The 72,089-nt window shown below is 36.6% G+C and overlaps 1 protein-coding gene and 1 long non-coding RNA gene across 6 annotated transcripts; one reads left to right on the top strand and one right to left on the bottom strand.

Moving 5' to 3' along the window:
* Positions 1-43,077: 43,077 nt before the first annotated feature.
* On the bottom strand, positions 43,078-47,148 carry LOC145160953 (uncharacterized). Of its 5 annotated transcripts, none has more exons than XR_013738275.1 (6): positions 47,054-47,148; positions 46,512-46,697; positions 46,108-46,301; positions 45,444-45,482; positions 45,135-45,244; positions 43,078-44,246 (listed from the first exon to the last, which is right to left on the bottom strand). It is a non-coding gene; the product is annotated as an uncharacterized LOC145160953 (long non-coding RNA). The 5 variants fall into 5 exon arrangements; XR_013738277.1 differs by lacking the exon at positions 47,054-47,148 and adding an exon at positions 44,348-44,448 and having other exon boundaries at positions 46,512-47,041; XR_013738274.1 differs by lacking the exon at positions 47,054-47,148 and having other exon boundaries at positions 45,444-45,521; positions 46,512-47,041.
* Positions 47,149-47,229: 81 nt separating this feature from the next.
* LOC145160952 (Mitochondrial glycoprotein family protein) lies at positions 47,230-49,382 on the top strand. Its single transcript, XM_079080337.1, has 3 exons — positions 47,230-47,538; positions 47,746-48,086; positions 49,065-49,382. The coding sequence occupies exons 1-3, from the start codon at positions 47,350-47,352 to the stop codon at positions 49,228-49,230; spliced, it is 696 nt and encodes a 231-aa protein (XP_078936463.1). The 5' UTR covers positions 47,230-47,349; the 3' UTR covers positions 49,231-49,382.
* The last annotated feature ends 22,707 nt before the right edge of the window (positions 49,383-72,089 follow it).

The raw sequence follows: 72,089 nt of genomic DNA, 5'->3' as shown, positions 1-72,089 counted from the left end.
GACATCTATGATCTTCCCAAATCTCTTGGAACTTCACTTCCTCCACCTCCTCCAATTATTCTCCCTAACCCACAAGTTCATGGTCACTCAAGCCCTATTGGCAAGGCAAGGTCTAGGTGTGATCACATCTTGGAGATGAAGTCACATATTGACAAGCCGGGAGAGTTTGGTGTCAAAGTCTTGAGAAAGTTGGTGGTTCAATCACTTTCTAAGTCACATAGTGAGTTCCTTTGGGACTCCTATGAAACAGACTATGACAAGACCCTTAATGATCTTATCTATTTGCTTGGTACTGCTGAATCAGCTATGATTTGGAAGGCTAGTAAAGCAAATTTGATTAGAAGATCGACTTCCCAAAACTTTATGGACATTGACTATGATGACACTGGAAATCCAGAAAAAACATTCTCTTCCCAATGGAAGGGATCGGCCATAGTCAACTCGGTTGACCAAATGGTAAAGAGAAAAGCTAAGTCTGTGATAGTCCCATGTACCATTACCAAAGGGTCCATTTGTTAAAATTGACAAAGGAAGGGGCACTGTTTGCGAAGCTGCCAAATTTACCTAAGGATGTTAAAGTCAATAAGTTTGACTCTACTTCAGGTAAAGTCCATTGTCTAACTCTGTTAAGCTCCTATTTGGAGATTCTTATTACATAATGTGACTGAGTCACATGGTGATGTTATAAGAATCAAAGGAAAGAGAGAAAGCTTAAAGGAAGTATATGCTGCTTCTGATCGCGAAGATGGACTTCGATCGCATCAGAATTTTGAAGCTGTTACTTAGGAGTTATGACACATTGCTTAGGAATATATAACAACAAGGTTTTCATATGGATTGTAAGGATAAGTTTTTTCGCAAAGTTTTTAAAATAAAAGGAAATTTTTGATTTTATTTATTTTAAGTATCCTTACAATGGCATTTGTGAAAAAAATTGTTGTTTATATGATTCCATTGCTAGTAATATAGGAAAATGGTTTTGATTCTTTCATTTGTGGTAGTGTCTAAATTTACCAAATAAAGAAAGTTTCTCATCACCCAAGTTTCAATTGGACCGAAACTTGGAATCATGCAAGTTGTATAGTATGATGAATGAGAACTTTCAAGCATTGGAAAATTAAGACTAATTACTTGTTCACATGGATGTGTGAGTCAAGTAAAGGACTAAGGGACCGAGTACACATTCTTGTGCACTGATCAAGCCACCACAAATGTAACTTGAGTGACACATCTTAAAGAAGGTTTATTAACACTAGTGAAATGTAAGAGTAAAAGGTTTTCTACTCTTGTACATTTGAATTTGGTAAGTTGTGATGTTTTGGATAAAACAGAGACCAACTTAGGCCAATTGTGTTAAGTGTTTGTCTTGATTAGAATCCACACTATCTCTTGAATATTTGGTAAGAAAGTCTTATAGGTCAAGGAGACAGTGGGAGTCTAAAAGATCCTGAAAGGGTTTCAAGAAGTAATCAAGAATAAAACATGTATTTCATCACTAGCACACAACTAGAGGTTTATAACCTATCGTGTTGACATTTCTGTGCCCATTCCAGTTAAGTTGGCTATATATATTTGAGTTCTACATGTTCTCAATTGTTTGTATAACTACTTGGAAGCAATGGCAGGCCCTTGTGCTGCCAGGAGGCAAGAGGTTAAGATTGCACAAGTTCAATCCATATGAGTTAGGATTTGTCACTAACCTAGTCTTGTGATTATGGTTTGACAAATTCACATGGATAAGAACACATACACCATAAAATCTAAGTGTCATAAGGTTTCTCTCCGATTCATGGAAGTGATGGTGAGGAAATTCTTTCACTAAGTAGATTTTAAGTAGATAGCAATTGTGATATTTGCAGTTTCAAAGTCGTTAGTGGAGCGTGCGTGGTTAACCGGCACACTAACATGGACTTATGAGAAATGGCAATGGTCTAAACAATTGAGACTATGATTACGGCATCCCTTTTCATAGTTCTAAAATTGTTTAGACACACATGTGATCTATCTAAGATAAGGTGTATGATTTTGATAAAGTCTTATCAAAGCAATCTAGTATCAGAAATCTGAATTTTGGTAAGAATATCAATAAAGTATTGACTTCTAGAGGTCCAGCTGTTTTCTGGATACATGTCAAAGCTAGTGGGAGCATAAGTGTTATGCTAATAATCATCATGTTAGTGAGAGCATGATAATTATGATAAGTATTTCAAGTTAGCAAGGTTAATTATAGAAAACAAAAGTTTCAATTCGTGAGGTTGCAGGGGTTGAAAAAGTTGTTTTGCTATAATTAAGGGAGAGGAAATTATACTTCATTTCAATTCTAAAAAGCTTAGATTGAGTTTATAATCATTCTAAAGAGCTTATATTGAGATTTTAATCACCTTTAGTCAAGAATATATATATGAATTTCATGTTGGATTGGTTCAACTTAAGAAAATTTTATATATTGCGTTCTCAAAATTTGATTATGATTACGGCATCCCTTTTCATAGTCAAATTTTGAGAATATGGCAAACAAAAAATTATTATGGCAAAAGACTGGTCTAGAACCATGTCTTTATGTGAAACATCATGAATCGTGTCTCATTTACTTTGAGTACAAGATCGATTAGATGTGCTATAATATTTATCCTTTCTGAATTTTCCAAATGCCTTGGGGCATTAAGGGGAACAATGTCTAGAATTGGATATGACTAAAGTGATTAAGCAATTGTCGAGGACAATCTAAGGTTTACCAAAGATTGGTTGCTCAAGGACAGTTGGAAGTATATTGTTAATATTGGAAGGACCATATTGACATAGTCTGAAAAGAGGCAACTCTTGTTCAGAAGTGGTAGTCAAAATGGGAATATAGAGTTGTCTCCATGGATGGAAGCAATCTGTGTAAGATTAGAAAAAACTTAGTGCAAGAAGCATGTTCAAAGCAATGTATACTTTGAACATAAGGCTTTGTGTCCATGGAGTAGGTCTTCATTGGAATACCCTGTAATGGTTGTTGACAACTCTTTGTGACTTTGTACACATTCATTGCAAGAAGGTAGTGCATTTAAGTTTAAAATCTAACAGATTTCGATTTGGGAGTGTGAAATTAGAATCATTGAAAGTTTGGTCAATTGGTTTATTTCACAAAAGTAAGGATCGTAGACAAACATAGAGTGCATACTTGGTGTATGGCAAAGCTATTGTTTAGAAAACATAGTGTACATGCTTGGAGCATGGGACACCTAGTGTTTTAATTCAAGTATAAAGTTGATAAAACCGAAACAATGAATAATGAGTAATCAGTATGGTGATAAATAGAAAGTGTTTTATTTATATTCATAGGTTTTGATACCATATTAGATTCATTTATTCTTGTGTTTCACTTTGCATGTTTTGACTTCCATAATAACTAGGTTATTCTTCCGGAATGACTAAGTTATTCAAAACCATCTACAGTTGGTCATATGTTGGAAGTAGATATGAATCAAGACTATCATGGGTTGGATTGTAGAGGTCCAAGTTGGTGGACAAAGTTGTGCTACAACACTCATGAGTGCTCATAAGTTCTGAGTATTGGATTCAACCCGCGCTCATTTGAATCACTTCATGGATTTTATCACGAGTGATCATGAGACGATAATATCTTATATTCTTCAAACCTAGAGATATGAGTTGTTACTATGAGTTGGTTGTACATTGATTGCATGAAACCGCATTGGTAACTCGATGTTATAAAACGTGCCTTTGTGTATGATTCAACAAGTAGTAGAACAAGCCATATGAGTCGAAGTTTATCCATTCCTTTTACCTTCGGGATAAAAGCGATATCTGTGGGCCCCTCGATGATTTAATGATGACACATGTGAGTGCTTGGCCAAGCCAGGACTGATTTGATCTGTTCAATCAGTCAGTCGTCATGAATCGGAAATCGGGAAACAACAAATGGACAGAGAGAATGATTTATAATCCATGTCTCAGTCCATATGATATCTAGAATGGAGGAATATATGATCCCTTATCTAATGGACAAGTCATTGACAAAGGTCAGAGTTCATCGGCAAGGTCAGAGTTCGACATAAGCTTTTGAGAGCTACGATTGCTAGTCGGGGTTTGAAGTCATACTCAATAATAGTTTTAGACTTATCCAAGTGGGAGACTGTTAAATTAATGTCTAAGTCCATAACTATAATTGGTAAGACTTGACCCGACCCGGCATGGTCCATTTGGGTTGCATGGCATCGGGACAATTGGGTTTGTGGCCCATATATTTAAGAATGAATGATTTACACAATCAACCCATATATTTAATTAGTCTCCTTTTGATCACTTAATTAATTCCAAATTAATTCTTGATCAATACTAATTAAATAACCTTATTAATATATTAGAACTTATAATATATTAACCAACCTTAAGTGTTATTTCTCTCATTATAGTTTATCCAAATGCATGATGCCATGCAACCCAAATGGACCATGCCGGGTCGGGTCAAGTCTTACCAATTATAGTTATGGACTTAGACATTAATCCAACAGTCTCCCACTTGGATAAGTCTAAAACTATTCTTGCGTATGACTTCAAGAACCGACTGACAATCGTAGCTCTCAAAAGCTTCCGTCGAACTCTGACCTTGCCGATGATCTCTGACCTTTGTCAATGTCTTGTCCATTAGATAAGGGATCATATATTCCTCCATTCTAGATATCATATGGACTGAGACATGGATTATCAATCATTCTCTCTGTCCATTTGTTGTTTCCCGATTTCCGATTCATGAGGACTGACTGATTGAACAAATCAAATCAGTCCTGGCTTGGCCAAGCACTCACATGTATCATCTTTAAATCATCGAGGGGCCCACAGATATCGCTTTTATCCCGAAGGTAAAAGGAATGGATAAACTTCGACTCATATGGCTTGTTCTACTACTTGTTGAATCATACACAAAGGCACGTTTTATAACATCGAGTTACCAATGCGTTTTCGTGCAATCAATGTATAACCAACTCATAGTAAAAACTCATATCTCTAGGTTTGAAGAATATAAGATATTATCGTCTCATGATCACTCGTGATAAAATCCCTGAAGTGATTCAAATGAGCGTGGGTTGAATCCAATACTCAGAACTTATGAGCACTCATGAGTGTTGTAGCACCACTTTGTCCACCAACTTGGACCTCTACAAACCAACCCATGACAGTCTTGATTCATATCTACTTCCAACATATGACCGACTGTGGATGGTTTGAATAACTTAATCATTCAGGAAGAGCGACTTAGTTATTCTGGAAGTCAAAACATGCAAAGTGAAACACAAGAATAAATGAATCAAATATGGTATCAAACCCTATGAATATAAATAAACACTTTTATTTATCACCATACTGATTACTCATTATTCATTGTTTCGGTTTTATCAACTTTATACTTGAATTTAAAACAATAGTTGTCCCATGCTCCAAGCATGTACACTATGTTTTCTAAACACTAGTCATGCCATACACCAAGTATGCATACTATGTTTGTCTATGATCTTTACTTTGTAAAATAGATCAATTGAACATCACTCCAATGATCCTCTTTTCACAGTCCCAAATCCTTACTGCAAATGCAAGAATTCCAAATTCATGCCATTTACTGAAATCTGTTAGATTCTAAACTTATATGCATTGATCCTCTTAATGATTATGCACGAAGTCAGAAAGACTTGACAACAATCATTACAGAGCATTCCAAAGGAGATCAGCTCCTTGGAAACATCCCTCTTTTATTAAGTTTCCTAATCTTACACAGATTGAATAATTTCTAACTTTGAAACATTTCCATATTCCATTTTGACTATCACTTCTGAACAAGAGTTGCCTCCTTACAGATTATGTCAATATGGTCCTTCCAGAATTAACATTATACTTCCAACTGTCCTTGAGCAACCAATCTTTGGTAAACCTTAGATTGTCCTCGACAATTGCTTAATCATTTTAGTCATATCCAATTCTAGACCTTTTCCCTTCATAATGCCCCAGGCATTTGGAAAATTTTAGAAAGGATGAATATAGCACATGTAATCGATCCTATATCCGAAGCATATGGGACACGATTCATGATGTCTCACATAAAGACTAAACCAGTCTTTTGCTATAATATTTCCATTTCAATTTGCCAAGTTCTCAAAATTCAGATTATGAAAAGGGATGCCGTAATCATAATCGAATTTTAGAACGCAAATAATGGACCCATATATAGAATTTCCTTATGTTGAGCCATTCCAACATGAAATTCATATATATATATCCTTGATTAAATACGATTAAAATCTCAATCTAAGCTTTTAGAATTGAAATGAAGTATAATTTCCTCTCCCTTAATTATACCAAAACAACTTTTTCAACCCCTGCAACCTTACGAATTGAAACTTTTGTTTTCTATAATTAACATTGCTAACTTGCAACCTTTGTCATAATTATCATGCTCCCACTAACATGATGATTATTAGCATAACACTTTGTTGGATTAGTGTCTAAGTCCATAACTATAATTGGTATGTACTTGACCCGACTCGGCATGGTCCATTTGGGTTGCATGGCATCGGAACATTTGGATAGACCGTTTATGAGGAAAAGACATTTTGTGACATATTAATATATTATAAGTTCTAATATATTAATATGAAATCATGTTATTTAATTAGTATTGATCAAGAATTAATTTGGACTTAATTTAGTGATCAAAAAGAGACTAATTAAATATATGGGGATTGATTGTGTAAATCATTCATTCTTATATATGTGGGCTTATGATCCAAGATTCCTTTATGTTGGGTTTAACCCATGTGGTGATCCATGGATACTCCATGGAGGTTAAAACCCATGGAGCATAAGGAATGGGTAAAGTCATGAGTTACATGGTGTAACCCTAATAGCCACACTATATAAGAACCCCTTTAGTTCAAGAAATTGGCACTAGTGATACATATTTTGAGGGCTAGCCGATTTGAACATGTATGTCTTCTTCTCATGGTTATTCCAAGAGTTCATGATGTTGTGTGAACCATTTGAGGTGTCACACTTGGGGCACTAGGCTCTCAAGCTTCATGGAGTCAAGCAACAACAAAAGGTATGTATTGTATCTATTTTAGTATCCTAGTATCAATGTTTTGGTATGCTAGTTAGGATAATACCTTGGATAATCATATTTGCATGTATAATAGAGAAAACATAGATCCAAGGTATTTAGGGTTGCATGTACACTTAGGAGTGTTAGAATGCTCAAAACCCATCAGTGGTATCAGAGCCTAGGCTTGTTTTCAATTATACTTGATGCAAATTGCTGAAAAATGCTGAAAAAGTCGAATTTCGGGCATTCTGGGCACTGGACTCGCCGAGTCCATGAAGAAAATCATCCTACTCGGCGAGTAGGTTGATACACTCGACGAGTAGGAGCCCCTGACAGCATATCTTCGAGTTTTTTGGCTAGAAATGGACTAGGAACATTACCATAAGCTGTTTTTGAACCTATAATCCTGTTTTTGATGTGGTAATGTTCATACTAATCCAATTTCAAAGATAATTGTCAATAGATTCATGTTTTGTATTAGTTTAGTGATTAGGCTAATTACATGAAAAAGTTTGATTAAATTATCTTGTTCTTATGAGTTGCTTAGATTAATAGAAAAGTTAATTGATTATGTGTTTTCAATCCATTTTAATCTAATAGTTGATTCTAAAATGTGTTTTTGTAACTTGTCCTCAAGTTATATGAAAAGTCACATTTAAGTTTCATAAAACTCATAAAAGTTGGTAATGGTTACAAAAATGAAGAGTCTTGTCCTCAAGTTATGGAGGTTCAAGAGTCACTTCATTAAGTAATAAAATATGTAACCTTAATTAATTCCATAAATTACAAAATAAAGAAAAGTTACATTCTTTTATTAGTTTAAAGTCTTCCATAACTTGTCCTCAAGTTATGGAACTTGAAGAGTTTTTTTTAATTAAAACTACTTTAAACACATAAGTTATGGAATTAATTAGTTTTGAATAGTTTCAAAACTTGCCCTCAAGTTTTGGATTCTCTTATGAATACTTTAATTCCAAGTTAGCCCTTAGAATTTTAAAAGTTAAAATTCAAACCCTTATACTATTATTATTTTAATTATATAGATATGTATAAGATAAAGTCAATCTTACCGTTAGTAGGCCTCATTCACGAAGTCGGTCTATAAGGGGGGTATAAGGTTACTGCCTATAAAATGGCAGTTTAATGGGTGTCCACTCTCACCCACCGCTTCCTTGACTGGTGGAGGGTCGTTAGCCGAACGGGTAGGAAAGGACTATAATTCTCCCTTCATTAAAAGTATTAATGATAAATACTAAGTAACTAAACACTTGTACATTCCCAATCTTAGTTACTTAGGAAAATGTGAAAAGGTGTTAACCCATGAAATTACACTTTGTACCTTACCAAGTCATTAGTGGAGCCTGTGTGGTTAACCGGCACACTAATAAGGACTAGTAAGAGTGGCAAAGGGTAACTTGACTCTATTATAGATCGGTGGAGCGTGTGTGGTTAACCGGCACATCGATTAGGTGATAAAGTTAAGGGTACCAAGTCAATTTGCATGGTTATTCACACCTTGTTTGTGATCCTCGGCATCCCAGTCACAAACTTGAGAGGGCACAATCGAGATTCAAACATGCCATTGAAAGTTCAATGTATCTCAAAAGATCTAGGAGTTTCAAATCCAATTAAAACTTAATTATATTTCGTTTTTCATGGTGGAAATTGGTAAATCGTCATTTACCTACCTTCAACTATTTTATAACTTGGATTACGGCATCCCTCTTCCAGTTATAAATAGGTTGTTGGGTCCTAGCCTTAATATTTCATATTGGGTGTTATATTAAGGACTTTAAATCAACTCTCTTGAATATCTCCCAAAAGATGATCTTCCCAAATCTCTTGAAACAAGCTTTCCTAAATGAAGATGATGTCCCATGGAAATCATACTTCTTTCACCTCTTCCAATTATTCTCCCTAACCCACAAGTTCCTGAAAAGTTTAAGGTCACTCAAGCAAAGGTCTATATGTGATCACATCTTGGAGATGTAGTCAGATATTGACAAGCCGGGAGAGTTGGGTGTCAAAGTCTTGAGAAAGTTGGTGACTCAACTATTTTCTAAGTCACATAGTGAGTTCCTTTGGGACTCCTATGAAACAAACTATGACAAGACCCTTAATGATCTTATCTATTTGCTAAGATCAACTTCCTAAAACTTTATGGACATTGACAATGATGACATTGGATATCCAGTAAAGCTCTCTTTTCCCAATGGAAAGGGATCGGCCATAGTCAACTCGGTTGACCAAATGGTAAAGAGAACGGCTAAGTCTGAGATAGTCCCATTATCAAGGGTCTATTGCCAAAGAAAGGGGCATTGGTTGCGAAGCTGCCAAATTTACCTAAGGATATTAAAGTCAATAAGTTTGACTCTACTTCGGGTAAAGTCCACTATCTAACCCTGCTAAGTTTCTATTCTGAGATTCTTGATACATGATGTGACTGGGTCACATGTTGATGTTTTAAGAATCAAAGAAAAAGTGAAGAAACTTAAAGAAAGAATATGCTGAATCTGATGGAATAGATGGATTTCTATCGCATAGTTTGAAGATCGGATTCTTGAGCTACTTCTTAAGAGTTATGATATATTGCTTAGGAATAAATAACAACAAAGTTTTCATGTGCTTTTGCATTGTAAGGATAGTTTTTCCGCAAAGTTTTAAAATAAAAGAAATTTTTTTTTTGATTTTATTTATTTTAAAATATCCTTACAATGGCATTTGTGAAAACTTTTGTTGCTTATAAGATTCCATTAAGAGCAAGAGTGGAAATATGAATTTGATTCTTTCATTTGTGGTAGTGTCTAAATTTACCAAATAAGGAAAGATTCTCATCACCTAAGTTTCAGTTGGATAGAAACTTGGAATCATGCAAGTTGTATAGCATGATGAATAAGAACTTTCAAGCATTGGAAAAATTAAGACTAACTACTTGTTCACATGGATGTGTGAGTCAAGTAAAGGATCGAGTACACATTCTTGTGCACTGATCAAGCCCACCACAAATAATCGTTAAGACTATTCGTCATTATTTACTAAAATTCAGTAAATATGGTTATACTTACAAGCTTAAGTGTAATTCTGAGACATTGGAAAAGGTTTCAATGTATGGCAGAGCGAATAAGAAGAATCAACTTAGGCAAGATAAAAGTTTCTCAAATCTGAAAAGATGGGAGAGTACTTTAGTATCATGTTATATAATCATCTTAATGATTAAGAGACCTTATCACAATTCATCCTCTAAGTGCATTCTGGTAGCTAAGAAGAGGAGCTATGAATTGTTGAAGTGGTTAAATCAAGAAGATGATTTATACTTCGTTCCAAAAACAATTCTTAGAGTTATACTCTAAGATTGTAACTTGAGTGACATGTCTTAAAGAAGGTTTAAAACACTTGTCAAATGTAAGAGTAAAAGTTTTCTACTCTTGTACATTTGAAATTGGTAAGTTGTGATGTTTTGGATAAAACAAAGACCAACTAAGGCCAATTGTGTGAAGTGTTTGTCTTGATTAGAATCCACACTATCTCTTGAATATCTGACAAGAAAGTCTTATATGTCAATAGGACCGTGGGAGTCTTAAAGGTCTTGAAAGTCTCAAGAACTAATCAAGAATAAAACCTGAAGTTCTTCACTAGCACACGACTTGAGGTTTATAACCTATCGTGTCGACATGTCTGTGCCTATTCAAGTTGGCTTTGCATAGGAGTTCTGAGAGTTCTCAATTGGTTGCACAGCTACTTGGAAGCAATGGCAGGCCCTTGAGCTGCCAAATGGCAAGAATTTAAGATTGCACAAGTTTAATCCATATAAGTGTGGATTTGTCAGTAACCTTGTCTTGTGATTATGGTTTTGACAAAATTCATATGGATAGGAACTCATACACCATAAAATCTAAGTGTCATAAGGTTTTTCTCCGATTCATGAAAATGATGGTGAGGAAACACTTTCACTAAGTAGATTTTAGCTAGATAGCAATTGTGATATTTGCATTCTCAAAGTCGTTAGTGGAGCGTGTGTGGTTAACCAGCACACTAACATGGACTTGTGAGAAGTGGTAAAGGTCTAAACAATCGAGACTATGATTACGACATCCCTTTTCATAGTTCTTAAAATTGTTTAGACACACCTGTGAGCTATCTAAGATAAGGTGTATGATATTGATAAAGTTTTATCAAAGCAATCTAGTATCAGAAATCTGAACTTTGGTAAGAAAGTCAATAAAGTATTGATTTCTAGAAGTCCAGCTGATTTCTGATTACATGTCAAAGCTAGTGGGAGCATGAGTGTTATGCTAATAATCATCATGTTAGTGGGAGCATGATAATTATGATAAAAATTGCAAGTTAGCAATGTTAATTATAGAAAACAAAAGTTTCAATTCGTGAGGCTGCAGGGGTTGAAAAAGTTGTTTTGCTATAATTAAGGGAGAGGAAATTATACTTCATTTCAATTCTAAAAGCTTAGATTGAGGTTTTAAGTCGTATTTAGTCAAGGATATATATATATGAATTTCATGTTGGAATGACTCAACATAAGGAAATTCTATACATGGGTCCATTATTTGCGTTCTAAAATTCGATTATGATTACGACATCCCTTTTCATAATCTGAATTATGAGAACTTGGCAAATAGAAATGGAAATGTTATAGCAAAAGACTGGTTTAGTCTTTATGTGAGACATCATGACTCGTGTCCCATATGCTTCGGATATAGGATCGATTACATGTGCTATATTTATCCTTTCTAAAATTTTCCAAATGCCTGGGGCATTAAGAAGGGAAAAGGTCTAGAACTGGATATGACTAAAAGGATTAAGCAATTGTCGAGGACAATCTAAGGTTTACCAAAGATTGGTTGCTCAAGGACAGTTGGAAGTATAGTGTTAATTCTGGAAGGACCATATTGACATAATCTGTAAGGAGGCAACTCTTGTTCAGAAGTGATAGTCAAAATGGAATATGGAAATGTTTCAAAGTTGGAAATTATTCAATCTGTGTAAGATTAGGAAACTTAATGCAAGAAGGATGTTTCCAAGGAGTTGATCTCCTTGGAATGCTCTGTAATGGTTGTTGTCAAGTCTTTCTGACTGTGCATATTCATTACATGAGGATCAATGCATATAAGTTTAGAATCTAACAGATTTCAGTAAATGGCATGAATTTGGAATTCTTGCATTTGCAGTAAGGATTTGGGACTGTGAAAGAGGATCATTGGAGTTATGTTCAATTGATCTAATTCACAAAGTGAAGATCATAGACAAACATAGTATGCATACTTGGTGTATGGCATGACTAGTGTTTAGAAAACATAGTGTACATGCTTGGAGCATGAGACAACTATTGTTTTAAATTCAAGAATAAAGTTGATAGCTGAAACAGTATACAATGAATAATGTGTAATCATATGGTGATAAATAAAAGGTGTTTTATTTATGTTCATAGGTTTTGATACCATATTAGATTATATTATTATTGTGTTTCATTTTGCATGTTTTGACTTCCAGAATAACTAGGTCGTTCTTCCTGATTGACTAAGTTATTCAAACTATCCACAGTCGGTCATATGTTGGAAGTAGATATGAATCAAGACTGTCATGGGTTGGCTTGTAGAGGTCTAAGATGTTGGACAAGGGGCTACAACACTCATGAGTGCTCATAAGTTCTGAGTATTGGATTCAACCCGCGCTCATTGGAATCACTTCATGGATTTTATCACGAGTGATCATGAGACGATAATATCTTATATTCTTCAAACCTAGAGATATGAGTTGTTACTATGAGTTGGTTGTACATTGATTGCACGAAAACGCATTCGGTAACTCGGTGTTATAAAACGTGCCTTTGTGTATGATTCAACAAGTAGTAGAACAAGCCATATGAGTCGAAGTTTATCCATTCCTTTTACCTTCGGGATAAAAGCGATATCTGTGGGCCCCTCGATGATTTGATGATGACAAATGGAAGTGCTCGGCCAAGCCAGGACTGATTTGATTTGTTCAATTAGTCAGTCGTCATAAATCGGAAATCGGGAAACAACAAATGGACAGAGAGAATGATTATAATCCATGTCTCAGTCCATATGATATCTAGAATGGAGGAATATATGATCCCTTATCTAATGGACAAGTCATTTACAAAGGTTAGAGTTCATCTACAAGGTCAGAGTTCGACAGCGGCTTTTGAGAGCTACGATTACCAGTTGGTTCCTGAAGTCATACGCAATAATAGTTTTAGACTTATCCAAGTGGGAGACTGTTGGATTAGTGTCTAAGTCCATAACTATAATTGGTATGTACTTGACCCGACTCGGCATGGTCCATTTGGGTTGCATGGCATCGGAACATTTGGATAGACCGTTTATGAGGAAAAGACATTTTGTGACATATTAATATATTATAAGTTCTAATATATTAATATGAAATCATGTTATTTAATTAGTATTGATCAAGAATTAATTTGGACTTAATTTAGTGATCAAAAAGAGACTAATTAAATATATGGGGATTGATTGTGTAAATCATTCATTCTTATATATGTGGGCTTATGATCCAAGATTCCTTTATGTTGGGTTTAACCCATGTGGTGATCCATGGATACTCCATGGAGGTTAAAACCCATGGAGCATAAGGAATGGGTAAAGTCATGAGTTACATGGTGTAACCGTAATAGCCACACTATATAAGAACCCATTTAGTTCAAGAAATTGGCACTAGTGATACATATTTTGAGGGCTAGCCGATTTGAACATGTATGTCTTCTTCTCATGGTTATTCCAAGAGTTCATGATGTTGTGTGAACCATTTGAGGTGTCACACTTGGGGCACTAGGCTCTCAAGCTTCATGGAGTCAAGCAACAACAACATGGTATGTATTCTATCTATTTTAGTATCTTAGTATCAATGTTTTGGTATGCTAGTTAGGATAATACCTTGGATAATCATATTTGCATGTATAATAGAGAAAACATAGATCCAAGGTATTTAGGGTTGCATGTACACTTAGGAGTGTTAGAATGCTCAAAACCCATCAGTGGTATCAGAGCCTGGGCTTGTTTTCAATTATACTTGATGCAAATTGCTGAAAAATGCTGAAAAAGTCGAATTTCGGGCATTCTGGGCACTGGACTCGCCGAGTCCATGAAGAAAATCATCCTACTCGGCGAGTAGGTTGATACACTCGACGAGTAGGAGCCCCTGACAGCATATCTTCGAGTTTTTTGGCTAGAAATGGACTAGGAACATTACCATAAGCTGTTTTTGAACCTATAATCCTGTTTTTGATGTGGTAATGTTCATACTAATCCAATTTCAAAGATAATTGTCAATAGATTCATGTTTTGTATTAGTTTAGTGATTAGGCTAATTACATGAAAAAGTTTGATTAAATTATCTTGTTCTTATGAGTTGCTTAGATTAATAGAAAAGTTAATTGATTATGTGTTTTCAATCCATTTTAATCTAATAGTTGATTCTAAAATGTGTTTTTGTAACTTGTCCTCAAGTTATATGAAAAGTCACATTTAAGTTTCATAAAACTCATAAAAGTTGGTAATGGTTACAAAAATGAAGAGTCTTGTCCTCAAGTTATGGAGGTTCAAGAGTCACTTCATTAAGTAATAAAATATGTAACCTTAATTAATTCCATAAATTACAAAATAAAGAAAAGTTACATTCTTTTATTAGCTTAAAGTCTTCCATAACTTGTCCTCAAGTTATGGAACTTGAAGAGTTTTTTTTAATTAAAACTACTTTAAACACATAAGTTATGGAATTAATTAGTTTTGAATAGTTTCAAAACTTGCCCTCAAGTTTTGGATTCTCTTATGAATACTTTAATTCCAAGTTAGCCCTTAGAATTTTAAAAGTTAAAATTCAAACCCTTATACTATTATTATTTTAATTATATAGATATGTATAAGATAAAGTCAATCTTACCGTTAGTAGGCCTCATTCACGAAGTCGGTCTATAAGGGGGGTATAAGGTTACTGCCTATAAAATGGCAGTTTAATGGGTGTCCACTCTCACCCACCGCTTCCTTGACTGGTGGAGGGTCGTTAGCCGAACGGGTAGGAAAGGACTATAATTCTCCCTTCATTAAAAGTATTAATGATAAATACTAAGTAACTAAACACTTGTACATTCCCAATCTTAGTTACTTAGGAAAATGTGAAAAGGTGTTAACCCATGAAATTACACTTTGTACCTTACCAAGTCATTAGTGGAGCCTGTGTGGTTAACCGGCACACTAATAAGGACTAGTAAGAGTGGCAAAGGGTAACTTGACTCTATTATAGATCGGTGGAGCGTGTGTGGTTAACCGGCACATCGATTAGGTGATAAAGTTAAGGGTACCAAGTCAATTTGCATGGTTATTCACACCTTGTTTGTGATCCTCGGCATCCCAGTCACAAACTTGAGAGGGCACAATCGAGATTCAAACATGCCATTGAAAGTTCAATGTATCTCAAAAGATCTAGGAGTTTCAAATCCAATTAAAACTTAATTATATTTCGTTTTTCATGGTGGAAATTGGTAAATCGTCATTTACCTACCTTCAACTATTTTATAACTTGGATTACGGCATCCCTCTTCCAGTTATAAATAGGTTGTTGGGTCCTAGCCTTAATATTTCATATTGGGTGTTATATTAAGGACTTTAAATCAACTCTCTTGAATATCTCCCAAAAGATGATCTTCCCAAATCTCTTGAAACAAGCTTTCCTAAATGAAGATGATGTCCCATGGAAATCATACTTCTTTCACCTCCTCCAATTATTCTCCCTAACCCACAAGTTCCTGAAAAGTTTAAGGTCACTCAAGCAAAGGTCTATATGTGATCACATCTTGGAGATGTAGTCAGATATTGACAAGCCGGGAGAGTTGGGTGTCAAAGTCTTGAGAAAGTTGGTGACTCAACTATTTTCTAAGTCACATAGTGAGTTCCTTTGGGACTCCTATGAAACAAACTATGACAAGACCCTTAATGATCTTATCTATTTGCTAAGATCAACTTCCTAAAACTTTATGGACATTGACAATGATGACATTGGATATCCAGTAAAGCTCTCTTTTCCCAATGGAAAGGGATCGGCCATAGTCAACTCGGTTGACCAAATGGTAAAGAGAACGGCTAAGTCTGAGATAGTCCCATTATCAAGGGTCTATTGCCAAAGAAAGGGGCATTGGTTGCGAAGCTGCCAAATTTACCTAAGGATATTAAAGTCAATAAGTTTGACTCTACTTCGGGTAAAGTCCACTATCTAACCCTGCTAAGTTTCTATTCTGAGATTCTTGATACATGATGTGACTGGGTCACATGTTGATGTTTTAAGAATCAAAGAAAAAGTGAAGAAACTTAAAGAAAGAATATGCTGAATCTGATGGAATAGATGGATTTCTATCGCATAGTTTGAAGATCGGATTCTTGAGCTACTTCTTAAGAGTTATGATATATTGCTTAGGAATAAATAACAACAAAGTTTTCATGTGCTTTTGCATTGTAAGGATAGTTTTTCCGCAAAGTTTTAAAATAAAAGAAATTTTTTTTTTGATTTTATTTATTTTAAAATATCCTTACAATGGCATTTGTGAAAACTTTTGTTGCTTATAAGATTCCATTAAGAGCAAGAGTGGAAATATGAATTTGATTCTTTCATTTGTGGTAGTGTCTAAATTTACCAAATAAGGAAAGATTCTCATCACCTAAGTTTCAGTTGGATAGAAACTTGGAATCATGCAAGTTGTATAGCATGATGAATAAGAACTTTCAAGCATTGGAAAAATTAAGACTAACTACTTGTTCACATGGATGTGTGAGTCAAGTAAAGGATCGAGTACACATTCTTGTGCACTGATCAAGCCCACCACAAATAATCGTTAAGACTATTCGTCATTATTTACTAAAATTCAGTAAATATGGTTATACTTACAAGCTTAAGTGTAATTCTGAGACATTGGAAAAGGTTTCAATGTATGGCAGAGCGAATAAGAAGAATCAACTTAGGCAGAAAGATAAAAGTTTCTCAAATCTGAAAAGATGGGAGAGTACTTTAGTATCATGTTATATAATCATCTTAATGATTAAGAGACCTTATCACAATTCATCCTCTAAGTGCATTCTGGTAGCTAAGAAGAGGAGCTATGAATTGTTGAAGTGGTTAAATCAAGAAGATGATTTATACTTCGTTCCAAAAATAATTCTTAGAGTTATACTCTAAGATTGTAACTTGAGTGACATGTCTTAAAGAAGGTTTAAAACACTTGTCAAATGTAAGAGTAAAAGTTTTCTACTCTTGTACATTTGAAATTGGTAAGTTGTGATGTTTTGGATAAAACAAAGACCAACTAAGGCCAATTGTGTGAAGTGTTTGTCTTGATTAGAATCCACACTATCTCTTGAATATCTGACAAGAAAGTCTTATATGTCAATAGGACCGTGGGAGTCTTAAAGGTCTTGAAAGTCTCAAGAACTAATCAAGAATAAAACCTGAAGTTCTTCACTAGCACACGACTTGAGGTTTATAACCTATCGTGTCGACATGTCTGTGCCTATTCAAGTTGGCTTTGCATAGGAGTTCTGAGAGTTCTCAATTGGTTGCACAGCTACTTGGAAGCAATGGCAGGCCCTTGAGCTGCCAAATGGCAAGAATTTAAGATTGCACAAGTTTAATCCATATAAGTGTGGATTTGTCAGTAACCTTGTCTTGTGATTATGGTTTTGACAAAATTCATATGGATAGGAACTCATACACCATAAAATCTAAGTGTCATAAGGTTTTTCTCCGATTCATGAAAATGATGGTGAGGAAACACTTTCACTAAGTAGATTTTAGCTAGATAGCAATTGTGATATTTGCATTCTCAAAGTCGTTAGTGGAGCGTGTGTGGTTAACCAGCACACTAACATGGACTTGTGAGAAGTGGTAAAGGTCTAAACAATCGAGACTATGATTACGACATCCCTTTTCATAGTTCTTAAAATTGTTTAGACACACCTGTGAGCTATCTAAGATAAGGTGTATGATATTGATAAAGTTTTATCAAAGCAATCTAGTATCAGAAATCTGAACTTTGGTAAGAAAGTCAATAAAGTATTGATTTCTAGAAGTCCAGCTGATTTCTGATTACATGTCAAAGCTAGTGGGAGCATGAGTGTTATGCTAATAATCATCATGTTAGTGGGAGCATGATAATTATGATAAAAATTGCAAGTTAGCAATGTTAATTATAGAAAACAAAAGTTTCAATTCGTGAGGCTGCAGGGGTTGAAAAAGTTGTTTTGCTATAATTAAGGGAGAGGAAATTATACTTCATTTCAATTCTAAAAGCTTAGATTGAGGTTTTAAGTCGTATTTAGTCAAGGATATATATATATGAATTTCATGTTGGAATGACTCAACATAAGGAAATTCTATACATGGGTCCATTATTTGCGTTCTAAAATTCGATTATGATTACGACATCCCTTTTCATAATCTGAATTATGAGAACTTGGCAAATAGAAATGGAAATGTTATAGCAAAAGACTGGTTTAGTCTTTATGTGAGACATCATGACTCGTGTCCCATATGCTTCGGATATAGGATCGATTACATGTGCTATATTTATCCTTTCTAAAATTTTCCAAATGCCTGGGGCATTAAGAAGGGAAAAGGTCTAGAACTGGATATGACTAAAAGGATTAAGCAATTGTCGAGGACAATCTAAGGTTTACCAAAGATTGGTTGCTCAAGGACAGTTGGAAGTATAGTGTTAATTCTGGAAGGACCATATTGACATAATCTGTAAGGAGGCAACTCTTGTTCAGAAGTGATAGTCAAAATGGAATATGGAAATGTTTCAAAGTTGGAAATTATTCAATCTGTGTAAGATTAGGAAACTTAATGCAAGAAGGATGTTTCCAAGGAGTTGATCTCCTTGGAATGCTCTGTAATGGTTGTTGTCAAGTCTTTCTGACTGTGCATATTCATTACATGAGGATCAATGCATATAAGTTTAGAATCTAACAGATTTCAGTAAATGGCATGAATTTGGAATTCTTGCATTTGCAGTAAGGATTTGGGACTGTGAAAGAGGATCATTGGAGTTATGTTCAATTGATCTAATTCACAAAGTGAAGATCATAGACAAACATAGTATGCATACTTGGTGTATGGCATGACTAGTGTTTAGAAAACATAGTGTACATGCTTGGAGCATGGGACAACTATTGTTTTAAATTCAAGAATAAAGTTGATAGCTGAAACAGTATACAATGAATAATGTGTAATCATATGGTGATAAATAAAAGGTGTTTTATTTATGTTCATAGGTTTTGATACCATATTAGATTATATTATTATTGTGTTTCATTTTGCATGTTTTGACTTCCAGAATAACTAGGTCGTTCTTCCTGATTGACTAAGTTATTCAAACTATCCACAGTCGGTCATATGTTGGAAGTAGATATGAATCAAGACTGTCATGGGTTGGCTTGTAGAGGTCTAAGATGTTGGACAAGGGGCTACAACACTCATGAGTGCTCATAAGTTCTGAGTATTGGATTCAACCCGCGCTCATTGGAATCACTTCATGGATTTTATCACGAGTGATCATGAGACGATAATATCTTATATTCTTCAAACCTAGAGATATGAGTTGTTACTATGAGTTGGTTGTACATTGATTGCACGAAAACGCATTCGGTAACTCGGTGTTATAAAACGTGCCTTTGTGTATGATTCAACAAGTAGTAGAACAAGCCATATGAGTCGAAGTTTATCCATTCCTTTTACCTTCGGGATAAAAGCGATATCTGTGGGCCCCTCGATGATTTGATGATGACAAATGGAAGTGCTCGGCCAAGCCAGGACTGATTTGATTTGTTCAATTAGTCAGTCGTCATAAATCGGAAATCGGGAAACAACAAATGGACAGAGAGAATGATTATAATCCATGTCTCAGTCCATATGATATCTAGAATGGAGGAATATATGATCCCTTATCTAATGGACAAGTCATTTACAAAGGTTAGAGTTCATCTACAAGGTCAGAGTTCGACAGCGGCTTTTGAGAGCTACGATTACCAGTTGGTTCCTGAAGTCATACGCAATAATAGTTTTAGACTTATCCAAGTGGGAGACTGTTGGATTAGTGTCTAAGTCCATAACTATAATTGGTATGTACTTGACCCGACTCGGCATGGTCCATTTGGGTTGCATGGCATCGGAACATTTGGATAGACCGTTTATGAGGAAAAGACATTTTGTGACATATTAATATATTATAAGTTCTAATATATTAATATGAAATCATGTTATTTAATTAGTATTGATCAAGAATTAATTTGGACTTAATTTAGTGATCAAAAAGAGACTAATTAAATATATGGGGATTGATTGTGTAAATCATTCATTCTTATATATGTGGGCTTATGATCCAAGATTCCTTTATGTTGGGTTTAACCCATGTGGTGATCCATGGATACTCCATGGAGGTTAAAACCCATGGAGAATAAGGAATGGGTAAAGTCATGAGTTACATGGTGTAACCGTAATAGCCACACTATATAAGAACCCATTTAGTTCAAGAAATTGGCACTAGTGATACATATTTTGAGGGCTAGCCGATTTGAACATGTATGTCTTCTTCTCATGGTTATTCCAAGAGTTCATGATGTTGTGTGAACCATTTGAGGTGTCACACTTGGGGCACTAGGCTCTCAAGCTTCATGGAGTCAAGCAACAACAACATGGTATGTATTCTATCTATTTTAGTATCTTAGTATCAATGTTTTGGTATGCTAGTTAGGATAATACCTTGGATAATCATATTTGCATGTATAATAGAGAAAACATAGATCCAAGGTATTTAGGGTTGCATGTACACTTAGGAGTGTTAGAATTCTCAAAACCCATCACACTTATGCTCCCACTAGCTTTGACATGTACTCAGAAATCAGCTGACTTTCTTACCAAAGTTCAGATTTCTGATACTAGATTGTTTTGATAAAACTTTATCAAAATCATACACCTCTCTTAGATAGCTCACATGTGTGTCTAAACAATTTTAGAACTATGAAAAGGGATGCCGTAATCATAGTCTCAATTGTTTAGACCTTTGCCACTTCTCACAAGTCCATGTTAGTGTGCCGGTAAACCACACACGCTCCACTAACGACTTTGAGAATGCAAATATCACAATTGCTATCTAGCTAAAATCTACTTAGTGAAAGTGTTTCCTCACCATCATTTTCATGAATCGGAGAGAAACCTTATGACACTTAGATTTAATAGTGTATGTGTTCTTATCCATGTGAATTTGTCAAAACCATAATCACAAGACAAGGTTAGTGACAAATCCAAACTCATATTGATTAAACTTGTGCAATCTTAAATTCTTGCCATTTAGCAGCTCAGGTGCCTGCCATTGCTTCCAAGTAGTTGTGCAACCAATTGAGAACTCTCAGAACTCCTATACAAAACCAACTTGAATAGGCACAAAAATTTCAACACGATAGGTTATAAACCTCAAGTCGTGTGCTAGTGAAGGACTTTAGGTTTTATTCTTGATTAAGTCTTGAAACTTTCAAGAGCTTTAAGACTCCAACTGTCCTCTTGACATATAAGACTCCCTTGTCAAATATTCAAGAGATAGTGCGGATTCTTTATCAAGACTAACACTTTACACAATTGGCCTAAGTTGGTCTCTGTTTTATCCAAAACATCACAACTTACCAATTTCAAATGTACAAGAGTAGATAACCTTTTACTCTTACATTTGACTAGTGTTAACAAACCCTCTTTAAGATATGTCACTCAAGTTACAATCTTGGAGTATGACTCTAAGAATTGTTTTGGAACGAAGTATGACTCGTCTTTTTGATTTAACCATTTCAACAATTCATGACTCCTCTTCTTAGTCATAAGAATGCACTAAGATGACTTTAGAGGACCAATTGTGATATGGTATCTTAATCATTAAGATGATCATAAACATGATACTAAAGTACTCTCCCATCTTTTCAGATTTGAGAAACTTTTATCTTTCTGCCATACTTTGATTCTTCTTATTCGTTCTGTCTCACATTGAAACTTCTCCAATGCTACAGACTTATACTTAAACTTATAAGTATAACCATATTTACTGAACTTAAGTAAATCATGACGAATAGTCTTCTTGATCTTTTGTGGTGGACTTGACCAGTGCACAAGAATGTGTACTCGATCCCTTAGTCCTTTCCTTATTCACATAAGGAATTAGTCTTAATTTTCCAAGCTGAAAGTTCTCATTCATCATACTATACAACTTGCATGATTCCAAGTTTCGGTCCAATTGAACCTTGGGTGATGAGAATCTTTCCTTATTTGGTAATATTAGACACTACCACAACCGAAAGAATCAAATCCAATTTTCCAATATTGCTATTAATGGAATCTTATAAGCAACAACTTTTCACAAATGCCATTGTAAGGATACTTAAAATAAATAAAATCAAAACCTTTTTCTTTTATTTTAAAACTTTGCGGAAAAACTTATCCTTACAATCCATATGAAAACCTTGTTGTTATCTATTCCTAAGCAATATAAATATCATAACTCTTAAGTAATAGCCCAAAATTCTGATCACCGAACCATGCGATTGAAATCCATCTTCGCGATCAGAATCAGCATGTACTTAATAGAGTTAGACAATGGACTTTACGTGAAGTAGAGCCAAACTTATTGACTTTAACATCCTTAGGTAAATTTGGCAGCTTCGTAACCAATGCCCCTTCCTTTGGCAATAGTTACCTATGGACCCTTGATAATGGGACTATCTCAGACTTCGCCTCTCTCTTTACCATTGGGTCAACCGAGTTGACTATGGCCGATCCCTTTCCATTGGGAAGAGAGAGCTTTACTGGATATCCAATGTCATCATTGTCAATGTCCATAGCGTTTTAGGAAGTTGATCTTAGCAAATAGATAAGATCATTAAGGGTCTTGTCTTAGTCTGTTTCATAGGGTTCCCAAAAGAACTCACTATGTGACTTAGAAAGTAGTTGAGCCACCAACTTTCTCAAGACTTTGACACCCAACTCTCCCGGCTTGTCAATATGTGACTACATCTCCAAGATGTGATCACACCTAGACCTTGCCTTGCCAATAGGGCTTGAGTGACCTTAAACTTTTTAGGAACTTGTGGGTTAGGGAGAATAATTGGAGGAGGTGAAAGAAGTATGATATCCATGGGACATCATCTTCATTTAGGAAAGCTTGTTTCAAGAGATTTGGGAAGATCATAAATGTCTAGACCAGACATCTTTTTGGGAGATATTCAAGATAGTTGATTTAAAGTCCTTAATATGACACCCAATATGAAATATTAAGGCTAGGACCCAACAAACTATTTTATAACTTAGAAGAGGGATGCCGTAATCCAAGCTATAAAATATTTGAAGGTAGGTGAATGACGATTCACCAATTTCCACCATGAAAAACGAAATAATTTATTAGGTTTTAATTGGATTTGAAAGTCCTAGATCTTTGAGATTCATTGAACTGTTCAAAGGCATGTTTCAATCTCGAGTGTGCCCTTCAGGTTTTGTGACTGGGATGCCGAGGATCACAAAACAAGGTGTGAATAACCATGCAAATATACTTGGTACCCTTAATATTTACCCCTTAATCAGTGTGCCGGTTAACCACACACGCTCCACCGATACTATGATAAATATTAAGTTACCCTTTGCCTACCTTGTTAAGTCCAGGTTAGTGTGCCGGTTAACCACACACGCTCCACTAACGACTTAAGCAAAGTGCAAAGTGTAATTTCATGGGTTAGCACCAAATTCACATTTTCCTAAGTAACTAAGATTGGGTATTAATAAGAGTTTAGTTACTTAGTATTTATCATTAATACTTTTAATGAAAGGAGAATTATAGTCCTTGTCCTACCCGTTCGGCTAACGACCCTCCACCAGTCAAGGAAGCGGTGGGTGAGAGTGGACACCCATTAAACTGCCATTTTATAGGCAGTAACCTTATACCCCCTTATAGACCGGCTTCGTGAATGAGGCCTACTAACGGTAAGACTGACTTTACTCTTATACATATATATAAATATTATTAACTTATAATATTATAAAGTATAAGGGTTGAATTTTAACTTTTAAAATTCTAAGGGCTAACTTGGAATTAAAGTATTCATAAGTGAAAACTTTTCAAATTCCAAAACTTGAGGGCAAGTTTTGAAACTATTCAAAACTAATTAATTCCATAACTTATGAGTTTAAAGTAGTTTTAATTAAAAAAAAAAAAAACTCTTCAAGTTCCATAACTTGAGGACAAGTTATGGAAGACTTTAAACTAATTAATAAAAAAAAATAACTTTTTTTTTATTGTAACTTATGGAACTAATTAAGGTTACACTTTTTTTTAATTTAATGAAGAGACTCTTGAACCTCCATAACTTGAGGACAAGTTATGGAGTCATAAAACCATTTAATTAGAACTAGACTCTTCATTTTGTAACCTTTGCCAACTTTTATGAGTTTTATGATTCTTAAATGTGACTTTTCATATAACTTGAGGACAAGTTACAAAAACACACTTTGGAATCAACTCTTAGATTAAAATGGATTGAAAACAACTATTTCACACAACTTTTCTATTAATCTAAGAACCTCATAAGAACAAGATAATTCAAATCATCAATCTTCAAGAAATTAGCATGAACATACAAACTAATACAAATCTTGAAATTATGACAATTATCTTAGAAATTGGATTAACATGAACATTACCACATCAAAAACAAGTTTATAAGTACAAAAACATCTTAGGGTAATGTTCCTAGTCCAATTCCAGCCAAAACAATCGAATATATGCATCCAACTCGATTTTTCAGCTACTTTTGCAAGTATAACAAGAAAACAAGCCTAGGCTCTGATACCACTGTTGGGTTATGAGCATTCTAACACTCCTAAGTGTACATGCAACCCTAAATACCTTGGATCTATGTTTTCTCTATTATACATACAATTATGAACATCCAAGGTATTATCCTAATCTAGCATACAAAATAATAAATATAACAAGATAGAATACATACCTCTTTGATGTAGAATGTCTTCATGAAGCTTGAGTGCCTAGTGCCCCAAGTGTGACACCTCAAATGGTTCACACAACACCAAATACACTTGGAATAACTTGAGAGAAACTTGAACACTCCTTGAAATCGTCTAGCCCTCACACTCACACATTAGTGCACGATTTCTTGAGCCATGGGATTCTTTTATATGGTGGCTATTAGGGTTACACCATGTAACTCATAACTTTACCCATTCCTTATGCTCCATGGATTTTAACCTCCATGGAGTATCCATGGGTCACCCCATGGACTTAGTCCAACATAAGGAATCTTGGATCACAAGCCCACATATATAAGAATGAATGATTTACACAATCAACCCATATATCTAATTAGTCTCCTTTTGATCACTTAATTAATTCCAAATTAATTCTTGATCAATACTAATTAAATAACCTTATTAATATATTAGAACTTAAAATATATTAACCAACCTTAAGTGTTATTTCTCTCATTATAGTCTATCCAAATGCATGATGCCATGCAACCCAAATGGACCATGCCGGGTCGGGTCAAGTCTTACCAACTATAGTTATGGACTTAGACATTAATCCAACACCTTTGGCGCCTCGGCCTTCACTGGCCGACTCTCTGCAGCTCGAACGGCAGCAGGGGCAGATCCCTGTGATGCTTCCTGGACTGACCCCCGCAACTGCGGACACTCGGCCTTCCGGTGTCCGGTCTGGTTGCAGTGAAAACAGACTGTAAACCCCTTGTGGCAATCCTTCGCCATGTGCCCCTCCTTGCCACACTTGTAGCAAGACCCTGATCTACAAACCCCCTCATGACTCTTGCCACACTTTCCACAAGTGCGGCTCTTCTGGTTCCCTGATCTCGAATCTGCCGGCTGGGACTGTACCGGTCGCCGATCCCTCCCTTGAGACTCCGCCTCCTCCCTGGCCTGAGTCTCGAGCTCAATCTCCCTCTTCCGGGCATTTGCCTGAAGCTCAGCAAATGTCCGGTACGACGAGTTCGCCACAAACTCACGGATGTCTCTCCTCAAAATGCTCAAATACCGACTCATGCGTGCCTGCTCGGAAGACACGTGCTCAGGGCAGAACATCGCCCTCTCATGGAACATCCTGGTGATCACTGTAACAGACTCGGTACCCTGCTTGAGGGTCAAGAACTCCTGGGCCAAACATTCCCTTTCCACCGGGGGAACGTACTCATCACGAAACATAGTGGTGAATCTCTCCCAGGTCACCGCGGCAAGCTCTGCAGAAGAGTAGTGCGCTGTCACAAACTTCCACCAGTCCTTCGCTCCCAAGCGAAGCTGGTTCAGCGCGAACCGAACTCCCAGATGCTCCGGACAAGAGCACGTATAGAAGCATCCCTCAATATCAGAAATCCAAGTGAATACTAGAATCATGAAGTGATTTACTCTTGCTTGATGGATACTTCTAGAGAAACTCTCTTTCGAATCTTTTGCCATCTTCATCAACTTCCAACCTCCTGAGGGGAATCAAAGTCTTCAAAGGTTGTATCACCATTTCCTTCTATGGTTGTTGTTAATCTTTCCATGATTTGCAAAATGATCATTGGTGGGTTAAAAAGAGTTTTAAGTTTATTCTATTTTTAGACTTTCGTTGGCATTATTAGCGTTTTTAGGGAAACGATTTTGAATAAAATCCAACATCAACGCCACGGTTTCTTTACCTCAAATCCAAGCTTCATGTTGTCTTCCGCCCTTAGCTTACAGGGGCATATTAAACCATATTTAGCAGTTACTTTATAGTTAAAGGATAATTGTTTTAATTACTCTATTAATATCTCCTATATATGTAATATCTCGGTTTTATCAATTGATTGATTCGAATTGAATCTGTTTCTTATCATTTGACTTTGAGCTGAGTACATAGTATAATTGACTTTATGTGTTGATATGCTATCACATTTTACTTGTAAGAATACTTACCTTACATTAGTAAGAACTTCGGAAGCCTATAATGATAAGAAAACTACATTTATCTTTAAAATTTTGGTAATGCTTAATGATAAAGAGTAGTATATGAAATGACATGCCATACATATGATGTCATGCTCATGTGAAAGCAATCTTGTTAATTGTAAACTAAGTATAGGTAAATATGGAAAATCCTTGAGTAGCATATGGTAATTAGGATGTCAACCCCTATGAGTAGCCCATATGTTACACATGAGAAGGGGATTGGAAACAAAAAAATTGAGAATAATGGAAATCATGTTTTGCTTAGTACACATATATTACATAGCCCTACATGTGGTATTCACTTAAATTGGCTTATTACGTATGAAACTTTATTTATGCCACGTACCCACTAGGAATCTTAGCCTAATGTACCACTTGAACTTGTGAATCATGTGATTGGTAAGCCGGGTAGATGCTAGCGATGAGGAGATGGAAGGAAAGATACAAGAATTAGTATTCAAATTTTAGACTTAACCTCGTTTTGATGCCTAATATGGAACTTTTTGGACCATTATGTAGTCTTTGAAACCCATTATTTTCTTTTAAAAACGATAACATTAATTTCAAACATATATAGGCTCAACGATGAATGTTTATCTTACACATGGAGATCATGAGTTTCTACCATTATATATCTTTGGCGACTTTTTAATAAAGATTTAGGTCGTGTTTATTTTCTTTTCGACAAAAAACTAAAAATCTTTTTGACATCTTTTTTCGGAAGACAAAAAAATAGTTTCTAATTTTGAAAGATATTTTTAAATTTTAATCTTAATGTGATATTTCTTTTTTCACCAACATCACTGTCTTCGCCACTATTGCTACCACCGCCACTGCCACAACTACCACCATCTCCACCACTGTCACTGCAACCAACACTGCCGCCATTACCACCACCACAACCGCCGCCACCACCACCGCTTCCACCACATCTGTCTCTACCACCACGCCACCATCGCCACCCAACCCCACTCCTACCTCCTCCACCATCAACACCACTATTTTTTTTATAGAAGACTTTAAAAAACAAACAATTTTTTAATAAAGACTAAAAACATAAAAAAAAACATTTGGTCTACATCTTATTTCGCAAACATGCAAAAAGACCGAAGACATTACCTATTCCAAAACAAAAGTGACCTTAGTGTTTGGATCTTTGTTTGTATACTTGTAAGTATTTGAAATCTCTGTTTGTTGATCGATATACAAGTTTGCACCCGTCGCGATGAGAGCCTAGTGGTTGAAAAATGAAATTCCACACAGAATGTCCAAAGGTTTAAACCCCGATACATCTAAAATATTACTAATATTTCGTGATTTATAACTTTTTGCCGTGATTTATAACTTTTTTATTAAAAGTTAAAATCATTTTTAGATTTATAACTTTTTTATTACAAGTTAAAATCATTTTTCGTGGATAGGAACAATCACTTGTTTGTGGATCCACGTTAAATGCTTATGTCTTGTATTTGCTTTATCATTGATCGTTGGTTCTTCTAGTAGTTATAGGCATTGTTATCGATTTTTTTCTACATCTTATTCACCGAATCATTTCATATTTGTTGTTGGATTGCATTTAATTCATGGACATGTGTTTTGGATATCGGTTGGTGATATCTTCACCATACAGGAATCATTAGATAACTTATTGGTTATCATTTAAAAACCTCCCAACAAAACTAAAAATAAAAATCAAAAATCAAATTAGAAAAATTAAAACTAAATTCACACACCAAAAATAGGCATGAAATGTCATATTTTATAACCCAAATAATGGTTTGTCAATATTTTTTTTCTTAAAAGGACATTAAATAAACCAAATAACTTTTAGTTCAGCATTATCAAGTTGTGTCCTCCCTTTTTGAAGTCAAGAATTCAAGTATCGAGAGATAGGTGAAACGATGAAACAACTTTACTAAGGTCAAACAATGAAACAACTTGATTTTGTACGCCATATTGTAAGAACTCATACTAAATCAAATTTATAGTGTACATTAACCCGATGATAAGTTGATAACTTGACTTTTGTGGAGTCCTTGACTCCTTGTCATTTAATAAGATGTTTGGGTAAACGATAAATAAGCAATGTAATCTGTTACAAAAGCCAGTATACCAGGCTTAATCATTAAAAAATAATTTTTCCGTTAACAGAGTCAATTTAAGGACATTTTTTTTGGAGATTTTCCTATTGATAATACAACATTCCACAAACACAGACTTCAAAACTATGCAATAAACATAATATCAAATACAATAACATGATAGTTAAAATTATCAAAATCGTATGAATTGCATCATTTATATTTACCTTAATGTCAAAATAACAAACAAAAACCATATAGATAGAGTTTAACAAGCCCATGTATCAATGTGATATTAGCCAATTTGGTAGATGTTTTGCGTTATAGATTGGAGGTTCCGAGTTGTAATCCGGACATTGACAAATTTTACTAACTTGATGATATTAACTTCTAACCGTTAATCAACCGTTCAAAAAAACAAATTCATGTATTAAGAGAATGTCATTCATTGCAACTTAACTAATAGTTCTGAAACATCCCACAAATACAGACCAAAAATTTCTTTTTGAAATCATTAATAAAATCCATAAGTCATCCATCATCATAAAGAAAATCAAGAATCATGTATCTCAAAACATCATTTCAAATATTGTATCAAAACATATGAGAAAATATCAGAGTCTAAACAATCCCAGGCTGAAACTGTGGTGTGAGTCATGCGATCATCTCGAGCCCTTCCCCTTGCTAGTGGAAGTACCTGAAACCAAAACTGAAAACTGTAAGCACGAAGCTTAGTGAGTCTCCCCAAACTACCACATACCATACACATAACATATAACATAACTTTGGGACTCCGCCCAGCTTCATCGGGACGAATCCCGGCATCGGGCCCCGCCCGGCATCGGGCTTGCCCCGGCATCAGACCACGTCTGGCATCGGACCCCGTCCGGCATCGGGCTTGCCCCGACATACATATAACATATCATATAACATAACATATAACATAAGCATATAGACATTCATCGGGCTTACCCCGACATCGGACTGAAGCCCGAATCACATAACACATAACACATAAGCTAACATACACCGGGCTTGCCCCGACATCGGACCGAAGCCCGGAACACATAATACATAACATACAGACTAACATACATCGGGCTTGCACCGGCATCAGACCAAAGCCCAGAACACATAACACATAACATGCAAGAATCACAAAGACATCAAGCATACATAAACACTTCTCGGGACCGCCCCCGCATCGGGCCGTAGCCCGGAACTACTAACATCTAAACGGGCCGAAATTGTGGCCGTAGACCCGTTCCTACTGGAGAAAACTCACCTCGTAAAGCTGTTGGGTTATGAGCATTCTAACACTCCTAAGTGTACATGCAACCCTAAATACCTTGGATCTATGTTTTCTCTATTATACATACAATTATGAACATCCAAGGTATTATCCTAATCTAGCATACAAAATAATAAATATAACAAGATAGAATACATACCTCTTTGATGTAGAATGTCTTCATGAAGCTTGAGTGCCTAGTGCCCCAAGTGTGACACCTCAAATGGTTCACACAACACCAAATACACTTGGAATAACTTGAGAGAAACTTGAACACTCCTTGAAATCGTCTAGCCCTCACACTCACACATTAGTGCACGATTTCTTGAGCCATGGGATTCTTTTATATGGTGGCTATTAGGGTTACACCATGTAACTCATAACTTTACCCATTCCTTATGCTCCATGGATTTTAACCTCCATGGAGTATCCATGGGTCACCCCATGGACTTAGTCCAACATAAGGAATCTTGGATCACAAGCCCACATATATAAGAATGAATGATTTACACAATCAACCCATATATCTAATTAGTCTCCTTTTGATCACTTAATTAATTCCAAATTAATTCTTGATCAATACTAATTAAATAACCTTATTAATATATTAGAACTTAAAATATATTAACCAACCTTAAGTGTTATTTCTCTCATTATAGTCTATCCAAATGCATGATGCCATGCAACCCAAATGGACCATGCCGGGTCGGGTCAAGTCTTACCAACTATAGTTATGGACTTAGACATTAATCCAACACCTTTGGCGCCTCGGCCTTCACTGGCCGACTCTCTGCAGCTCGAACGGCAGCAGGGGCAGATCCCTGTGATGCTTCCTGGACTGACCCCCGCAACTGCGGACACTCGGCCTTCCGGTGTCCGGTCTGGTTGCAGTGAAAACAGACTGTAAACCCCTTGTGGCAATCCTTCGCCATGTGCCCCTCCTTGCCACACTTGTAGCAAGACCCTGATCTACAAACCCCCTCATGACTCTTGCCACACTTTCCACAAGTGCGGCTCTTCTGGTTCCCTGATCTCGAATCTGCCGGCTGGGACTGTACCGGTCGCCGATCCCTCCCTTGAGACTCCGCCTCCTCCCTGGCCTGAGTCTCGAGCTCAATCTCCCTCTTCCGGGCATTTGCCTGAAGCTCAGCAAATGTCCGGTACGACGAGTTCGCCACAAACTCACGGATGTCTCTCCTCAAAATGCTCAAATACCGACTCATGCGTGCCTGCTCGGAAGACACGTGCTCAGGGCAGAACATCGCCCTCTCATGGAACATCCTGGTGATCACTGTAACAGACTCGGTACCCTGCTTGAGGGTCAAGAACTCCTGGGCCAAACATTCCCTTTCCACCGGGGGAACGTACTCATCACGAAACATAGTGGTGAATCTCTCCCAGGTCACCGCGGCAAGCTCTGCAGAAGAGTAGTGCGCTGTCACAAACTTCCACCAGTCCTTCGCTCCCAAGCGAAGCTGGTTCAGCGCGAACCGAACTCCCAGATGCTCCGGACAAGAGCACGTATAGAAGCATCCCTCAATATCAGAAATCCATCTCATCGCAGCGATCGGATCCTGCGTCCCATCAAACTCTGGTGGCTTCGTGTTTCTGAACTCTCGGTACAGCAACGAGTCACCCCCCTGCGGTCTCGCAGCAGCGACGACTGCGGTGGCTGCAGCAACAGCAGCATCAGTAAGAGCAGCGTAACGCTCGTCAAAAGTCTCGATCAGGGTGGTCTTGATAGACCCAAACATCTCTGGTATCTCGGCTCGGATGGCAGCAGCCACCTCCTCATGAATCAACCTACGGATCTCCTCATCACTGGTACCACTGGTACCACTGCCTCCTGGGTGGTGGCGCGTCCCAACCATGATATCTCTGAAATACAACACAAAAGAAATCAGAGACTCGCTCGAGTATACTCGCACTCGATACCCAACCCTACTTGCTCTATAGTACCCTAAGGATTCTTACTTGGATTGCTCACCGATCCGGTGTTTCCAGTAGTACGGGCCCTTATACTACCTTCCACAGCGCATCGGTATTCACCCCAAGTCCTCCTCCTAGGATCCCAGATCACAAGTACTCTATATCTCACTAAACTCAGGCTACTCTCCGGTAGACCACTCATAAGCTCCTCGCTGCTACCTACTTACTCTCGAAGTATCTCATAGTAGCAATAACTCCTAGGCTAAGGCATCACAAATCAGGCCCACTCTAGTCCTAACCATGAATACCTAGCCTAATCTAGCATGCATGACATACCACATAATATCTCATAACACATAAAGTAAGGGTATTTTGGGAAATCATCGTTCGGGCGCTGGCTGATCGTACACACTGCTCTGCTCTGCTCTTTTCAAAATCCTTTTACTCTTTTTAGAAAAATTTTGTTTTATTTCGAAAAATTCCTCAAATCCTCAGTTTGAGTTCAAATGCGCTCGAAGGTGCATCCGAATCCCTCAAACCAAGGCTCTGATACCAACTTGTAACACCGTAATTTTTCAAAACAGTTTTTCACTTTTAAAAATATAATTTCATTCACAAATATTCTCAAATCTCAATGTATCACATCTTAAATCCATAAAAACACATCCCAAGATCAAAATGTATAAAACTCTAATAGTGTGTACTGATCATGCCGGCGCCTTCCCGCGATCCTCACTGGTACCTGAAACACATAACACAAAACACTGTAAGCATAAATGCTTAGTGAGTTCCCCAAAATACCACATATAACACATATTAGCCACTCAAGGCTGTAACTCTGTGGACCCTCCGGTCCTAACTCTGTGGACCCTCCGGTCCTAACTCTGTGGACCCTCTGGTCCTAACTATGTGAACCTTCCGGTTCTAACTCCGTAACTCTGGAACATACACGGCATGAATCACATATAAATAATGCAGTGTATCACAATCACATAAATAACATACAAGATACTCTGTCACATAACTCTAATTACCACTCTATATAAAGTATAGTGAGAAGACTCACCTCGGGTAACTCGGTAAACCTCGAACTCTGAAATACTGCACTAGCCTCCGCCTAATCACATAAATAATTACTCTAATTAATACAACTTCTAAAGGCTAGGCTAACCCCTCTCTATAAGTTCTCTAAGAAGGGTAAAAGACCATTCTACCCCTCTAATGGCTCATAAGTCCAAACACTGACTAAAACCTAAAAGTCAACAAAGTCAACGGTCAACATTGACCGGACTCGTCGAGTGCACTCGTGTGACTCGACGAGTACATGCGTGTTCTCTTCGCCCCTGGTCCACACTCGACTCGCTGAGTCAACCCTGCACTCATCGGGTTATCACAGGTCGCGAATCGCGGGGCAACCCGACTCGACTCGTCGAGTCCCTTATGGGCTCGGCGAGTTCCTCCCATGAAAACACTCATCCGACCTCCTGAGGTCAGATCTGCTTCTCTAATCTATAGATCTGACTTCCCCATGACCAATAAACACGTAAAGGTCGAATCTTGGTACACATGCAAGGCACTCTAGGCTTATTTTGGTGAAATCCCTTCTAACATGGCAACCTATGTCCATTTCCTCCATAGAACCACAAAAAGCAGCATGGTTCAGGCTCTCTGGACCTCAAAAGGTCCAGATCTAGAGTTTAGCACTCAATGGGACACTATACACAACTAAACAAGCCATAAAAGGGTATAGAAAGCCCTAAATTCAATGCCCTTAAGCAAAACAGAAGGATAGGATCAAATAGCTACCTCAAACTTGAATATCCAAGCCGAAAACCCATTGAAATGAATCCTCTTGACCTCCCCTTGATGGAAACACTTTCTCCTTTGCAAAATCACACCAAAAATGATCAAAAAGGCTCAAACTCTCTCACAACTCGCTCACAATCGCTAGGGTATCTCTCTCTGGACTGGTAGCCGCAAATGGAGGCCATAAAGGCCTTTAAATAGGGCTCAGGCCCTGAGATTTAGGGTTTCACTTTACAGCGCGGAATCGCCGAGTCCCCGCATCGACTCGTCGAGTCCCTCATTAATCTAGGCAAGAATTCGCGATCCTACTCGGCGAGTCTGAGCGCCTACTCGCCGAGTCCCTCCCTAAAACTCAAGGTAAATACTTAAAATAAGATACCTGGGAATCCGGATGTTACAAGTTGATTAGAATCCCTGATGTAACACCCAAACAAAACATCAAGGATAGGATCCAACACAATACTCTACAACCTAGAAGAGGGATGTCGTAATCTAGTTGCAGAATATTTGAAGGTAGGTAAATGACGATTTACCAATTTCCACCATGAAAAACGAAAAAGAAATTTAAGTTTTAAATGAATTGAAACTCCTAGATCTTTTGAGATTCATTGAACTTTTCAATGGCGTGTTTAATCTCGATTATGCCCTTCAGGTTTGCGACTGGGATGCCGAGGATCACAAACAAGGTGTGAATAACCGTGCGAATCACGTGGTGCACCCAATGCTACTATCACCTAATCAATGTGCCGGTTAGCCACACACGCTCCATTGATCTACGATAAACACCGAGCCACCCTTCGCCACCAATGTCAATCCCAAATTTAGTGTGCCGGTTAACCACACACGCTCCACTAACGTTTGACAAGGGTACGAAGTGTAATTCCATGGATTAGCATACAATTTCACATTTTGCCTAAAGTAACTAGAATTTGTAAAAACATGTAGTTACTTTGTACTTCATTATACTTATAATGGAAGGTTTCGTCCTATCCTACCCGTTCGGCTAACGACCCTCCACTAGTCAAGAGTGCGGTGGGTAAGAGTGGATACCCATTCAATCGCCATTTTATAGGCAATTTCCTTAAACACCCCTTATAGACCAGCTTCGTGAATGAGGCCTAGTAACGGTAAGACTGACTGTTTACTCATACATATATAATATTAGACTTTTAATGTCATATATACATAGTATAGGGTGTATTTTAAACTTTTAAAATACTAGGTGGTCTAATTTAATTAATTATACTTTTAATTTAATTAAATGTAAACCAAAAACTTTATGGATTTATTAACTCTCTTTTAATTATACACTTTAATTAATTAACAAAACCATAAGGGTGTAATTTGAACTTTTTCAAAATACGAGGGTTTTAGAATTTACTATTTCAAAAATAACTTTTAATCAAATTTTAAATTCCAAAACTTGAGGGCAAGTTTTGAAATTTTCAAAACATTAGGGTTTAGAATTTAAATCTTTCAAAATTAACTTTTAATCCAAAAATTTAAATTCCAAAACTTGAGGACAAGTTTTGAAACTTTTCAAAACATTAGGGTTTAACTATTTAAATTTCAAAAACAAAACTATGAAGTTCAAATTTAAACTATAAAACCTAAAGGGTGTAAATAGAAAATTTTCAAACTTACTAGGTCAAATATCTATCTTATAATAATCTTATATTATCCATATTTAACCAAATCCATCAATTTTGATAAGGATAATCATTCCAAACATAAAAAATCGATTTTAGGCAATAAAACGAGTTTTGGTAATTATCCATATCAAAATCTGACCAAAAATTCGAAAAACCCTGCAACTGAACAGCCAACTCGTCGAGTCCTCTTTGGAACTTGTCGAGTTCAAGCTACTCGTCGAGTTCTAAGAGCAACTCGGCGAGTTTATCAGGCAAACAACAAGAAATTTCGATTTTCAGGTCTTTGGCAGTTCAATTATGCATCTATTCAATAGAAAAATGACCTAGGCTCTGATATCACCGATGGGTTTTGAGCATAACATCAATCCTATGGTGTTCATGCAATCCTAATTGCTTGGATCTAGTTTTTCTACTTTGAACATGCAATAAACTTCCAAGACTTATTAACCCTAGATCTAGCACACAATTAATCAAATTAACATATAAACTAGGGTTTAGATCTTACCTTGATTGTTATGTAGCAATAACAATCAATTCCTTGGCTTCAGAAAGCTTAGTGCCTCAAGTGTTGCACCTCTAATGGAGTCACAAACACCACTAAGCAACTTGGATGAAGAGGAAGGAGAAGGGAGGCACCAAAAACGGCTGGAAACCCTAATCCAAGTGTTAGCCACGTTTTTGGGTCTCAAGGGTTCTTTAAATAGGTAGGCAATTAGGGTTATCTAACAAGGAAACCCTAATTTGACTGCTTAAGCCCTAAGCAGCCCATGGACCCCTTCTGGAACATGCCTTGGACGATTTCTAATGGGCTTCCCCATAGAATTCGTCCAACCTATTATTCCAAGGTGATCCATAGCCCAATTATGTAACTATCTTATAATTACACAATAAGTCCCTTAAGTTTAATTAATCTCTTTTAGTCACAAAATTAATTCTTGACTAATATTAATTAAACAATATGATTTCTCCTTTAATATATTATTCTCATAATATATTAATAAATCATAATTAAACCTTTCTCTCCTTAATTCATCCTACATATTGCTATGGTGAAGGCAACCCAAAAGGACCATGCTCATAATCGGGTCAAGTACATACCAAAATAGTTATGTACTTAGACACTAATCCAACAATGTCATGATTTAGAACCCAACTATAATTTATGTTTACATTAATAAAATATTCAAATAATAATAATGGTAATACTAATAATAATAAGATTCTTACATGGCAAGTAACTTTCCAACATTTGAAACACTGAAGGCCGAAAACGGGTCCTGAATGACATGCTTTGAGCTTATCTGCTTCCATGTTGTGGTGTTCCATTTAACAATACTTCCTCCTCGATCTATCAAAGTCAAAATACATGTCACATTTTCCATTTATGGTCAAACATTTGAATTTGTTTATATCTTTTGATCATTAGCAATAATTTTAAAAGTTGAATTGATTTTAGTCTTTAGAATAACAACACACAAAGAATTAAACAATAGAAATATATAGAGCATTAAGTTTATTGAAAGTATGAAAAAAATTGTAATGCATGCAAAACTTGATCATTCTTGCTATTTAGTGAAAACTTAAAAAATCCTAAAATTCATCTTGAATGCTATACATGAAGGAAATTAACATAGAAACAGAGAAAAATAGATTTTTACAAGAAAATACTAAATATAAATAATTTCTTACGTTTTGTTTTAGCAAAGATGCTTTATCTATTGATGATGATATCCTAGCCCCTACAAACTTCATTTCCTACCGACACTTATGCAACAAAGTTCTTGCATTTTTTATTCCATCTGACATCTCATATCGCCGATTGAACGATTACATGTAAGAAATCCTTTAACTCTGGACAATTGATATTTTCAGTATAAATACATGAACCAGTGTAATTGAGTTGTAATCAAGTTTAATTTCTTCCAATCTCCTAAAACCCATAAACAATTTTAACAAACAAAGACCCAAATCTAAGAAAACCCTAACGATATTATGATCGATTTTAATCATGAAAAATACTCAAACCCTATATCAAAATTTAAATCGATTTCTATAATACCTGACCATCCAATCCCAAATTTGAAGACGAATCACACCGAAATACATAGACGAATAGATCCTTGCCTAATGGAAGCATTTTTAATACTGACTTGCAAAGAGAGAAAGAAGGGGGGGGGGTTGTAATATGCGTTTTTGCTCGACTAGAAAGTGTTGAGGGGAGTAGGTTTAATTTTCGTCTACTGTAGGAATTAACAATAGTTTTTTTTGTCCTAAAAATGACTTTCTTACTAAATAGTTTAATGTAACTTTTTAATTAATAGCCTACGAGCGATATATAAGGTTTAATGCAACAATTAAAACATAAATAAACTACTAAATAAAGTATGAAAAAGATAAATGCGTATATATTTTCTATATACTTTTTGATTTTTGAGTCTTGATATATTTTTAATCTTTAACTATATTAATTTTAATTAAATAGATATTCATTAAAGCATTTCCATTAATAAATATAACAATCTTAAATAATAGATACATGTTATTTTTTTAATATTTTTTAAAATATAATATTTATAATTCAAATAAAATCCTTTAATCTAATTTTAGTTTTACAATACCTATTAATATTTAGCTAATATGGATAAACATGTCAAAACGTGGTATAATATTATGAGTATCTTCACTTTTAATTTTTTCATGATACATTTTTATCTTTTCCGTATTAATCACAAATTAAATAATGTTATTTTGATTTAATAACCATTTGACATAACTATTATAAAATATCAATCATTTAATTTTATATTTCATCATACAATATCAACAATTATTATACTTATATATGAATATCAATATTTTTTTTGTGTGTATTTAATTTCTATTTTATTATACAATATAAAAAAAAAATATTAATTTACATATAAACAACGTCATACATAAATTCAAAACATTTTATGACAACAATGCAAAGTCCTCTTTATGGCAACAATACAAAATCCATAAATTAACAAAAAAAAAAAACATGACACTAACTGTTGGAAGCGATCCACCTACTATTAAACAAATAAAAGTTTTTACAAAGTGGCTTTTGGATATAGGAGAATGTAAACTTGATGGTTCGAACAATGATGAAGCGATTGTTGATATTCCAGATGATATTTTCATTATTTCCTTCGAACGGCTGGTTGCTATTGTTTTTTCCGGGAGATCAAACAAAATATTTAAATTCATATAGTTTTTGCCAATCCGAGATATTTTGTAAATTGTTTTTGTGTTCATGTTTTTTTTTTCTTACATTATATTAATTTTTAATTTGTCATATAACAATGTCATTTTCATGATTGGATTTTTTTTCCACTCTATTCAAATTTATAAAATATCTATACATACAAAATTAAAATTTTATAAAATATCTACAAATACAAAATGTCGATCGAACTCAAACCAATGTGTTGTAGTTTGAATTATTTGATTATATCATTATAAACTTATATATATATATATATATATATATATATATATATATATATATATATATATATATATATAACATCTATCATTATAAATTAATAATTTTTTTTTCTTATCATTGGTGGATCATTATAATACCAATACATATTATTATATTAATTTTTTAATTAATACTCATAACTTATTATTAAAGTTTTTTAATTATTTATCAAACAAGTATATGGATGCCATTGATACTAAAGAGAAAATAAAAAATAGTCGATCGGATATTCAAACCAATCATTATATTATTATGAATTTATTCATAAAACATCTATATTTACTAATTATTAAATTTTTTATTATCATTGCTCAATAGTTACCTTATAATTTAATTAAAATTATTTTTAATTTTCTCATCCGTGTGTCCACGGGTTATAACCTAGTACACTCATAAATAGATATAGAAATTGATAAATTTATTTGTTTTATATCATGATATTAGCTTATAAGATCTTACTTTATGTTGAACTTGGGTCTTCCAAACAAGCAAACGCCTAATGGCTATTTTACGTGCAATTCTTCCATCGAACAAGTTTATGCAAATACGGGCTTTTATCTACATCACAAATACAAACATCTTTTACTTTTGTCATTGGGGTGAGCATTTGTACCGAACCGAACCGGACCGGACCGGCTCTTGGACTAGACCGGTTAGGAAGAATATTATGGATCGTGGACCGGACCGGATGAGTCGTGTCCGTGTCCGTGTCCGGGTCCGGGTCCAGGTCCAGGTTTTTCGGTTCTTGGACCCGTTTGGATCGGTACAACTATAATTGCATAGAGTACAAGTCGTTAAAATAAGTTTTTGGGTTTGATAGAACTCGTTAAAACGAATATGTTATTGGGTTTGATACGATATAACTTGTAAAAATGATTACGTTTTTCATTTCATGCATAACTAATCTACCTTGATGTTATAATATTATAACTTGCAAAATTAATTTTCCAAATAAAAGCAACTAACATATAAATCAAGTTCACCATGATCCCTTTCATATGATTTATCTGTCAAAGATACATAAAATTCAGAATTATAGTCTAAAATAATAGTTAAAACGTTGAAATATTTCAGCTTTGATAGCTCAATTTTGAAGGATTGTAACTCACTGAATATAATACCAAAATCAACAAAATTATAGTCTAAATTCATCTATAAACTGTAAACTAAATGTTGGAAAAAACCGCAGGTCAATCCGACTTAAAACGAATGAGTTATGGTTATTTAAAAATTTTCACAGATTACAAAATTTTAAGAATCTTGCTGAAAAGCTGAAATTTTCCAGCTTTGATAGCTCAACTTTGAAAGACTGTAACCCATTGAATATAATACCAAAATCAACAAAATTATAGTCTAAATTCATCTACAAACTGTAAATTAAAAGTTGAAAAAACCGCGTGTCAATCCGACTTAAAACGAATGAGTTATGGTTGTTTAAAAATTTTCACATATTACAAAATTTTAAAAATGTTGTTGAAAAGCTGAAAGTTTTCAGCTTTGACACCTCAACTTTGAAAGATTGTAACCCATTGAATATAATACCAAAATCAACAAAATTATAGTCTAAATTCATCTACAAACTGTAAATTAAAAGTTGAAAAAACCGCGTGTCAATCCGACTTAAAACGAATGAGTTATGGTTGTTTAAAAATTTTCACATATTACAAAATTTTAAAAATGTTGTTGAAAAGCTGAAAATTTTCAGCTTTGACACCTCAACTTTGAAAGATTGTAACTCATTGAATAAAACACCAAAATCAACAAAATTATAGTCTAAATTTATCTACAAACTGTAAATTAAACGTTGGAAAAAACCGTGTGTCAATCCGACTTAAAACGAATGAGTTATGGTTGTTTAAAAAATTTCACAATTTACATTTTTTTTTTAAATCGGGTTCAACCGGTTCTAAACCCGTTAAAAACCGGACCGGACCGGGAAAAAAACTGGACCGGTTTTGATGGATTCCTAGAACCGAGAACCGGCCCGGTGGTCCAGAAAAACGGTCCGGTCCAGTCTGGTTCGGTTCACTGGTCCGGTCCGATCCACCGGTCCAAATGCTCACCCCTATTTGTCAAGTGGTACAATGTTTTTATACACATTTTAAGGACAACTCTCTCAGAGTTTAACGATTCCATAACCATATTAATTGTTAAGTACTTGTGTGTAACACCAAAAGTTCATTAAAACACATAGTTAGGAGTTAATATAACTCGATAAACAATAATCAAAGCAAGGTCAAAACATTAATTCATAAGTTCGGGCGTCAAACATAACTAGTCTCATACCCGTCCGGTGGACAGGTTGACAAATGTATAAACAATACATTGATTTTACTTTGTTTTATAGCATATTTCTTTCATTTGTTCCCATATTAGCAATGTACGTGACAAATGTACCAAATTATCTTTTATGTCCTAAAATAATATCTATAATTGTGTTGCATACATAACATAAAATAAAGAACATAGTCAATTTAAAGCTTAAAAACTCAAATATTATTCAATGTAGAGTTGAAAGGCAACATTGTTAACTTATAGTTCAGATAAAATCAACCACGAAGACAAACTTAGTAAGATCTTTTGGTTTATGGTACCCAAACAATAATGTGTATCCTCATATGGACAAAAAACATGAATGTACTATATGATTCCATAAATTTAATATACCGAACCATAAATATGTCTAAAAACACTTCTAAAATGCTTAATTTAGTTTATACTTTCAAATAACATATAAAAACACTTTAAAAGTAATTTGAAGTCAGAAAACACTTTAAAAGTAATTTGAAGTCAACTAACGATATCATTTTCTGAAGACTCCTCACAATTGTGGAAGTCGGCACTTCATTGGTGTTATTGAGGATCTGATATACGATTTTTCAGAAGAATGAACTTTAATAACAATACAAGCGTCCTAATTGTAAAAATCAAAAACCGACAATAAGAATCATAACAAATAAAATAATATAACAAAATAGGTGACAATAATCATTGAATTTGTTTTTTTCATATCGTAAGAAAAATAGAAACTTTAGACAATAGGTGGTAACTTGCTTCACATTCTTCAACATCTTGTAAACCACATATAGAGATAGGTATGTTACAAATATCATCTTCAATAGTAACATAACCAACCTAATTGAATAAATCAATGACAACAATAAGAAAAATAAAAAAGTAACAAAATACATAAAAATAAATAATTGAACACATCCTTTTCCTCAAATACATATTTTTCAACACCATCATTTTCCTTATTTTTTTTATATAACTAAGAATTTGATAAAACATTTGCTAATAGAAAAACTATCTTCCCCACCTACTACATCAACCTATAGACAAAATATACTTTTTATATTTTCATTAAAAGGATAGCAAATAAACACGAAATTTAAATTTGAAAATATTATTATTGATTAAAAAATTGAGAATTGTAATAAAATAATATATAATTAATCAAACAAATCAATAAAATAAAAATGTTGGCTAACATCTCCTAAACTCGGCCGCCAATACTATCTTATGTCTTACGAAAATTAAAAAAGTTTATATCATTGAACCGATCATTCCCTTTCAACACCAATATTTTCATGAATAACAATATTTTTTTACCTCAAATTTTCATATTTAGGTGAATGGAAATAGTGTTGAATCAAACGTATATAATTATTGTTAAATCATATAGGTAAAAAATGAATACATTTACAGAAGAATACTCAAAAGTAATTATTGTTATCTAACAATTCATAGGATGCTATCTAGTTCCAAGATACAACAAAAATTGAACGTCATTCTCATTTGCTCGCCATTCAATCAACAGTTTCTATATAACCTCAATGAATTATTCCAAAAAGCATATAGAGCGACCATCAACATCCTAACAGAAGAAGATAAACCGGAAGTTGTAAATGTTGTTTTGAATTTTTTGAAGCTACAAGCAGATCATTAGTTTACGTTGTCAGGTAGCACCTTCGGCAACAATTAGCTTGGCTACTAAATCAGCATGGTTGTGGAAGCAGTATCTCGGTAGCAGAAATAAAAGGTTGCGGAAGCAGCAGCATATTTTCCTTAGTAGGAATCTTATAGCTACCTTATTTGATTTGTGTTGCTGATGTGGCATAATGAAGCAGTCACCTGCACATTGCACAAACTTCTATTTTTCCTCGTTATAATCTGATTTAAATTTGAGTAATTACATAATAAAATTAGGAATTTATAGTAGTCATCATTATGTCACCCAACACAAGACTCCCAACTTCCACACAAGCTTTATCGTAAACATAACAAAAATCAATAAAAGCCATCAACCAGTGGCGCTAAAAAGGTCATGGTTGTAAACCTTATACTCTATTGTAACCATTCATTTCCCATTAAAAATAGCCATGACGGTCATTTGTATTTCAAGATTTTTTCATGTTAGGATGCAAAACATAAAAAGGGAGTCTATGGCTTATATGGCTTTATAAATGCAGATCATGTTAAATGAAAATAAGAAACTTACAGCTTCATCAAGTTCACAAAGGAAAGTGATATTTTGGGAATTCTACATGCCCTTTTCCACATGGACTTCTAAAACCTTCTTCTCTTGAACAATATTCTCACCTTTGTAGTATTGTCATTGGTACCTTTGCACTCATTATAGGATGTTGCATTTATTGAGTCATAAATGTATGTTGGAAACTTTCAATCTAGAACATTGACATCCGAAACATTCCATTGAAGCATCTGAATTTGAACCCTTGGTGGAAAATTAGAACTTGGCTAAGGAATGAAGGGTAACTTGTGTTGCTATTACCCAAAACTTTCGCCTAAAAACCTGCTATTTAGACTATCTTTGTTAAGAATTTTTTTTTTTTTTTTTAAGTAAGTAATAAGAAATGAGTAATATACAACAAGTGATGAGATTGTAAGCCGTACGATTAGGATATAAAAGTCATAATTTGGTCTAGGTGAAATTTGGGAAACATATTTAGGAAGAGGTAAAAAATGTAAGCCAACTCTCTGATAAGCAATACAACCTGTTAGAAAAAGGGCAAAAAGGTCTCAACTTTTTATACCCAATAAACAAAAATAAACATTTTTTGGTTATAATCTAATCCAACTATACAACTATAACCAAACATGTTTAATAATATAACATAAGTGTAATCAAACCACAATCAACATCATCTACCAAATAGAAGGTGTAAATCTGCACATTTAATCTCCAAAGTTGAAGTTTATCACTATTGTACAATGAATATAAAGAATATCAGGTTTAGGGAGACAAAACATGAACAATTTAAGCTCAATAAAAATGCACATAGGGTTTTGACATAAAGAATGTCAAACATGAAAAAGGAAACCTAACACAAATAATATTAAACATGCACCTAAAAAAATTATGGGAACAATGTGTTTGGAGTTAAAAAGACTAAGCAATCATTTCAACCAATAGAAAATTAAGCAAGTATGTAGGGGCAACCTTGTCTTTTACCAACACAGAGAATTTAGTGCTTATAAAGTTTGATAGCTTAATATTTGCCTGTTAACAGAACAATAAAACTCAAGAAAGAACTACAAAAGGCATTTAACACATTACTACTAATTTCAATTTTATTTTCTTTAAAACCTTTCTAATTAGCCTCCGAATTTAATAGTTCAAGCATATATATAACATAGAAAACTGAAACCCAACTCAAAATAGCCCTTAGATTTACTTTACCTTCTTTGACCCCGCCACCTTGGTGTGTCCCCAGTTGCTTTCTTTCTGCATTAAACCTTAAAATAAAAAACGCATCGTGACAAACAAAGTCAAGCATTACCATCCATCATCTGAAAATTAAAAAGATTAGATAAGATGTAAGTAAAACTTCTTATCTTTCCCTCATAATCAGAGATTCGAAAAGAAAGGTGAAAGGAGGTGGGAAATTGAAATCAAGGCTTATATTTATACAGATAAGAAACATTTAAGAGAGAGAAACATAAACAAAGGGAAAAGGGTTTGTACATAAACAGGAAAAGGTTTTTTTACCTGACTTTCATGAAGCTCAACTGTTACCTCTCTGGTGTACTAAGTTCATATAAAAGCAAAAAAACCAAATTATTGGATCTGAAATTTTATATATAAAAGAAGAAAAAATTACATAGTAAAAAAAAGATATAGCAGACCGAGGATTCAAGCATATATATATATATATATATATATATATATATATATATATATATATATATATATATATATATGACTTCCTTATCCAACTGACTCAAAGTTAGACCATAGAATTGATCTGAAAGGAAAATACAGTAACATGAATAGAGATAGAGGGGTAATCTAATAAGATCAATGTAAAAGCTAAACGAACAAAGGCAGACCACACAACATTATTAACATCAACATTTTTTTTAACCATCTCCAACTAAAAAAATCATCAAATTTGCAATCAATTTTTCACAATTTCCATTGCTAAAATGGTCAGAGTAACAGTTGCACACAAAAAACATCAAAATTAAGACTTGACTTCCAGAATAAATAACAATGGCTTAAAAGACAGTGAGAAAAGTTCAAATAAGATAAGAGAAGTGATTAAGAAACTGTTGTTATCATCTTGGCCAGTAGCATAACAACAATAACCTGCAAATGTAATTAAAGAAGAATATTCACATAAAAATGACGAAATTACAAAATATGAACATACCTCACCAACACTTACAATCTTGTTCAGCATGTCTAAATCAGAAAAGCAGCCTTGACCTCTAATTTATCAAATGTCGATGGATTAGATGAAATTGTGCTTATATAAGTAAACTTTTGTACTATGATATCGACGACTTTATACATCCGTTCCTTTCAAATTCTGCGATAAGCATAATCTTCCTGGCGATTGATTAACTGTAAAAAAATAAAGAAAACAAACAAAATTGGTCCTGCTCGACTCCAAAATCAAAAACATAAAAGAAAGTAGGGGTGTGATAACGAAATTTAAAAATTAGGGGTCAGATAGGTCGAGGTTATACCCAAATGGAATTGTGGGTTAGTTTTCATTCCAATTTAAAGAGTAGGACCCTGTGGACAGATGATAAAATCGAACTGGAACCGTACCTTAGTTCAAACCGTCAGTAGGAGCAAAGAGAGAAAACAGAATGTATTTGCAGAAGCCAAAACCAACAGCTCGAAAACATGCACCTGTGGTAAAGTCGACGGTAACGGTGGTTTGGTGTGGAGGTCAGTTTGGAAAACCCTAAAAAGAGGTGGTGCCGACGTTTCTGAGTGGAAGAGGAGCGGTTCCTGCGATGAAATTTGAGGGATGAGAAGTGGTAGAAGGAGACGGTGTCGCTGAAACCTAAATCGGGAATACGCAAAATGGAGAAAGCGAATGTTTAAAGGATCGACGATTCTCAGTCAAATAGGGGAGATCGTGGGCAACAAAGCCGGAGAAGACGCAGTCGATAGGGAACCGCTGGTAGCGGCTGTGATTTTGACGACGGTTTTTCCACTCACCGTCGTCAATAGTATTAATAATTCCTATGAATGGATACAATTTGTGATCTATGCAATGCACAATTGCAGATCTTATAATTGTATTTTATACGTTATCGATCACATAACTTCTCGTAGTCAAGATAGCAACATGGAATATAAACCTGAAATAAATTGAGAACAGAAGACATGTTCTTCGCTCCATTGGAAAAACAAATAGTAAAATGCTATTTTACATCTCTCAAGTCTTAACTTCAGAAAATCAATGAAATGGGAAAATGACCAAAGTTAAAACAAAGCCTACCCATATGATTTTAAAAAAAAAAAAAGAATTCATTTATGAGGTAAACATTAAAAATTGACAAAACACATCATTAGAGAAGTAACAAAATCGTTGAAGGTTGAAACTAAAACATCGCGATTCGCGAGAGGCGCATACCTCACAGGCAAACAGGAAACCATGTGGAAAACAGCTATGGCGCGCGCCACCGGGGCTCTTCGGTCGCCGTTGCAGGGAATTACCAGCACACCTTTCCTCAGCCACTACTCCTCCAGCAGCAAATCTACTTCATCTGCCGTTGTTAACTCCATGATTCTTCGTTCTCTTAAAGAACACTACACCGAAGTCTCCAAAATGGCTCCTCCCCCTGTAAGTGCACATCTCAACCTCTAACTGTAGGGTTTACGATTGATTAGATTGAAAAACTGAAACAAAAGTCTATACAACTCTTTGAAATTACGTCGAGCACCTGGTAGGCACTATTGATTCAACAAAAGTACTTGTCCTATGGTTAATTAGGAAATGTAGGGTTTAAGTGGGGTTTATGTAGATATGTGATTTATTATTTGTTCACAGAAGGTGAGTCCTCCTTCACCATTTACAGTGGTGAAAGGGGCACTTGACAGTGGTGGTCCTGTTCTGAAGCGAATGTATGGAGATGAGGAGATCAGTATATCTGTAATGCGGATGGTTAACATTCTCCCTGGATTGGATCCTGCTGAGATTGATGGTGACGACGAGATCAATCAGTTATTTCTTCATGCTGATATATCGAAGCCTGGGCAAGACTTTGTTTTGCATTTTCTGTGTGGGTTGTATCCAGATGCTTTGGGAATTCATTCTGTTTCCTTAAGACATAAGAATGAAACTTCAGGGCTCCTTGAGGTTCCATCCAAATACAATGGTCCTGATTTTGAGTAAGTCATCTCATGCTCTAAATTTATAATATTAGAACTGCCATAGCTATCTAATGTTTATCTCATGATTTATATTTCTATTACAAATATCATTCTGTGCTTCACTTTCTATTCGACCATAAATATGAACAAAATGTTGGGATTTACCTGAGATGACTTCATAATCCTATCGACAGCATAGAAATTAACTGTAAAACCAGCAAACTCTTCTCTAAACTTCATATTCATCATCATACACTCATCAGCACACCAATTTTCTGTGGGGTTTTTATCTTTTTTTCCCCTTTGATACCTTGTGTAGTTTATAGTTCTTGGCTATAAGATGACAAACATGCTTCTTTGTTATGTATGCATTTATACACCTTATCAACAATCCAAGATTGTGGTCTCTACTGTAGCTTCTGGTGTGTATAGATTATAGAACCTTCACTTTTCTTTCCCCCCAAAACTATCCAGCTTACAACCCTGATGAATACCTATGATCAGTAAACAGAAGAAGAATGGTGGATTTGGTGTAGTGATATTATTGGTTTGTAGGAAAAGCAGGGAAGGTGTTTGATGAAATGCCCAAATGAGATGGGCGTGGTGGATGAGGGTGAATAGATGATACATGTTTCTTTACCACATACACTGGTTGGTTACTTTACTTGCTATGTATAAAAATGAAGGGAGAAAGAAGAAGGATGAACGAGATGAAGATGGGGGTAAAACAGTCATTTTTCTTACCGAAGAAATTAGTAACACAGAAACAAATAAAATCAAACAAGAAACACATTTGATATGTTTATCCACACAACTTCATTCAATCAGCTTTTCTTTATTGATTGTGCGAAACTCTGAAACAATGATATCTGTACTTGTGTAGACTAGACATACACATGATGAGTTCATATTGTTGTTAAAACAAGCAATGCCCTTGAATTATTAGGTTTTTATAATATTATAAAACTAATTGGTGTTTGTACTAATAATTAACAGAGGGCTTGATGATAGAATGAGGGATGCGTTTCATGGTTACATTGAAGAGAGAGGCATAAATGATGCTCTATTTCCTTTCCTGCAAGCATGGCTTTATGTGAAGGATCACCGAAGTCTTATGCATTGGTTCAAATCAGTTGGGACATGTGTCAAAAAAACCAACTAACCTTCATGTCATGTCATCTCATCTTCTTACATGCTCTACTTTTATAACATTTTTCCCCTAATGGATGTATGATCCTGCTTTTAGTAGTCTATATGTTTTCAGATATCAATTCCCAAGCTTACCCTTTCATTTATCATATCATATCTTTAACATTTAGTTTTATCTTTATATATTCAATTTTTTTTTTTCCAAATTATTATATGCATTTTGTGTTCCAGCTTATTATTCTTTTCATATACATTTTATCTACTCAAAACCCATGGCCTTTCCAGCCTCAAAAAGGTTATCTTAATATCTTATGGCATGTGGGGTTGTTTTTAAAGACTTAATTTGGCCCATTACGTAGTGAAACTTGAATCAAAATCATTGGAGGAGTTTTGGTTCATTGTATTTTCACATAATTTTTCAATAAATAAATTCGTCATTCATACACTTGTACTTTTATTATAATTACATTAGTTGCATCATACCGTTAGACAACTAAAATTTCAGTTGTTAAATTACCTTTTTTGGTTGCCAACTTCTCCCTAATTTATGTTTGTTTTAGTTGATTAAACGGAAATTATGCATTGATATGATTGTTAGAGTATTCAACAATTTTATGAGTTTAACTCTTTTTTTTCCCTCCCAACACCTTTTATGAATATTGTTAAAACTAATGAATATTATGATATTTTTTTTAAATGTAAGGGATTTATTCGGTATAGAAAAGAATATTATATTCTGTATATAACACTTTAAAGAACTTAGATGGAAAAAGAAAAAAAAAAGAGCCCCCAAGTCTATTTTGCCTTCTTTAATGCTACATGTGTTGGTAACCCAAAAAAGATGATATAGGAAAGATAAAGATATACTCTTAGATTTTGGTGGTGGTTATTAAAATCACTAAATGTGCATGAATTTTGACTTTACAAAGCATAACAGAATAATCTCTTATTAGATTTCGAACTAAAAAGTAAAATATCCTCACAAATTTTGAAAAACATTGAACCTATAAATGGTTGAAAAATAAAGATAAAAGACTTTTATTATGGTCTTGGTGAGCGGACATGGTTCTTTCAGAAAAAATAATTATGCTGTATTGCTGTGTATCAAGCACAATGAAGTTCAATTGATAGCTTTTACAAAGTTACGAAAACTGTGGCATATGATATGATATGTAGTTTCTAATAATTGTATTTATTTTGAAAACTGACATATTGTTTTCTAATAGTTGTATTTCTTTTGGAATGTCGTTGTTCATACAAATTTCTTGATTATATTCACGCATATTGTTTTATTGGGAAATTATGCAACTATTTGAAATCTTGACATGTTGTGGTGGAAACTTGAGAAGTTTCAATTCACACTACGACACGTAAAATCAACATTTCCATAAATCATTTATAATTAAACACAACGATGCCAATTAAAATAAAAAACCGTGGCAATTGAATATTATATATATATATATATATATATATATATATATATATATATATATATATATATATATATATATATATAAGTCAACTATATTAAATCAAATGACTTGGATAAATATAGAGTGGGGGAACGATGGGCCATTGAAGAAAAGGTTTTGCTCTTGTTGCCATAAATTCAAAGTTGACACAATTATGATCAATTGTGTCAACTTCTCCTCATATTATGTGGGATACAAAAGAGATTTTGGATCTTTTTCTCCCCAATAGTAGGACCATTCGAGGTTATTTTCGTCAATTCATCATTCAAAAAGTGAGTGGATTGGTCATTGTGCACTTGATAATGATATATTGATGGGCCACAATCTTCCGATTTGAATATACCATTCGTTTTCTGTTCTAATGTTCGTTTTCGTTAACTACATAAACTAAGGATAGAATTGTCATTTTAATAATCAACTTTTCACAAAACTACAAGGATTATTAAAGACCAAAGAATTTTTATTTGATAGTTCATACCTTATTTATCTATTTTATATCTTTGACACGTGGATGATTAATAATATATCTTAGATGTTAAAGAGTTATGGTACGTCATCGATGACATGTGCACTCCATCTTACGTATCGTATTGTTGGTGCTAAGTACCTAACTTGTCATTTTTGTTTCGATTATACTCATTAAATTTGCACGTTATTCATAATTCATAAAGCCATCAAATCCATGTTGGAAATATTATTGGAGATGAATATTAATTTGTCTAAAATCTTAAGCCATAAGAATTAAAGAAAGAATGAGTGATATGAGCCACATGTGAGAGAAAAAAGGTACAAGAAATGTGAGACACAAAGCAATAAAAGCATGATAAATATGATATGATATGATGATTGATGCCCATATACCATGGCCATGATGATTCTATTGTAGCCAACCATTGACTCTCTCACATGCCTTGCCAACTTTTTCACATTGTATTTTGGGTGGTTCATTTCATGTCTCAGGAGGCCAATGTGGGCCCAAACTAGTTTGTTTATTGACTTTCTAAGTATATGGAGGGAGTTGACCAAGCAAAATCTATATTGTATTGATATCAAAGTAAAGCCGATGGTTTGAGCAAGTTGCATAAATAATACTAAGGTTTTTTTTTTACTAGGTATGGTAAGATGTATGGTTTGACTCAATCTCAATCAGTTAAAAACATTTGATTAAATCATATAGTATTTGACATGTTTATTATTGGATCTGATAAGAGGTTGAGTTTGACTGAACCAAATATTGACTCAATTAGATCTGATTTAATCAACAAATAAATAAAAAATTTAATTGTTATCGTCAAAAATATTGTTAACCAAAATATGTTATAAGTTTTTGGCATTTCACCGCACATCTTTGTTGTTTATAATTCATGTCATGAAATTAATTGCTCAATTAGATAATTGTATACATTATTTAACATATTTCTTTTTAATCCTTAGTGAAATTCCGTAAGTACCTTCAAGTGGTGATGAAAGATGATGGGTTATACAACGTTGTTGGTGGGTATAGTGATTCTTATGATGGAGATAAGTAACTTCCATTTAAAGTCTTTCAAAAAACAGAAAACCATAATTTAAGACAATTATTGATGATGGTATTAAAGAGCAACCTTCATAGGGTTTTGCTTGAAACTTGAGTGGCTTAACTAAATTTCTAATGTTAAACAAACTAGTAAACAAACTAGTGAGACCCATGTATTACATAAGTTAATTTAAATAAAAAACTAAATATAAATGTCAAAATATTTAAAAACTTTGATATTATAAGAAAATAAAAAAAATAATGAATTATTATAATGAAAATGTTTTTTTATCTTTTAAATTTAAACAAATAATTTAAATAAATAAAAGAAACTAATGAGTTTTAATTTTAAAATTTTTTAAATTAAAAGGTAAGTTCATTAATGAAATTGATATCCATTTATTACTACATTTATGCAATTATTACATTAAAATATTATGTGAAATTTAATAAAATAAAAAAACTTATAAAATGACATTTGGGAAAAAAATAATTCAAAATAACCACAAAATGACATTTGACAAATTGAATGAGAATGTGATAAGTGACAAAAAACATTCATTTATTAGAGAGGAAAATGACAAAGAAAACGTAGTACCCAATGTATAATTAATACGCAATCGGTTGACTTGTTGTATGACTAACAAATAAATTTTAGAAATTATCTCGACATTATATGTCCACGAATATACCTTAGTTTTAGACAACTTTTTCCTAAGCTCTTGGTCAGAGTGTTTTGGTCTCATTGTATTTATAGTTGTATATCTTATGTAGGTTGATATACTTAGTTTACTATAAACAATGTTCTGATACCAATCTGTCACACCCCCAAACCGGAACGACGGAAACGTTCGGGGGGCGGAGGACGTCATTTACAATATCATAACAATGAATAATACTAATCAAAGCAACAACAACCATTGTATTAATAATATAAAGTTTACATTGTGTTCAAAACATTGCCTGATTTACATTAAAACTATAGCAAAAGATAAAACGTAATACTACTATGCTCCGTCTTCGCAACACCTGAGAGGGTACCTGTCTACTAACGTTCCTGAAAATACAAGTAGTTTGAAAAAGTGTCAACATTAAAGTTGGTGAGTTCATAAGCATTTTTGTGTTAGAAAGTATGTCCCTTGTTCTTTGAAAATGTTACTGTATTTCTCCAGAAAATCCTATATTTTCTTATTAGTTGAATGGAATGTAGTCTTAGTACCTTAAGACAAAAATTGTATAAGTTTCTTACATATAAAGAATGATGCTTTGAAATTATATAAGTAATCGTATTTGTTTCCAGAAAGTTGGATTGTAAATCGTTTGCTTGTAAATTAATGATGTTTATCCTGGAAAATCCTATATTTCCCATGAGTTGAGTTGTAGTCTAATATGATCCAAGACCGAAAAGTATAAGGATATTACCATACTTAAGTTAAGGACATGTAGTTTTATTCGTTTATAAAACCGTTTGAAGAGATGTGTTTTCACGTAAAAATCCACGTATAGTCGTTTATCATGTGAGTTTTCATAACCGTGCTAACGAATGATTTGTCTGCCTCGACGTTCTGCAGGCGTCGAACTGTTTGATATTTGTCACCCATAACCTGCCGGTCGTGCTGTAGCTAACAGCCAGGGTGCGGGGTCATCAATCCCGTATAGATCTATATACAAGTATCACGCTCTCTGGAAGGAGACTCGGGTTATAAAACAGGACTTGCTGGTATACCTTGGTAGGTACGACGAAGACATTGACTCATAAATTTCCAACGAGTTTACGTGTTTTTGACCTGTAAGTGCTCGTGTGTGTAATTGTTACCCTTTTTGTTATGTTTATAAAATATAAAAATAACCGTATTTTTATATATCGTTTCTTTGCCCCGAAAGGGTGGAATAATGTGAATGTTCCCCAAACTATACCTATTATAGTTTAAAATATATGTTTAGTTGAGAATGAAAAACCGTTGTGTTTTAACATAGTTTGCATGTAAATATTTATAAAGTTGGTAATAACGTTGTTTCTCATATTTAATAATATTACGTAAAATGCTTATAAAAGATAAGAAAGCCTAAATAATGGTTTGTATATTTTCACAAGTTTCTTTGTGTTTTACTTGTATTCCCCCCCTTAAAACATAGAAAAATGTATAATAAGTGTAGGGGTATGAACTCACCTTATATGCGGTTTTGACTAGATATCGAGATGAAAGAGGTGACCTTCGGACTAAAATACATGAGAGATGTCGTGATCCTAATGGTTTTAAACACACAATAGTGTGTGAATAAGATGATCTTTATAACATAAGTGTTTCATAAACACTAAATAATATGAATAATACTTACAATAGTATCTTAAGGATGAAGCTTCAAATATATATTCCAGGGGAGTTTGGTCTTTGATTTCTTGAGAATGGAAGAAATATGGCTTGTTATTTGAGAGAGAAGAGAGATGTTTTCATTTACTGCCTGTGTGAAATGCGAGGAATGGTTCTAAGTTGTGACTTTTATATGAAGGAACTTATGAGGCGGTTGCATTGGTAAATGAATCCTATAACCTTGGTATGTTGAATTAGGATAAGATATGAGATATTTAAGGTGTTTTCGGATGAATTACATATATATGAAGAGGGGTTTTGTAACGACATGATTTTTCAAAACAAAATTTTCAATTTTAAACTCATAAAACACATGTCTCATCATTAATTCTCAAAAACAACCGACAAGTTTTCTATACAATTATTCAAATCCAGGATCCACAATCATAGTTCTATATCAAGAGTGTGTGTACAATCACGTCGGTGCCTTCCCGCGATCCTCGGAAGTACCTGAAACACATAACACATAACACGGCAAGCACCAATGCTTAGTGAGTTCCCCAAAATACCACATACAACAATTTGCCACTCGAGGCTATACTCTGTAAGACCATCTGGTCTAGGTGTCTCAGTGGGACCCTCCAGTCCCGTAGCTCGTTGGACCCTCTGGTCCGGTCTAGCTCGTTGGACCCTCCGGTCCGGTCTGATTGAGGACCCTCTGGCCTCATAGTTCGTTGGACCCTCCGGTCCGGTCTAGGCAACAAATAATATGGCATACGATACATATCACATAATCATGCACAACTCAAGCAAGCACATAAGACCATCTGGTCACACATAATTACCACTCTAGGTAAAGTAAAGTGAGAAGACTCACCTCGTAAGATAGCTAGTAAAAGTCTCGTGCCCAAAATCCTCGGTCTAGCCTCCGCCTATCACAATTAATATTTCTAATTCATATTCTACTCTTATCTCTGAAAAGTGGGTAGAAGACCATTCTACCCTTCCTTGACCTCTTTCACTCATTTTGACCAAGCCTTAAAGTCAACAGAAGTCAACTCCAATCAACGGTCTAACTTTGACCAGACTCGTCGAGTGCACTCGGGAGACTCGTCGAGTCCAGTCGATTCATGGCAACCCCGGCAAGCTCCAACTCGACGAGCTAACCCCTAACTCGATGGGTCACCATCTGACTCAGTTCATCAGGACAAAACCCTAACCGCCTCGTCGAGTCGGCTCATCAACTCGGCGAGTCCGTTCGGTCTCAACTTGTATTCAGGTGATTTCCAGGCAGAAAACTCTCTCACACCCTAGATCTAAGCTCTCAAGGACTGAATATCACGTAAAGCCTCGAGCTTTACGTTCATGCATAGCACTAAGGGCTAAAAATGCCAAGAACAAGCTTGAGAAGAAGTCTCTCATTCAAAGGGCTAACATGGCTGAATAAAGCAGGGGACTTTCGACTCTAGGGACCTCACAAGGTCCAAATCTGATGTCTATTTCTATGAAGGTGCTCAAAACCTTCAAGGTCCCCAAAATAAGATGGAAATGAAGCCCTAACTCTAAAACCATGAGATCTATCCATACAAGAGAGAAAGTTATGAACTTTATACCTTGAATAGAAGCTCGTGGATGTCTAAGCAGCAGATCTAGCAACTTCTTCACAATCCTTGCTTGGAATCCTCTTTCTCCCTACCAACATGCACCAAAGATCTCAAACAATCCCTCAAAACTCTCTCTAAAGCTCAAGGGGCGATTAGGGTTTCTCTCAGTGAAAGGAAACAGATGGAGAGCCGCAAATGAGGCTATACTTATCCATATATAGGCCCCAAACCCGGGGATTTAGGGTTTCAACTCATAGCGCCTACTCGGCGAGTCTACATCCGGACTCGTCGAGTAGATCAATAAACCCACGTGGCCATCCCGACTCTACTCGGCGAGTTATAGCGCCAACTCATCGAGTAGGTCAATGATCCTAAAAAATAAATACTTAAAATGACATACCTGGGAATCCGGGTGTTACAATTCTCCCCCACTAGAATCAGACTTCGCCCTCGAAGTCGTGCTCCGCAAACAACTCTGGATGTTGCTCCCGCATCTCTGACTCCGGCTCCCAAGTCAAATCGGACCCTCTCCGATGCTGCCACTGGACCTGAACCAGGGGAACTTCCTTGTTCCTCAGAACTTTCACCTTTCGATCCAAGATCGCGATCGGCCTCTCGATGTAATTCAGGCTCGCATCCACCTGAATGTCCTCTAATGGTACCACTGCCGTCTCATCAGCCACACACTTCCACAACTGGTACACGTGGAAGGTGTTATGGATCTGACTCAACTCCACAGGTAGCTCCAACTGGTATGCTACCTTACCCACTCTGGCGGTCACTCTGAACGGACCGATATATCGAGGCCCCAACTTGCCCCGCTTCCTGAACCGGATCACCCCATTCCAGGGGGAAACTTTCAGGAGCACAAAATCTCCGACCTGAAACTCAAGCTCAAATCGTCGTCTATCCGCGTAACTCTTCTGACAACTTTGCGCCATCAGTAACCTCTTTCTGACCTGTTGAACCTGCTCGGTCGTCTTCAGCACTATCTCAGTGCTGCCCATAACTCCCTGCCCCACCTCACCCCAACAGATGGGAGTGCGACACCTCCCCCCATATAGGAGCTCAAAGGGAGGCATACCAATGCTCGAGTGATGACTGTTGTTGTAAGAAAACTCAACCAAGGGTAGGTATGTGTCCCAACTCCCGTCGAAGTCCATAACACATGCTCGAAGCATGTCCTCGAGCGTCTGAATCGTTCGCTCGCTCTGTCCGACTGTCTGTGGGTGGTAGGCGGTACTAAAATGCAATCGCGTTCCCAACTCCTCATGGAACTTCTTCCAGAATCTGGAAGTAAAACGCACATCCCGATCCGACACTATGGACGTTGGCACTCCATGTCGAGCTACCACCTCACGCATATAAATCTCTGCCCGCCTCTCAGCTGAAGATCCCTCACTAATAGCAAGGAAATGAGCATTCTTCGTTAACCGATCCACAATCACCCAGATCGCGTCAACTCCACGCGCCGTTCTCAGTAATTTGATGATAAAGTCCATCGAGATCTGCTCCCACTTCCACTGGGGAATCTCCAAAGGCTGCAATGGACCATGTGGACGTTGGTGCTCCGCCTTGACCCGACGACAGGTCAAGCACCTCTCGACCACCCAAGCAACATCCCTCTTCATACAGGGCCACCAATAATCTTTCTTCAGATCCAAATACATCTTAGTGGCCCCGGGATGGATCGAAAATCTTGACCTATGCGCTTCCTCCATCAGAGTGCTACGATCTCCGCCCGTATAAGGTACCCAAATCCGACCTCAAAAGGTCATAAGTCCTCGGCTATCCGTCACAAACTCGGATACTTGCCCAATCACCCGCTCCCTCTTGCGGTTCTCCGGTCTCACGGCCTCCGCATGGGCCTCTCGAATAACATCCAATACCGGAGTCATCACTGTCATCCTCATGCATATGTCCCGAATCGGGGCACTCTCCGCCTTGCGACTCAGGGCATCGACTAGCACGTTAGCCTTGCCCGGGTGATACAGAATCTCACAGTCATAATCTTTTACCACGTCCAACCACCTCCTCTGGCGCATATTCAGGTTGGGCTGATCCATCAGATACTTCAAGCTCTTGTGGTCCGTGTATATGGTACACCGAACCCCGTACAAATAATGGCGCCAGATCTTGAGGGCGAATACTACTGCCCCCAACTCTAAATCGTGGGTGGGATACCTCGTCTCATGAGGCTTCAGCTGCCTCGATGCATATGCTATCATGTGCGCTCTCTGCATAAGCACTGCACCTAACCCCGATATGGATGCATCGCAGTCAACCACAAAGTCCTCCATTCCCTCAAGAAGAGCTAACACTAGAGCTTCGCACAATCTCTGGCGAAGAGTCTCAAATGAGGTCTGCTGCTCGGGACCCCAAACAAAAGCAACGCCCTTCCGGGTCAACTTGGTGAGAGGAACAACAATCTTGGAGAAATCTCTGATAAACCTCCGGTAGTAGCCGGCCAACCCTAGAAAAATCCTGATCTCGGTGGGGGATCCCGACACCTCCTAACTCATAACCGCCTCAATCTTGGCCGGGTCGACCAAAATCCCATTCTGATTAACGAGGTGCCCTAAGAACTGGACCTCTCGTAACCAGAAATCACACTTAGAGAATTTGGCATAAAGCCTCTCCGATCTCAATACTCTGAGGACTTCTCTCAAATGCTCCTCATGCTGCTCTCTAGACCTCGAATACACCAAAATATCATCGATAAACACGATCAACGAACGATCCAACATAGGCCCGCATACCCGGTTCATGAGATCCATGAACGCTGCTGGTGCATTGGTGAGCCCGAAAGGCATCACCACGAACTCGTAATGCCCACAACGAGTTCTAAATGCTGTCTTCTGAATATCCTCCTCACGAACCCTCATCTGGTGATAACCAGACCTCAAATCGATCTTGGAAAACCAAGATGCACCCTGCAACTGATCGAACAGATCGTCGATCCTCGGGAGTGGATAACGGTTCTTGACAGTCAGCTTGTTCAACTCCCGGTAATCAATGCACATCCGGTGCGAGCCATCCTTTTTCATGACAGAAAGGATTGGTGCTCCCCAAGGCGAGCTACTCGGCCGGATAAATCCCTTTCCCAACAGCTCCTGGAGCTGCGAGAATAACTCCTGCATCTCTGGCGACGCAAGGCGATAGGGCGCCTTGGCGATAGGTGCCGCCCCGGAAGTAAATCAATACGAAACTCCACCTGCCTCTTGGGAGGCACGCCCGGTAACTCCTCGGGGAAAACGTCCGGAAACTCGCTAACCACCGGAACCTCAGCGACAACACTCGGTCTCTCTGTAACATCCCGCGTATCTGACACATACGCCAGAAAACCCATGCAACCCTGCTGTAAGCTCTGCCTCGCTCGAGCAGCCGAACAAAATGCTGACCCAGATCGGGTACCCTCGCCGAATACTGTAAGTAATCCCCCACTAGGGTTTCGGATGGTCACCAATTGACGCTCACAGTCGATCATAGCCCCGAATCGACTCAACCAGTCCATGCCCACGATGACACAGACATCCCCCATCGCGATAGGTACCAAATCTATCGGAAACTCGACTCCAAAAATCTCAAGTACACATCCCCGGATCACATCAGTCGCAAAAACAACATGCTCATCAGCTATGGAGACTCTCAAAGGTCGACTCAACGCCTCCCGTCGGATACTGATGTGACGATTAAATGCTAGCGATACGAAGGATCGACTCGCACCCGAGTCAAACAACACCAAAGCAGGTACAGAACTCACAAGAAAAGTACCTAAACATATCAAAGATAAGCACCATATATAAACGAAAGAATAAGCAAAAGATCACATACCAGCCACAACATCGGGTGCTGTGCGGACCTCCTCCGCTGTCAACTGGAAGGCTCTACTGCGAGCCTTTGGTGCCTCGGCCTTCACGGGCCGACTCTCTGTAGCTCGAGTAGAAGAAGGCGCAGATCCCTGAAGCAACTGCGGGCACTCGGACTTCCTATGGCCAGTCTGGTTGCAATGGAAGAAAACTGAAAATCCCTTGGGGGCAGTCCCTCGCGATATGCCCCTCCTTCCCGCACTTGTAACACACACCTGCTCTGCACACCCCATCATGGCTCTTGCCGCACTTCCCACAAGTGTGGCCCTTCTGACCTCCCGATCTCGAGTCAACGGGCTTTGCCCGCTTGGCCGCCGACTGGGACTGTGTCGGCCACCTATCCCTCCTCTAAGACTCCGCCTCCTCCCTGGCATGAGTCTCTAGCTCAATCTCCCTCTTCCGACCATTTGCCTGGAGCTCGGAAAATGTTCGGTATGTCGAGTTCGCCACGAACTCACGAATGTCTCTCCTCAGAATGCTCAGATATCGGCTCATACATGCCTGCTCAGTAGACACGTGCTCAGGGCAAAACAACGCCCTCTCATGAAACATCCGTGTGATCACAGTCACAGACTCAGTCCCCTGCTTGAGGGACAAGAACTCCTGGGCCAACCGTTCCCTCTCCACCGGGGGAATGTACTCGTCTCGAAACATAACAGTGAACCTCTCCCAAGTCACTGCGGTAGGCTCTGCAGTAGAAAAGTCAGTTGTCATAAACTTCCACCAGTCCTTCGCTCCCAAGCGAAGCTGGTTCAGCGCGAACCGTACTGTAACATACACGTTTTGAAATCGTGTTATGTAATCCAAAAAGTTAAAAATATTATGAAATATTATGTGAAATTGAGTGTTGAGTTCTAGCAGATAGTTTTTACGAGAAATGAAGTAAAACTATGTTTAAAATCACTCATAAATTATTGGAAGTCTTATGAGATTCCAATTAAAAGCCAAATAGTGAAATTTAGCGAAAATATAAAATTTGAAATAAGTAAAATTTTATTATTGACAGTTGTAGATAATCTCGTTAGAAACACGTAGGCGAAAACCTCATCGAAATCCGAGTTATAACAAAGAAGTTATGACCAATCGAAGATCCGCGATAAAACCGACACGGTGCCGAATGACGTAAAAAGTGAGTTTTTGATAAACTACTTTTTAGCCTTAGTGATCTAAATGAAAGTCGTAGTATTCGTTAAACCGAGAATTTTGATAAAAAGAACGCCAAAATCTGACTTCGTATGAGGAAGTTATGATTTTTACAAGTTTCAGCTTAGCAGTAGACAGCTAAAAAGTCGATTTTTTGATCGAGTGATTTTTAGCCGACACAACCTAAACGAGAATCGAAGGTCTCGTCATTAGTAGTACAACGGTAAAAAGTCTGACGAAAACGGATGTCGGATGAAGAAGTGATGAATTTTTAACGGATTTACCAGTCCCGGTCTGTTAAAAATAATAATATAAAAATAAATTCAAAATTTTCCGACGAAGTCTAAAAGAAAGTTGTAGAGCATAATTTTCTCTACGCGTGCATATAAAGAACGTCAAAAACGGAGCCCGTATGAGAAAGTTATGGATTTTACAAGATTGGGCACATTTTTCATTTAATTTTCGCATGAATAGTGTTGATCCACGTGGCATCTTCTGATTGGACCGCAGCCTCGCGTGGCACCCTCTGATTGGTCCGAATTCGTCACCTCTCTCCCCATTGGACCGAAGCTCGGTCCACTAAGAAGCTTCCAGCCGTCCGAACCGAGGTCTCGCGGGTCCGACACGTCCAGCCTTCCGATTAGACCGAACCACGGACCAGTGTGCGTCCGACGCGCCTCGCACTGGTGTTCGAACCTCGCCCCTCCACCGCACCGCCTCGCATCCGGAGCCGAGCCTCGCTGGACTTCGCACCTGGATGCCACCGAGCTGCTTCGCTGCTGACTTCTGATTGGCTGACCCTCGCAGCCCTTCCCCTATAAATAGAAGGATGCGAGCCTTCCCGATTATTTTTAGAAAAATTGCACTTTTTACCCTCTAAGCCATATTTTGAGCAAATTTTAATCCCCCGAAGCCCCGGGATTAATTCCAAAGCCCGAAACGCGCCCCGAGATTCCCGAGAAGCCCGAAAAATTTATCTTTTCGGTTTTGAAGTCCTACCTTCGCAAGGCCCGGTTTTCAACGAAGAAAGTCATATTTAGAGCCGAAGTGCTGCCCAAATTATTATTTTGACCCCCGGTAAATTCACGGTGAGTTTAATATGTAGAAACAATTGTATGTTATGTGTTATATGTGCTATGTGCTTTTCCATGTTATCATCTCGAGTTGTTGTATCCGCTATTTTTATAGCAAGGCTGTACCTCTGACTTGAAGTGTATGACATAGGCATCACTTGGGTATTGGTATGAACCGTTGACCATGAAGTGTATGACATAGGCATCACTTTGGCTTCGGTAGAATGATATTCCTGAGTATTTTCCCGTGTTATTTGTATTTCTGCTATTTATGATAGCAAAGCTATACCTTTGACCATGTGATCAGTTTAAGAACTCAGATTCACAGTGGTACTGGTATGTAGCCTCTGGCCATGTAGAGCATGTCCCCCAGTAAGTGAATGACTCTATTCTATGGCATTGGGAGATGGTTAGATAGGGCGTGAAAACCTGAAATCTACCAAAATGTTAATCCGAAGTTGTATGTCTTCTGTGCCATTTGGGCCAAAGCGTTATTGATGTATATCAAGTATGGAAATTGTTATGTCTCAATGATTGTATATCTTTGAATCAAATCAATGATTGTTAGGGAAAGCTTATCACATTATGCCTTTGTTGTTCCTTGCTCCTATTTGCTTCTGCCATATTGGTATATATATATATATATATATATATATATATATATATATATATATATGGCATAACGTTATATTGTATCTATTATTGAACTCACTAAGTGTTATCGCTTACCCTTCCCAATGTTTTAACATAATGCAGACAATAAGCACCCAGTATAGTTGGAAGACTTAGAATAGTTGTAATATTATTTTTGTATTTTGGTTTAGGTTTGTATAGATTTACAATATCCTGGGTAGTCATGTAAAATCTTAAAACATAGTCGGTTTGTATCCAATCCTTTGTAATCACTTTATCAATGTAAAATACTATTTTATAAATATGCATGTTGCATGTTTTGGAGTAACTATATTGTCAAGTATGAAAGTTTGGGTCTTTCAGAAATATGAAAGAATAGAAAGGGGTTCTTTCACGTACCCTCAGATGTTCCGGACAAGAACATGTGTAGAAGCATCCCTTAATGTAAGAGATCCATCTCATCGCGGCTATCAGATCCTGAGTCCCATCAAACTCTGGTGGCTTCGTGTTGCTGAACTCCCGGTACAGCAACGAGTCACCCCCCTGTGGCCTAGCAGCGACGACGGCTGTGGTGGCTGCAGCAACACCAGCCTTGGTAAGAGAAGCATATCACTCTTCAAATGTCTCAATCAGCATGGTCTTGATAGACCCAAAATCTCTGGTATCTCAGCTCGAATGGCTGCGGCCACCTCCTCATGAATCAACCTACGAATCTCCTCATCACTAGTACCGCTGGTACCACTGTCTCCTGCGTTGTGGCGCATAACCACCATGATGCCTCTGAAACACAACATAAAATAATCAGAGACTCGACCGAGATTACTCACACTCGGCCAACCGATCCTACTTGTTCCTTAGCACCCTGAGGATTCTTACTTTGAATGCTTACCGATCCGGTGCTTTCAGCAGTACGGGCCCAATACTACCTTCCACATCGTATCCGTATCCACCCCAAGTCCTCCTCCTAGGATCCCAACTCGCAAGTACTCTATACCACTCTGAACCCAGCCTACTCTCTAGCAGACTTCTCATAAGCTACTCTCTGCTACCTAAGTGCACTCAAAACCACTCACAGCAGCAGAAACTCCTAGGCTAAGGCATCACAAATCAGGCCACTCTAGTCCTAACATATGAATTACCTAGCCTACTCTAGCATGCAAAACACATCACATAATATCATAACACATAACGTAAGGGTATTTTGGGAAATCACCGTTCGGGCGCTGGCTGATTGTACACACTGCTCTTTTCCGCTCGTTCTGGAAATCTTTCACTCTTTTTAGAAAAATTGTTTCTTTTGAAAACTTTTCTCAAATCCTCAGTTTGAGTCCAGATATGCCCGAAGGTGTATCCGAATCCCTCAAACCAAGGCTCTGATACCAACTTGTAACGACATGATTTTTCAAAACAAAATTTTCAATTTTAAACTCATAAAACACATGGCTCATCATTAATTCTCAAAAACAACCGACAAGTTTTCAATACAATTATTCAAATCCAATATCCACAATCATAGTTCCATATCAAGAGTGTGTGTACAATCACGCCGGTGCCTTCCCGCGATCCTCGGAAGTACCTGAAACACATAACACATAACACGGTAAGCACGAATGTTTAGTGAGTTCCCCAAAATACCACATACAACAATTTGCCACTCGAGGCTATACTCTGTAAGACCCTCTTGTCTAGGTGTCTCAGCGGGACCCTCCAGTCCCGTAGCTCGTTGGACCCTCTGGTCCGGTCTAGCGCGTTGGACCCTTCGGTCCGGTCTGATTGAGGACCCTCTTGCCTCATAGTTCGTTGGACCCTCCGTTCCGGTCTAGGCAACAAATAATGTGGCATACGCTACATATCACATAATCATGCACAACTCAACCAAGCACATATGACCCTATGGTCACACATAATTACCACTCTAGGTAAAGTAAAGTGAGAAGACTCACTTCGTAAGACAGCTAGTAAAAGTCTCGTACCAGAAATCCTCGGTCTAGCCTCCGCCTATCACAATTAATATTTCTAATTAATATTGTACTCTTATCTCTGAAAAGTGGGTAGAAGACCATTCTACCCTTCCCTGACCTCTTTCACTCATTTTGATCAAGCCTTAAAGTCAACAGAAGTCAACTCCAGTCAACGGTCCAACTTTGACCAGACTCGTCGAGTGCACTCGGGAGACTCGTCCAGTCCAGTCGATTCATGGCAACCCCGGCAAGCTCCAACTCGACGAGCTAACCCTAACTCGACGGGTCACCATCTGACTCAGTTCAGCAGGACAAAACCCTAACCGCCTCGTCGAGTCGGCTCATCAACTCGGCGAGTCCGTTCGGTCTCAACTTGTATTCAGGTGATTTCCAGGCAGAAAACTCTCTCACACCCTAGATCTAAGCTCTCAAGGCCTGAATATCACGTAAAGCCTCGAGCTTTACGTTCATGCATAGCACTAAGGGCTAAAAATGCCAAGAACAAGCTTGAGAAGAAGTCTCTCATTCAAAGGGCTAACATGGCTGAATAAAGCAGGGGACTTTCGACTCTAGGGACCTCACAAGGTCCAGATCTGATGTCTATTTCTATGAAGGTGCTCAAAACCTTCAAGGTCCCCAAAATAAGATGGAAATGGAGCCCTAACTCTAAAACCATGAGATCTATCCATACAAGAGAGAAAGTTATGAACTTTATACTTTGAATAGAAGCTCGTAGATGTCTAAGCAGCAGATCTAGCATCTTCTTCACAATCCTTGCTTGGAATCCTCTTTCTCCCTACCAACATGCACCAAAGATCTCAAACAATCGCTCAAAACTTTCTCTAAAGCTCAAGGGGGCGATTAGGGTTTCTCTCAGTGAAAGGAAACAGATGGAGAGCCGCAAATGAGGCTATACTTATCCTTATATAGGCCCCAAACCCGGGGATTTAGGGTTTCAACTCACAGCGCCTACTCGGCGAGTCTACATCCGGACTCGTCGAGTAGATCATTAAACCCACGTGGCCATCCCGACTCTACTCGGCGAGTTATAGCGCCAACTCGTCGACTAGGTCAATGATCCTCAAAAATAAATACTTAAAATGACATACCTGGGAATCCGACTGAGTAACTCTGCCCTAAATCCACAATCAAACAAGAAACAGGAAATAAGGCGGAATCACTCACTCTAAGCCTGCAGAATCTTAACTATGTATGACCCTACTGTATACACAAAGCCGTCATAGTTTACCTGTAAGGATCCTTAGTTTTTATATGAATGATGTGTTTTATTCGGTTGAGGAAACAATTTATGATTTTTAATTTATTTGACAAAGATTTTAGTGGAAATTCGATGTTTAAATATTGTTTTTTGGAGACGTACCAAAAATCCCAGAAGGGTTCCTTGTTGCTTCTTCATATCCTACTGTTAAACTCCTCCCGCTCCTCCTTTATTCCTCTCTGTTGGACAATCTCTCTTAAAGTGCCACGTTTCACCGCATAAATAGCATACTAGACTTACTCCAGCATTGGGGGTTGGAGTGATGTGTTGGGTCGGAGTCCTACAGTGGTCGTCGATGTGCCCCTTCTTGTTGCACCTATTGCAATCCATCTCCCGGCAGGCTTTGTAATGGTGGTAGTTGCAGTTGTTGCAGTTTGGGAGGTTTCCATAATATGGTGTTGGCGGTTTGGAGGTAGTAGGGTCAGCGGGGTATGGGTTGCCATTGTCGGTTGCCTTTTGGCGGGTCCTTGAGGCGAGCTGCCCCTTCTCTTGTTCCAGGGCCTTCGTTTCATGTTCTTAGGTTTGTGGATTGGGGTGTTCTTGTAGATAGTCATTTGTGGGCGCCTTCGATTGTTACTACGATTGGGATTGTCGACACCATTTCCTTCCCTGTTTGTGTCGTTAGTGTTGAATTGTGCCATTACGGTTGTTACGGCGACTGTAACCGCGGATTGAAAAGTGGCGGAGTCTATCTGTAGAATTGGTGTTTCACCGGCTGCCTGGTTATTTCCATGTGAATGCATGATTCTGTTACAAGGTGTGAAATAAATTCGTAACTAACGATGGTCGTTTCTAGTTGTATTCTATCTATTTATATACACGTATAAATTTCGCGTTCTGCTGTATGGTTCTTAATGTTTCGACCAACATCCCTGTGATGTTTTTATGGTAGAGAGTGGAAATAGGTATTATAAAAGTGTTAAGTTATCAAAACAAAATATTGGTGTCAAAATCTTAAGTTGGCTCGGGTTTTATAAGTTTTGAAATGGCGTATCTCGCTTGATTTACTGTTTACTAGTTGCGATGAAAGACGTGATAATCCTAACACATCGTGTGGGTAGTGTAATCACTAACTTGTTGGGTTATTTTAGTTTATTAAATATTAGTATGACGAATAAGGTGCTTTGTCACCTCACACTTCTCGCGAGTGGTTTCCTCTGTTCTCTGTTCTGTTGTGATCGCCTTAGTTTCAGTTGTAAGGATTTGTTGCCCTACAGTGGCTATCTCTTTCTCTAAAGGGAGTAGGTGATTCGTATTGTTTTCCTGATCTATTTGTAGGCATGGTATCCATATGGTGTTCTTATTTTCCGTAGGTATATTGCATCTTCGTTACATCATGCTTCGGATGTTAACACTGATTTTCATTACTTCGTGATGGAGAGTCTGAACTTGAATGTCCTTGCGAGGCTCCCTTGTCTGTTCCTGGTAAGGTTCATTAAATGAACTTCTCAGCTCCTTTCTCTTCGTATGATTCCTTTCCGGAATCCTCTACATAAACCTTTCCTGGTTTTTCTTTGACTCTTCGGTTGATTGTTGCAATAAGGTTGTGGTGTCTGGGTATGTCATTTGTACGGGAATAGGGGTATCTAAATAATATTAAAAGTTTTTATGGTGATCCTTACTGGGTCCTCCTATAACCACGTAGTGTATACAGATTATATATAACCAAGATCAAATAGTCCTTCGAATAAGTGATCCTACTCTAAGACCACAACCAAACAAGGAACAGGAATTAGAGCAAAAATCACAAATTCTAAGACTATAAAATCTCAATTATATATGACCTTAACGTATACACTCAGTAATTATAGCCCTACTAGTAAGGGTTCTTTTAGTTTTCACATAAGTTAGTTATAGTGCCTAAAATACTCCTATGGTATTTTAAATTATATGTTTGATTCTAAAGCTTCTTGGTATATGTAGTTGATAAGTTTTTAGACTTGTCGTTATTGTAAGGTATCATAAAATACTCCTATAGTATTTTTAAACTTTATGTTTGGTTCTAGCATTCCCTTGTATATAGAGTTGGTAAGTTTTAGACTTGTTGCAACACCACCATCACTCCCAAACACATGTTGGTCGTATCTCAAATAAATATAGTTGATCAGGCTATATTTATCTGAGATATTATTACATAACTGTCTAGGTTTGACTGTAGTGCCCAACATCTAAATACTTATGTTTTGTTCTTCTTGTGATACTTGTTGTAGTATATATGTATGTGTATATACTTTTATAAAATATTATTGTATTAAAAGTATAACTCTTGGTCAGAGTGTTTTAGTCCCATTGTATTTATAGTTGTATATCTTATATGGGTTGATATACTTAGTTCACTATAAACAATGTTCTGATACCAATCGGTCGCACCCCCAAACCGGAACGGCGGAAACGTTCGGGGGCGGAGGACGTCATGTACAATATCATAACAATGAATAATACTAATCAAAGCAACAACAACCATTGTATTAATAATATAAAGTTTACATTGTGTTCAAAACATTGCCTGATTTACATTAAAACTATAGCAAAAGATAAAACGTAATACTACTATGCTCCGTCTTCGCAACACCTGAGAGGGTACCTGTCTACTAACGTTCCTGAAAATACAAGTAGTTTGAAAAAGTGTCAACATTAAAGTTGGTGAGTTCGTAAGCATTTTTGTGTTAGAATGTATGTCCCTTGTTCTTTGAAAATGTTACTGTATTTCTCCAGAAAATCCTATATTTTCTTATTAGTTGAATGGAATGTAGTCTTAGTACCTTAAAACAAAAATTGTATAAGTTTATTACACTTAAAGAATGATGCTTTGAAATTATATAAGTAATCGTATTTGTTTCCAGAAAGTTGGATTGTAAATCGTTTGCTTGTAAATTAATGATGTTTATCCTGGAAAATCCTATATTTCCCATGAGTTGAGTTGTAGTCTAATATGATCCAAGGCAAAAAAGTATAAGTATATTACCATACTTAAGTTAATGAGATATAGTTTTATTCGTTTATAAAACCGATTGAAGAGATGTGTTTTCACGTAAAAATCCACGTATAGTCGTTTATCATGTGAGTTTTCATAACCGTGCTAGCGAATGATTTGCCTGCCTCGATGTTCTTCAGACGTCGAACTGTTTGATATTTGTCACCCATAACCTGTCGGTCGTGCTGTAGCTAACTGTTTGATATTTGATTTCTTGAGAATGGAAGAAATATGGCTTGTTATTTAAGAGATAAGAGAAGATGTTTTCGTTTACTGCCTGTGTGAAATGTGAGGAATGGTTCTAAGTTGTGACTTTTATATGAAAGAACTTATGAGGCGGTTGCATTGGTAAATGAATCCTATCACCTTGGTATGCTGAATTAGGATAAGATATCAGATATTTAAGGTGTTTTCGGATGAATTACATATATATAAAGAGGGGTTTTCGGATTTAGCATGTTCTAGTAATGAATTTTTGGACCTAGGGTGGCTAGCTAAGTGTTTTCGGCCCATTAAAGGGTGTTTTCGGATCACGGCAAACGAAAACACCAAATTGGAACACTTCACAAACCATAAACCCTTCTTGAATTAATTCCAAAACCGTAAACCCCTTTCTCCTTTAATTACTTGGGCGAAAACCCTTTGTTCTTGATTATTTTTGGGCGATAACACATATATGAGGGATATTTATGATTTAAACCCTTAGTCTTTTAGCTTATGTTCATTTATAACACCCTTTATAAAATCGCTCGATCTAAAATTCGAACTCCGGGTTGCACACTGCTATGCCAAATCTTAGAAAATTCATAACTTCCTCATACGAAGTCAGATTTGGACGTTCTTTTTATGCACACCCCTGGTTTAACGTATACTACGACTTTAGCTTAGATCTCTTAGGCTAAAAATCACTTTATCGTAAACTCACTTTTTACGTCACATAGCGCCGTGTCGGTTTTATCGCGAAACTTCGACAGGTCATAATTTCTTCATTATAACTCGGATTTCGGCGTTCTTTATATGTACGGAACCCTTGAGACATATGCTATAACTTGGTTAAGGTTATTTACTCTAAATAATATTCTATCAAAAAGTTATTATTAATGCTCATTGTCTCTAAATTGACTAGCCCGAATCTGGGGGCGTTACAGTTTACCCCTGCATCACGTACGCCATGCGTACTCCATATACGCCTAGCTTACGTGGGTGAAACCCGCGATCATCTAATGGGCTAGTAAGCTAAGAATACTCATAGAGTACCCCCCGCGTACTAACAAAGGACCAAAATGTTAACAAATTTGCATTAAGGGCTAAAAGAGAAACTTACCAAAACTTGAATGTTACTGTTCATTATCAGCCTCCATCACCCTCAAACCTCAAAAAACCTACCCTAATCCCTCTTGGTGGTTCTTGGCTCATTTTGGTGCTTTTGGTAGCTTGAAGAAGAAGAAGGTGTTCTAGTGTGTTGATCTAGCAAGGAAACCTCATCATTATCCTCTTATGCACATTCAAGATATTTGTAAGTATCCAAGATTCAAACTTTATGCTTATAGGTTGCTAGATCTAAGTCCTTGTCCCTTTATCTTCAAGTTTGAGCAAGTTGAATTGATGGGATTCCATAAAGTTGGCAACTTTATGGATCCTTGAAGCTATTTGAGTGTTATATGGTTCAAATTTGGAATTTGGTTGTGTATTGGACCCATGCATGAGATCTTTGGTGATATTTCCCCATGTTTGACCAATTTTAAGCCTTAGACTCTAAATAAGCATGCTTGGCTAAAAATCATTGATCTTTAGATGATTTTGGGCGTTATGAAGCTTTCTGGAAAGTGGGAGTTGAATACTTAACGGATTAAGGACTCAAACAATTAATTTGTTGTCTCATACTGTGGTCACAACATGACATTGAGGATGTCACGACGTGAGGATTGAAGTTTCCACGATTATATTGTCATGTTGTGCTCACGACGTGACCAAGGAGGGTTCACGTCGTGATGCTTGCTGAGTAGGTTGTCCGTGACCGAGTTGGCTGAGTTAGAGAGACAAGTTGGAATCGGGTCGAGTGTGTTCTCACAATGTGACCAAGGGTTGGTCACGACGTGAGGCTCATTGGTTGATATTGTTGGTTGTTGACTTTGACTTTGACCGTTGACTTGTTGACCTGGGTTGACTTTTGGTCAAGATTTTTGGTTTTAGTGTGTAGACTAAGGTTGGACCTTGTATGTTTTGATAAGAGTGTTGTAGCATCTTTTGCGGAGCTTTGAGCTGTGGTTTAGCTGATTTCGTGAGACATGTGATTCTTCTCACTATATTGTGTAGGATGTTAGTTGTCTTTGTGACACTTGCATGTGTATGTTGGATTGGGCCCATTAATGTGTTGAGTTGGGCCCTTTGGTATGCATGTTAGGTTGGGACCATTTACATGTTGGGCTGGGCCCATTGGTATGCACGTTTGGCTGGGACCATTTACATGTTGGGATGAGCCAATTTGTATCTCGGGTTGGGCACGTTGTATGGTATGTGGTATTTTAGGGAACTCACTAATCTTTGTGCTTACGGTTTTTGGTTTAAATATTTTTCAGGTATTTACAGTTCCAAAGGGAAGGACCTGATTTGACTGCACAACATCCCTTTATGATTTCCGCACCGATGATTACTATTACTCTACTCTGATGATTGTGATAAATTTTTACTAGGATTGGTTTTGAAACACTTGATGTATTGATTTGATGGTTATAAAAATGAAAATTTTTTCTACTATTTTTAGGACGTTACAATGAGGTTTCAGATTTTGGTCAAATTTCTTTCATGTCGTATTATTTTTGGATGTAATTGGAGGATTTTTTTACCAAACTGTTAGTCTTGTTTTGAATGATCAACTTGAAAAATACTATTATGAATAAATTCCTTGAGTTCCAAAATAAACACAAACATTTAAATAACAATATAAAATGTCATAAGGTGATTAAAGTGAGAAAAGACGAGGAAAAACAAGACCTTTAAATCGATTGAAGGACATTGATAAAATAATGGACG

The sequence above is a fragment of the Lactuca virosa genome, chromosome 2 (genome assembly GCF_052849685.1).
Source record: "Lactuca virosa cultivar CGN04683 chromosome 2, Lactuca_virosa_CGN04683_v6, whole genome shotgun sequence".
Taxonomy (NCBI): Eukaryota; Viridiplantae; Streptophyta; class Magnoliopsida; order Asterales; family Asteraceae; genus Lactuca; species Lactuca virosa.
Note: the sequence above shows the minus strand (reverse complement) of the source record. Positions and strands in the feature narration are given on the sequence as shown.

Coding starts and splice junctions, on each gene's coding strand:
- LOC145160952 (XM_079080337.1), top strand. CDS start 47,350: ATGTGGAAAACAGCTATGGCGCGCGCCACCGGGGCTCTTCGGTCGCCG. Junction 47,539..47,745: donor CCAAAATGGCTCCTCCCCCT/GTAAGTGCACAT, acceptor ATTTGTTCACAG/AAGGTGAGTCCTCCTTCACC. Junction 48,087..49,064: donor TACAATGGTCCTGATTTTGA/GTAAGTCATCTC, acceptor AATAATTAACAG/AGGGCTTGATGATAGAATGA.